Below are 72,089 nucleotides of genomic sequence, written 5' to 3'. Positions count from 1 at the left end.
CCCCCTTAAAGTGAGAGTACCCATTGAAAGAATCCAAGTTTTAATTTATATTTCGTTGAAGTTTATAAGTGCATTTCAACTTTTTCCTCGGAAAGATAGATTAAGAAAATTAAAATTTTTATATCTAACTTTTCAAAATGGATATCTTAAAATGAATAGAGTGAGTGGCTTCTCATGGATCTATACAATTTCTTCTGTTATTTAAAGTGCTTGAGGCGTCAATTCTTTAAAGTATTAACTATGTTACTTTATTTCCTAAAATTTCTTTTTATTTTGCCCCTCTCAGAAGCATGAAAGCAGTCTCCTACAATGAGCTAAGATCACAACATCCTTAATTTTTATTTGTGTTTATTATAAACTTTTTACTCACTTGAGCAGGTTGCTGCATTGGCCCCTAACATTCCAGCAATGTATGAGCTACACTTTGGTGTTCCAATGGTAGGCGGTGTTCTTTGTACACTAAATATCCGTCATGATTCGGCAATGTTGTCAGTATTATTGAGACATTCAGAGGCCAAAATCATTTTCGTAGACTATGAATTTCTTCATATTGCTCAAGGAGCAATTGATATTCTTTCCAATACGAGGACCAAGCTACCCCTTCTAATCTTAATTCCAGAGTCTGATCAATCATCCTCTACCATCAGCAACACCATTTCCACGTCGAACTATCTGGAATATGAGAGTCTTTTACTAACCGGCAGACTTGATTTTGAGATCAGGTGGCCAAATGATGAATGTGATCCAATCTCGCTAAATTACACTTCAGGTACCACATCAAGCCCAAAAGGTGTTGTTTATAGCCATAGAGGTGCCTATCTCAATGCACTTTCAGTGGCACTTTTCAATGGGATGAGCTCAATGTCTGTATATTTATGGTGTGTTCCCATGTTTCACTGCAATGGGTGGTGTTTCCCATGGGCTGTGGCTACTCAAGGTGGCACAAATGTCTGCCAAAGGAATGTGACTGCAAGAGGAATTTTTGAGAATATTTCTCAACACAAGGTAACCAACTTGGGTGGTGCACCCACAGTTCTGAACATGATAATAAATGCAACAGCCAGTGAGCGGAGGAAACTTCCAGGCAAGGTGGCAGTCGTGACTGGTGGTGCACCTCCACCACTACATGTACTACTCAAGATGGAGGAGCTAGGATTCGATGTTACCCACTCATATGGTCTGACAGAAACTTATGGTCCTGCAACAGTTTGCACTTGGAAACCTGAATGGGATTCTCTTCCTCGAGAAACTCAGGCAAAGCTCAAGGCTCGTCAAGGGTTGCACCATCCTGGCCTTGAGGAAGTCGACATTAAAGACCCTGTTACCATGAAGAGTGTACCCCCTGATGCAAAAACCATGGGAGAAGTCATGCTTAGAGGCAACAGTGTCATGAATGGATACTACAAAAATTTGAAAGCAACACAGGAAGCATTCAATGGTGGATGGTATCGAAGTGGGGACTTGGGAGTGAAACACTCTGATGGCTACATTGAACTAAAGGATCGTTCAAAGGACATTATCATTTCTGGGGGAGAAAATATTAGCACAATTGAGGTGGAAGCTGCACTTTATAGTTATCCAGCAATTCTTGAGGCAGCTGTTGTGGGAAAACCTGATGATTTCTGGGGGGAGACACCTTGTGCATTTGTGAAGTTGAAGAATGGGTTTAATGCCAATGCAGAGGAGATTATGAAGTTTTGTCGAGATCGATTGCCCCATTACATGGCTCCTCGAACTGTTGTTTTTTTGGATGATCTGCCAAAGACTTCAACTGGGAAGATACAGAAATTTGTTTTAAGGGAAAAGGCTAAGACCATAGGAAGCCTTCCAAAGAAGAGCATCAGTAGAATATAAGTCCTTTTGGTTGGGGGAGTTAAAAAAAAAGTAAGAGGATAGAAAATGTAGAGGGGGTAAAAAAAAATTTAATTTTCTTTATTTGTATTTGGTTGGGTGGAAAAGTAGACGAATGAAAAGTTTTTTTGTTTTATTGAAAATAAAGTTGGTATAAATTAACCATCGCGTTTCTATTAAATAAAATAAAAGATAACACATTATACTTTTTTTTTTTTTTAATAATGTATAGATAGACACTAATTAAAGTATATAAAAAAGCATAACAAAATGTTTTTTTTTTAAATCAACCAAAATTAATGAGAAAATAAACATACGAGCACAAAAAAAAAAGAAAAAAAAAAAGAAGAAAGAAAGCTCCACATCTAGAAAAAGTCAAAGAAAATAAAAAGAAGAAAAAAAAAGAAGCTACGTTCAGACAAAAGAAAAGAACAAAAAAATAATAAAAATTGAAAACCATCACGTAGTAACAAAGAAAAAAAATCAAGGAAAAAAAAGAAGTTAGCACGTAGTAACAAAGGAAGAAAAAATGAAAGGGAAAAATAAAAACCCAAAACATTGGGGACTTGAAGGTAAATTTTAAGGGTATTAAATGAGTTTCTTCTTCTCAGTTTTCTCTTCATTTTGAAGAGAAATTTTTTTGGTAAGTCAAGAGAAAAAACAACTAAACTCTACCATTTATTTTCCTTTCTCCCACCCAATCAAACACACTCTAAAAATGTTTTACTTCCTATTTTCTCTCCAAAGTTTTTCATCCTCTCTATTCACCTCCAAACAAACACACTTTAAGACTTCGTTTGGGAGTTTATAAAGGAATAGAATGAAATGAAATGGAATGATCATAAGGGGATGGAAAAGAAATGAATGGAATGCATTTAAGTAAGTGAAAGGAAAAGGAATAGAATGAAATAAAATAAAATTAAGTAACATTGATTGGATGTTTTAAAATAAAGGAATGGAAAAGAATGAAAATGAATGAAATGTAAGTAATCTTGTTTGGAAGTAATATAGAGGGAATGAAATGGAATGGAATCATTACTATTAGACAATATTACTATTAGACCTCTATTTTAAAATAAATTGTTGAATATATAGGGGTATTTTGAGAGTTTTAGTAAAAAATTTATTAAATCTAATTTCATTCCTCCCATTTCTCCCAATTTCGGAGGAATGAAAATTTGAAGTTTTAAGGGAATAAAGAGGAATAAGTGTTCACTTCTACCCATTCCATTCCCTTCTACTTAAACTCCCAAATAAGGGAATAAACTTTCTATTCCCTCTATTAGAACTCCCAAACAAGGGAATAGAAGAATATCCTAAATTTATTTTTTTCATTCCATTCCATTCCCTCCTCTCAAACAAAGTCTAAAGCAACTTTAAGACTCCGTTTGGGAGTTCATAAGGGAAGGAAATGGAAGGGAATGGAATGAAATGATCATAAAGGAATAGAAAGGAATGGAATGAAATGGAATTGAATGTATATAAGTAAGAGAATGGAATGGAAAATAATGGAATGGAATGAAATTAAGTAACCTTGATTAGATGTTTTAAAATAAAGGAATGGAAAAGAATCAAAATGAATGGAATATAAGTAATCTTGTTTGGGAGTAACATGGAGGGAATGTAATGAAATCATTTTATGATAATATTACTATTAGATCCCTATTTTAAAATAAATGGTTGAATATATAGGGGTATTTTGGGAGTTTTAGTAAAAAAAAATCATTAAATCTAATTTCATTCCCTCCCATTCCTCCTAATTTTAGGAGGAATGAAAATTTAAGGTTTTAAGAGAATAGAGAAGAATGAGTGTTCCCTCCTATCCATTTCATTCCCTCCCACTTAAACTCTCAAACAAGAGAATGAGTTTTCCATTCCCTCCATTAAAACTCCCAAACAAGGAATGAAAAGAATATTCTAAAATTATTCTTTTCCATTCCATTCCATTCCCTCCTCCCAAACGAGGTTTAAGGAATTTGAAGGTCATTGTTTACTTAGGGCATGTTTGGTTGATTGTAATAGTATGGTTTAACTATTCTTTAATTTGGTTATGTTTTTATTATAAGAAATAATCACTCCTATATGAATAGTTATTCTTCAAAATGTGGAATAACTATTCATTTTTAAAAGAGTTGTACTAGGCTACTAGCTATTTCTTAGTAAGTCTAATAATTTCAAAATTTAATATATTTTCAAATAAAAAAGCTTTCCATATACATCTAACAATTATAAAAATTAAAAAAAAACATAAAAAATAATATATATATATATATCTCTTAAATTTTTTTTAAAAAAATTAAGAAGATATAATTGTATGAGTAAGATATTTCCTAAAATAAATCTTAAATTTTATTTTAATGTTATAACTCACAACCAACTTTATGAATAGGTTTAGTTATCACATTACAACACATTTTATTCCTAATAATAAAGATTACAATTTATGTCGTAATTTCTATTCAATGCACCAATCATACCCTTAGTACCCTGTTCCTCTATGTTTTAAATTGTAATAATCATAATTTGCCATAAACTTTGTGTGCAATTATGTTATCTGAGCAAATTACCAGTTTCCCCCAATCATATAACATTAGCATCTTCTCTCTTCTTCTTTTTGTTGTTGTTGTTGCTGTTAAGTAAGATAATATCATAAGAAAGGGCAGGCCCAAGCCCCAAAGAGGGCAAAGACAACGGAGAGAACCAACCCATCAACATCCTTACAAGAGACCTACTAAGAGATGGGATGAGTGTCCCAAGTTAAGGAAAAGGAAGCCCAACGGGCCAACAGATGAGTAGCCTTATTAGACAATATATAACAAAAATTGAATTTCACAATCGAGAAAAAGGGAAGGAGGCTGCAGTAGTCAAATAATATGGGAGAGATCCTTGACGTTACATTAGCTCTAGTAACTTAGTGTGAATTCTCAATTATTTTAAGGGCGGAGTTTGGAAGATGTTTTGGCTGCTTCCACAAAGATTATGGCAACTAGCTGGTTTGATTCAATTATGATGGGTTCCAAGCCATAAAATTATTAAAATTTATTGATAACGGAATCAAACTTGAAATTGAACCTCTCTTATATTAGGAAAAATGGGTTAGAAAAAGGGAGAAGACTACCTGTGTATTACCTTAAGTCAAATGAATCTTAAATAGAGCATTTTAAATAAATATGGGGTTTTTAACGTGTGCATTGTGCCCACCGACCTAGTAAAGTTGATCCAACCCAATACAACATGACATGGTGATACTTTAGGTTAATTTTTTTGAGGTTGATGATGATGATGATGATGATGATGATGATGATATATATATATATATATATATATATATATATATATATATTAGGAAACCCATCATTTCAATTTATCCTTCGCCTCACCACTCACTAAGGGCATGTTTGGTTTAGGCTTGTTTTGAGTGATATCACTGAAAACTCAAGATATGAAAAATCGTGGGACCCACACCAGTTTGGTTGTTTGGCTTTATTTTCACCTTGGGTTTCCATCACTCAAAACTCACAAATTTTGAGTGAGAGTGATGAAAACTGAAAACACCAAATTGGTGTTTTCAGTTTTTGAGTTATGTAACTCAATGGTAGTTGTATAAATTTTTGATCTCTGTGGGGCCCATTTTGTTACCTCTCTCTTACTACTTATCCTCTCACTGTTTTCTTTTTCTCTCTCCACCCGTTCTTTGTCACTTCTCCTTCTTCATTTTTTTTTCTTTTACCTAGAGCTTTTTCTTCTCACTGACCCTTAATTGCTCCTCCACAAGCCGCCGCCGCCACCACACCAGTCATCACCGTCATGAGCAACCACCAAATCGATTCAAGCTCAGCCCAGATCAAAAAACTGAAGATCGGCTCAAGCAAAACTAAAAACATAACGCTGACCCATAACGCCAACCCATCTCCAAACGCCAACCCATAACTCGATCTCCACTATAACACCACCGAAACACTGATTCAAGCCACGCCGTGACCCATAGCCCAATCTCCATTGTAGCCCAGCCCCAAAAACCCAATCTCAAACCCGATCTCCACCGTAACCCAGCCCCAAAAACCCGATCAACCCACCATCACCAATCCGAACCCATCACTAAAACAACCCATCACTTTAAACCCAATTACCACCGGTACAAACCAACCAAAAACCACTGAGAAAGAAACAGAGAAGAGAAAAAAAAAAACAAAGAAGAGTGGGAAAAAAAAATCAAATAGAGTGAAGAGGGGAGAGACAGAGAAAGAGAAATAGACAAAAAAAATTTGATAGGAAAGAGGGAGAGTTAGAGAAATGAAAGGTGAGAGGATGGGAGAAGTTACGGAGGAAGATATTTTTTTTTGTTAAAGACGCGGGTAGTAACAATAGTAACACTGGGTTATGTCAATGTGTGGGTCCCACGGTTTTGAAGTTGAAAACTGATATGAGTTAAGGTGCCAAACAGTGGGTTTGAAAAATTGAGGTATTTTAAGTGATGAGTGATGAGTGATAAGAATTGAGAATTGAGAATTGAGTGATGGTAAATTTTAAACCAAACGGGCCCTAACTCCCTCTCTCCCTCTCTTCTCATTGACTCATATGTTGTTGGTAATTAGGTATAAGTTGGTTTCTCTCTATCTTGTCAATTTGTTCTCTCTCTCACTAGCTCTCTACTCACCGATAAAACAATGTGTTTTTAGATATGAAAGGATAGGTATTTGGTAAGTGTGAAGACGATTTGTCTAGTATCACGTTTAACTTTCTAGCCCATTAAATTGGGCTATGTTTGTGTTGGCAAAAATTTCCAACCCAGTTAACCTAATCAAATTCATTATATTCATGATTTGAAAACAAAAATGTATTTTTTGGATTTTAAGACTTAAAAAGAATTATGTTCAATATTTTTTTTGAGGTATTTTCATTTCCATATGGACCATATCTTTCATTTCAATTTTTTTCCTTTTTCAGTCATTTAATTTATATTTGTTTTAATTTCACCCATGTTGTGTCGTTAGATCTATAAAATATGCTCTTTTGTCATTAGATTTATAGAAACAATATAGTCATTGGAACTAAAAAATAGAAGATAGATACATCTAAAAAAACTATGGATTAACAAATAAGTTAAAAAGCTAAGCCAAATGAAATAAGAAGAAACATGCTATGTTCGAGGTTTTTCAGTGTGGATGGTGGATGTTTCTCCACACCTTCTACCTGTACTTGCAGCTAATTTCGGCTAATTTTTTTAATGAAAATTCAAGTTATTCCTTCTCAAAAAAAAAAAAAAAAAAAGAAGAAGAAGAAGAAGAAACATGCTATAATGGATATATATAGATCCGTTAAAAAGTGTAATCCCTAATCTACTTATGGTTGGTTGTTACTGTACTCCTTTACTGATGTATTTTCTGTTTTGGGTAAAATTTATGTACAATTTCCTAAATATTATATATTAAGGTTTTTAATTAAATTTAAACATGTGATCAAGTCTATTATTCAAAGGATAATTAAAATTTACTATGTGGTTCATCGCTCAATACCAACACATGGTTGAATTTAATTATGAAATCTAATCTTGCATTGGGTAATTTTGCATTTCTTTTAATTCCCTATGTGGTGATTTATAAAATTACTACCCACTCTAGCTAGTAGTAGCAGATTAGCTGAATTTGGTAATTTTATTTAATTAAGTGTCTTATCATTTAGCTAATTTAGAATGGTAAGAACTAGGAAGTAGCATTCTTTTCTTTTCTTTTCTTTTTATAATCCTCCGTTTTCCTTGCTTTATTCCATGTTAGAGCGGTTAAATTTATTATTTAGACTAAAACATAAATTACATTTTCTAATTTGGTGTGATTTTAATTTTGGTGGGTTGATGTCTAAAATATTGATTTTAACCCCTATCATTTGACATGGTACTATTTAATTATTGAGGTGACATGACATGTGATTAATGTTAATAAGTGAGTGCATGTGAAAATAATATTGTTTAATCACTACTTACGCAACTTATCAAGTAATATTAATTAAGGATATTACAAATTATATTATAGAAGTGTTTTTAAGTAACGTGCTATATTTAAAAAGAGAAGATGATAATTACACCATTGATGTGATATCACATTGTAATCATTGTGGCAGGTGGTCTACTGCCGAAGCTTTGGGTCAACAAAACTTAGGTGGGTTTGAGTTTGTTCGATCTCCACTAATGAGTATGTTGGTGCTTATCTCATTCCGTATTGCCCAAAGCATGTTGGTGCTTATCATTTAGCTAATTTAGAATGGTAGGAACTAGGAAGTAGCTTTTTTTGTTAATCCTCTGTTTTCTTTGCTTTATTCCATGTTAGAGTGGTTAAATTTATTATTTACACTAAAACATAAAATACATTTTCTAATTTGGTGTAATTTTGATTTTGGTGGGTTGATGTCTAAAAATATTGATTTTACCCCTATTGTTTGACATGGTACTATTTAATTATTGAGATGATATGACATGTGATTAATGTTAATAAGTGGGTGCATGTGAAAATAATATCGTTTAATCACTACTTACACAACTTATAAAGTAATATTAATTAAGGATATTACAAATTATATTATAGAAGTGTTTTAAAGTAATGTCCTATATTTTAAAAGAGAATAAGGTAATTACATCATTGATGTGATATCGTATTGTCATCATTGTGGCAGGTGGTCTAGTGGCCAAGCTTTGGGTCAACAAGACTTAGGTGGGTTTGAGTCTCTTCAATCTCCACTAATGAGCAGGTTGGTGATTTTCTCATTCCGTATTGCGTGTAGAGATTGTCACCCTCTTCTCTACACATTTTTCTATTACCAACAAAAAAGTTGTTATGGTAATATTGATTATACCTATAAAAATTGTGGTATTGATGTAATATTAATTACATCGATTGTTTTTCTCCAAAAAGAAAAAAAAATTACATTGATTATCATTTTATTATTATATTATGTAAACCTTTTTATGGTAAAATATATAATAACCGTAAAAAAAATTATTTTAATAATAAAATTGATAATAGTTACAAAAATTGTGATATTGATGTAATATCAATTACATTAATTATCTATTAAAAAATTACATTCATTATTATTTTTGTAAGGACACAATTCAAGCCCGGACCCACAATTAGAAGGTGATGGGCCTAAGAGGCCTTTTTACAATGAAATTTGTAGAGAGAGTGGGCTTTAAATCTAAGTTCTAATGATGTTTAGGTAACAAAGGAGGATGAGTTTTTTTCTACAATGGCACACATGAAGAACTGTTATATATGAATGCGAAAGAAATCTTCTCCTCAGATATAAGTCGATGATGACTTATATTACTTCTTCCCAATATAGATTACAAGTATGGATAGTGAGGTCTCCAATGTGCTTTTTTCTCCCCTTTTCCTTAAGGTCCCCTCTTTCTTTTATACTTCCTCATTCCTTTCCTCTTCATCCTCCACGTCACAGTTAAATTGCTCGTTTTAGATACTTGTCCCATTCACCTCTCCTGAAATATGTGAAGATGGGAGCCAAGTTCCACCATGGTGCTCAGGTCTCACTTCCCCATTAATGCGGCCAGAATATCAGTTGTAGAACATTCAATGCGGGGGCGGTAGTAATAGCTTTATCTTAGATATTTCACCTCCCTTTTTCTTATCCTCCCCGTGTACCGTGTTTACCCTAACCTATAGGAATTTCTAGAATATAGCTTGTGGATATTAACCAACCCTTCTCCTACCTCGGCTTTGCATAACCGAGGACACAATCTTCCTCGAACATACTTTATTCAAACATTATCTCTTCTTTATCTAGTATTTTCTTATGAGTTAACATTCATACACCCTTGGATCATTCTGTGTCCTCGGACTGGGCTTCTAGCCCAAAGAATACTCTTGGGCAACCTCACACATATTCCTGTGCCTAATGACCCTACAATTTCATTATAAAAACTTATTATAGTAATAAATATACAATAAACGTAAAAATTTGCTTTTAAAATTAAAATTGATAGTAACTATCAAAAGTGTGAAAATTCTTGTGTAGTAATTACTAATTAGCATCTGTTATTAAACTGATTTAGCATTATCATATTTTAGCCGAAAAAATTAGCATGATCAAATTTGGTGGGCCGGTCTTCTATGAAAGAAAAAAAAAATTGGTGGGCTTGAGTTGGGTGGAGCTGTTTAAAGTCGGCCCTTTTTCAACTTTATAATTTGCACTCTTTCAGCAAAACGATGCATGCGATGCGACATGCGGCTCTCTTCTCAGCCTCAATCTGCTTGCTAGATTAAAGAAAAAACAAAAAAAGTAAACGAATGTTTGTCTGCTGAGAAAATCTAGGCCGTGTTTGGTTGCTCAATATTATGTATTTATTTAGGTGAAAATACCATTTTGGTCATTATATTTTAGAGTCACAGTCAATTTAGCCCTTACATTTTGATAATAGTCAATTTAGTCCCCGTTATTTTCAATTTGGGATCAATTTGGTCCTTGTTGTTAACTCATTAACGAAAAATGCTTATGTGGAAACAGTTTGCACACGTAATGCACACATGGCTAATAATGTTTAATTACTTTAAAAAAAATCCATGTCAACAATTTTAAAAAATTACAAAATCCACATAAAAAATAATAATAAAATGAAAAGGTGAATTAAAAAAATTTCTCCTGTTTTCCTTGCATTTTCTTAGCATTCAAACACAACCCACAAACACAAAATCAAATCACCCATCACACACTGTCACTCCGTCTCAAAATCAAAGTTCCTGAGCCACTCATTTTCCAACTCCTTCAGCATAGCACACTCCACATAAATTTGCTCCTCTATGCTCATTTAATGCCAGTCATTCATCATAGCCTCCATAATTGCTTCAACCTCAATTATCCTAAACCAAACCTATAGATCCACAAACTTTCTTGCCCAAAACTCCACTCCGTAAACCCAAGCAAAATTTAGCGATTTCCCCCTACTAAAACAAAACCCAACCATTGAATCAAACAAAAAGAGGCATGTTAGATCAAAAAGGAAATTTGAAATACAAAATGGGTTTCGGTCGTAGATGAGAAAAACAAGAGGGAAAAATTAAAAAAGAAATTAAACAAGAGGGTTTCAGCCATTTTGGGTAGTTTAGATGACTTCTAGTTGTGTTTGGTATTATATTTGGGTTGATTTTATGGGTTTTGTTTGGTTGCTAAGAAAGTCTAAGAAAAGCTGGAGAACTAATTTGAATTCACCCTTTCATTTTTTTTAAAAATCTCATGTGGATTTTGTTATTTTTTTAAAAATCATTGACATGGATTTTTTTTAAAGTAATTAAACATTTTTTTTTATTGTTTTATTAGCCACATGTGCAAACAGTTTGTCATGTAGACATTTTTCGTTAGTGAGTTAACAGTAAGGACCAAATCGACCACAAGTTGAAAATAATAAGGACCAAATTGACTGCACCAAAATATAAGAACTAAATTAATTGTGACCCAAAAATGTAGGGACCAAAATGATATGTTTGCCTTTTATTTACTGTTTTTGTAAGACTAAGCCTCCGTTTGGATACCAATGAAAAATGAAAATTATTTTACTATTCAACTTATTTTTTGTACTATTCATGAGCCCATTGCACTTTTTGGTTCTATTTATGGGCCTCACTGTCCTATTTCAGCTAATTTTTACCTTTATCTACAGTACTTTTAGTAATAAGTTTTCAGTTTCAGCCAAATAAGCGGTATCCAAATAGACCCTAACTAGAGAAAAATTTGTTTGGGTTTATTTTTTGTTCTAACTTTTTTTATACCCAACAAAATGTGAGAATGAAAATAATTTTTTGACATTTTTATTAAAAAAAAAAGAGAGAAGAGTTTATTGGCATTTTGGTAAAAAAAGAACTAAAAATTGTGGACTTTAAAAAAAAAAAATTTTATGATCGGAAAAGGAGGGTCTCATGTGTGTGATAATTGACCCGGCCTACTTGCACCCATAGTACTCATGGCATGGGGCACCCTTAGGTACATTAGGACTATCCACGTCGTGGCAAAGTATTTTTGCAAATTGCACGACTCGAACCATACATGCAGGTGTGATCTAGTTTGGGACTCCTACCATGCCCCATGGGCAAAAATTGTGGAAAAATATTGTGAGCATATAAATGAGAAAAGTATATATTTTTTTTCCATAGGTAAGAGTCAAGTGCCAAATAGAATATCCACTATTTTTTGTTCTCAAGTTCAGAAAATTGATAAAAATAAATAAATAAAAAAATAAAAAAAAATTAAAAAATGGATAAAAAGATAAACACAAAAATGAAAATGAAAACAAAATATGAGTGATTGGAGCACTATGAGTAATAAATAAAGGAAAAAGATAATGGATGCCCTAAAGACTTTTTTTAGTAAACCTTTTTAAGAAAAAAATCAATTAATGTTTTAATTTTTTTTTTCTTCATAAAAGTGATATTAAAATTTTTCAAAAATAATTTATTAATAATTATCGTAAGAACATCCATTAATATGTCTCATTAAAAAAAAAAAACTATATAAAAGTGACAAGTGGCCACGGAAAAAAAAAATGATCTAGGATGAGTATGGGATAGAACAAGACTTAAATACAGTATTTAAGTAATGTTCCTTAGGTTCATCTTTTAAGATACATGAATTACTCTACCTAAATTTTGCCTTTTAAGAGCATCCACATCAGTCCAGTTAAAATCATCTAAAACACAAAAAACTACCAATTTTGCACATTTTGAGCCAAAAAATGCACACATCAGTGGGTGTAAAAACATGCAAAATTATGCAAACCCATCCCCAAGCTACAGTAACCGTGTATATTAACACGGTTACTATAGCTCGTTTATCCATTTTTTTATTAATTTCCATTGGCTCATTTTTTTTTTCTCTCCTATCCGTGCTCAACAATCCAGTTAACTGTTCATCTTCGTTTTCCTCAGATGCACACAAACACACCCACACACACAGAAATCATCACAGCGATACACTTCTAAAAAAAAAAAGAAAAGAGATACACACAGATAGTAGATCGAAGCTCGTGGCTGTGGATCGGACCTTGTGGATCGGAGCTCCGAGCTGGTGGATCGTGGATCGGAACTCGAAGCTCGGATCGGAGCCGGTGGATCAGCGCGGATCGGAGTTGGTGGATCGGCGCGGATCGGAGCTCGTGGATCGGAGCGGATCAGAGCTCGTGGATCGGACGGATCGGAGCGGATCCGAGCTCGGAGCTAGTGAATCATGGATCGGAGTTCGGATCCGAGCAGATCGGAGCTCAGATCCGAGTGGATCGAAGTGTTAATCGAGAGAGAGAGAGAGAGAGATTCTGAAACAGGTAGAGAGAGAGAGATGATCTTAAACAAGTAGAGAGAGAGAAAAAAAAGTCTGAAATGAGAAAAGAGAGAAAGAGAGAGCGAGAGAGAAAAGAATGAGAAATGAGGAAGAAGAGAGAGAGAAAAAAAATCAGAAATGAGAAAGAATCAGAAATGAGAAAGAAAAGAGAGAAAAAAAATCAGAAATGAGAGAAGAGAGAGAGCGCGCGTTTTGTTAGTTAGGAAAAATAATAAAAAATTGTGAGAGTATTGATTATTTAATTAAAAGATGGGTAAAATAGAGGAACTGATGTGAAGATTTTGTAAAAGTGATAATGTAAAATAGAAAAGGTAGATTTTTTGTGTAAAATAGAGGAAATTTTTAAAAGAGCTGATGTGGTTGCTCTAAGATAGGTCCAGTGTCTTGTGTATTTAACTTGATCTGATAGGATGCTGCCATGTGTATATATTGCCACGTGGCTGCATCCAACGGGACCTAACCTCCCCAGTTCTTGTTTGCCACATTAATTGGAAGTTGGCAGCACATGTACATAAGACATCAAAATCAAAGTTCCCAAGCCACTCATTTTCCAACTTCTTCAGCACAGCACGCTCCACATAAATCTGCTCCTCTATGCTCATTTAATTCCAATCATTCATCACAGCCTCCATAATTGCTTCAACCTCAATTCTCCTAAACCAAACCTATAGATCCACAAACTTTCATGCCCAAAACTCCACTTTGTAAACCCAACCAAAAATTAGCGATTTCCCCCTACTAAAACAAAACCCAATCATTGAATCAAACAAAAAGAGGCATGTTAGATCAAAAAAGAAATTTGAATTACAAATTGGGTTTCGGTTGTAGATGAGAAAAACAAGAGGGAAAAATTAAAAAAGAAATTAAACAAGAGGGTTTCAGCCATTATGGGTATTTTAGATGATTTCTAGTTGTGTTTGGTATTATATTTGGGTTGATTTCTTGGGTGTGTTTTGGTATTATATTTGGGTTGATTTTATGGGTTGTTTTTGGTTGCCAAGAAAGTCTAAGAAAAGCTGGAGAAATAGTTTGAATTCACCCTTTCAGTTTTTTGTAAAACCATATGTGGGTTTTGTGATTTTTTAAAAATCATTGACATGGATTTTTTTAAAAGTAATTAAACATTTTTTTATATTTTTTTATTAGCCACGTGTGCAAACTATTTGTCATGTAGGCATTTTTCGTTAGTGAATTAATGGTAGGGACCAGATTGACTGCAAGTTGAAAATAATAAAGACCAAATTGACTGTAACCCAAAAATGTAGAGACCAAAATGATATTTTCGCCTTTTATTTACTGTTTTTGTAAGACTAGCTAGGGAAAAATTTGTTTGGGTTTATTTTTTGTTCTAATTTTTTTTTTATCCAAAAAAAAAAAAGTGAGAATGAAAACAATTTTTTGACATTTTTTTTTTATAAATGAGTTTATTGGCATTTTCGGAAAAAAAGTACTGAAAATTGTGGAATTTTTTTTATGAACAAAAAAGGAGGGTCTCGTAGATATGATAATTGACCTAGCCTATTTGAACCCATAGTACTCATGGCATGTGGCACCCCTACATGTGTTAGGCCTATTCACATCATGACAAAACATTTTTGCAAATTGCAAGACTCGAGCTAGGCAACTTCTATACACGCAGGTGTGATCTAGTCCGGGACTCCTACCATGCCCTAGAGGCAAAAATTGTGGAAAAAATATTGTGAGCATATAAATGAGAAAATTATTTTTTTTTCCATCGGTCAGAGTCAAGTGCCAAATAGAATATCCACTATTTTTTGTTTTCCATTCTGAAAATTGATAATAAAAAAAACAGAATAAAAAATGGATAAAAAGATAAACACAAAAAATGAAAATGAAAACAAAATATGAGTGATTGGAGTACTATGAGTAATAAAGAAAAAATAATTTTTTTAGTAAACCATTATAAAAATTTTCTATGAAAAAAGAAAAAAAAATTAATATTTTTTTTCATAAAAGTAATATTAAATAAAAATAATTTGTTAATAATTACCAAAAAAATAACCTTTAGCATGCCTTATTAAAAAAATAAAAAATTTATATGAAAGTGACAAGTAACCATGAAAAAAAAAAGTTTTGATTTATGATGAGTTTGGGATTGGTCCAGTGTCTTGTGTGTCAAACCCGATCCGATAGGATGCTGCCACGTGTGTCACTTGACTGCATCCAACGGAACCTAACCTCCCTAGCTTTTGTCTACCAAATTGATTGGAAGTTGGCAACACATGTACGTAAGACAAATAAATTAGTCCAAAGAGTTGCTCTCCTTTGCTTTCTCTTCCATCACCACTTCCATCAGCAGCAGCAACAATTTTTTTTTTTTTGTTTTTGTTTTTGGGTCTCTGAACTCCGAAGTCAAATTCTAATGGAGGGTCAAATCCGGAGCTCCGCAAATTACGTCCCTCTCTCTCCCATCACTTTCTTGAAGCGATCGGCTTTGGTCTACAGGGACAGAACCTCTGTTGTGTACGGTGATGTTCGGTACACCTGGAAAGACACCCTTGAACGCTGCACTAAACTCGCTTCTGCTCTTGCCCAGCTCGGAATTTCTCGTGGAGATGTGGTGAGTACTAAGCACGTACTGGCTTTCTCAGTTTTATTCTTGATTTTTGCAACACTTGATTCTATGTTGCTGTCACCTTTTACTTTGTTTATTTCTGGGCTTGGTGTCTTTTGTTTAATTTATCATTGCAAGAAAGAAATTTGAAGAGAAGTTCTATTAGTATGTTTTGGACTTCAATTTTATTTTGTTACAATTTAGAGGTCAACTTTTATAGTTTGTAGAAAACTTAATTATCAGGTACTGGTATGCCGAAAAAATCACTGCTAAACTATACGCACTTTTGAATTGAGACAATACCTGCAAAATAAAAAGAGAGAAGACCTAACAGAGAGCATCGACGTAGTGCTGGCCAAAAACCCTCCAAAGGTCAAGTTAGAACTTTTCTCACAACTCTAGACTACCAGAGTTAAGTCAATAATACGTACTTTGATTTATGAGGGTTTTGGGTATTTATATTAGTGTAAGATTAACATCCATGTCTTGGCCAGGAAGCTCTTTCCTTTTAGGATAGCCAGTTTTCGATTTTGCATACCTTATAGAATTCTTTTTCTTATAGGAGTCTTTTGGTTATGATTAAACGTGTGACGCAAGAATTCTCCTTATTCATGTTTGCGTAGAGATCAAACAAAGCCATATCAGATTTATCGTGAGATGCAAGTTGATTCCAGTTAGGAATCCTTAAAGCCTAATCAACACAAATGGAGGCTAGATGTTACAACCGTCCACCATGTGTCCTTATAACATCGACCCGTCAACCATCCACACGTCAATACCGTACTGTCATGTTTCAAGAAGCGATCCGTCTCCTATTTTATCATTTTCAGGTACAAACCCATAAAAAATTATCAGGAAAAAAGATTTTAAAATAAATCCTAACTAATATATTATTATTGAAGTACTTTAATTTGGTTGCATAGACCTAAAGAAACACTAAAATGCCTAGGGGCCGTTTGCTATGTGATTTTGAGCAACAGTTTTTAGTTTATAAACAACATTACGCATATTCACCTACTTTTTCGCTTACACGTATTTTTAAAAAATACAAATAACCTTACTAGAGCAACAACGTTACCAAACACCCCCTAATATCTATAATGCATGAATTATATGCTACAACAAGAAGGAGGCCTTAGTCCAAAATTTTTTGGGGTGGGCTATGAATCCTTGACAAGATTAGTTGTGATCAGCCAAATGTATTATTTTCCTCCCTTCTATTTGCATTTCATAGTGTCTATTGCTTCTTCAATTGATATGTCCTTTTTAACTGCAACTGTATTCCTCTATTCTAGTCTAGAGTGGCGTGATTTAGCAGTGACATTGTCTGCTTCTCTCCATCAAGAAGAACTCCATCCCCATTTTCTGCTTTGCAAGGGGCCTCCAAGTGGTTCTTTCAATGGAGTTTGACTCTTTCCTCCCCCCAATTATTGTTTTGTTAGAATAGTATCGTTTGTTTTCTTATTAAGTTTTTATAGCTACTGAGTCAAGTACAGCTAACAAGAATCTTCAATTAAGTGAAAATTAGGGTCCACTCTAAGCTCTTTTTTTTTGAACTAATTCAACAATCTTTCATTTATTGAGGATTTTTGGGGATATAATTAAAAATGTTGCATCTTTTCATTCAATGCCATTACAAAAGAGGTAGTTTTAGTGAGGGGGGCATTGACTTTTGCACTCCCTCCCTCAATTATGTATAAATTGAAAAAATAAAGGGTTTATTATCTAAGCCTGGCCCTCCTTGGAAAAAAATTCCGACTTCACCACTGGTATTAATTTATGATGAAATGATTGGATGATTATTATCAGATTTCATTACGTTTTGAACAACATCTTGATGGAAGCTTAAAAACGTATTTAGGCTTTGAGACCTTGCGTTTCACTTTAAAAGGTGTCAAATATGAGTCATATCATTTCTTTCTTGGTTTGTTTTTGTTTTTACTCTTGTTCTATCCTTGGCACCCATTTTGGCAATGAGCAATTGTAAGTTTGTTTGTGTTTTCTTTGCTTGTAACAAGTGGGGGAGGAGGATTCAAAACTTGATTCTTCCCATAGGGAGATCGGACAATGCCACTGAACCACAATGCTCTTGTCGGGAAATGTAGGCTTTGTTGTGGATAAAGATTTCCATGCACTCCATCCCTCTAAAAGTGACAGTACCCATTTGAAAGAATCTGACCTTTAATTCATATTTCCTCAAAAGTTTATAAGAGTATTTCAACTTTTTCATCTGAAAGATAGATTATGAAAATTAAAGTTTTTATATCTAACTTTTCAAAATGGATATCATAAAAGAGTAAGAGACTCTTAATTTGAAAATGAATAGAGTGAGTAGCTCATAGCTAGTCATGAATCTATACAGTTTGCAACTCGATACCTGATGTTTAAGTGACCAAAAGGCACATAGAATATGTTTTCTTTCAACCAGCATTGCTTGCTTCAAGACGTATTGGCTTTTAAAGCTTGCTTCTGTCTCTCTGTCTCTCTCTAAGTCCTACTCGGTTTTCTTTTTCAACTTTTCTATACCTTTTCCATCACAATTTATTCAGTTATCTAAGTGCTTGAGGCATCAATTCTTTTTAAGTATTAACTATATTACTTCATTTCCTAAAATTTCTTTCCTTCTTTTTTTCCCTCTCAGATGCATGAAAGCACTCTACTACAATTAGCTAAGATCACAACATCCTTAATCTTTGTTTGTGTTTTCGATAAACATTTTACTCACTTGAACAGGTTGCTGCATTGGCACCGAATATTCCAGCAATGTATGAGCTACACTTTGGTGTTCCAATGGTAGGTGCAGTTCTTTGTACACTAAATACACGTCATGATTCGGCAATGGTATCAGTATTATTGAGTCATTCAGAAGCCAAAATCATTTTTGTAGACTACCAATTTCTTCATATTGCTCAAGGAGCAATAGATATTCTATCCAAGACGAGGACCAAGCTGCCCCTGCTAATTTTAATTCCAGAGTCTGATCAATCATCCTCCAACCTCAGCAACACCATTTCCACATCGAAGAATCTGGAATATGAGAGTCTTTTACTAACCGGAAGACTTGATTTTGAGGTCAGGTGGCCAAATGATGAATGGGATCCAATCTCGCTAAATTACACTTCAGGTACCACATCAAGCCCAAAAGGTGTTATTTATAGCCATAGAGGTGCCTATCTCAATTCACTTGCAGTGGCACTTTTCAATGAGATGAGCTCAACGCCTGTATATTTATGGTGTGTTCCTATGTTTCACTGTAATGGGTGGTGTATCACATGGGCTGTGGCTGCTCAGGGTGGCACAAATGTCTGCCAAAGGAATGTGACTGCAAGAGGAATTTTTGAGAATATTTCTCAGAACAAAGTGACCCACTTGGGTGGTGCACCCACAGTTCTGAACATGATAATAAATGCGGCAGCTAGTGAGCGGAGGACACTTCCAGGGAAGGTGGCAGTCATGACAGGTGCTGCACCTCCACCTCCACATGTACTATTCAAGATGGAGGAACTAGGATTTATTGTTATCCACTCATATGGTCTGACAGAAACTTATGGTCCTGCAACAGTTTGCTCTTGGAAACCTGAATGGAATTCTCTTCCTCGAGATACTCAGGCAAAGCTTAAGGCTCGTCAAGGGGTTCACCATCTCGGCCTTGAAGAAATTGACATTAAAGATCCTGTTACCATGAAGAGTGTACCCCCTGATGCAAAAACCATGGGTGAAGTTATGTTTAGAGGCAACATTGTGATGAATGGATACTTGAAAAATTTGAAAGCAACACAGGATGCATTTAATGGTGGATGGTTTCGGAGTGGGGACTTGGGAGTGAAACACTCTGATGGCTACATAGAACTAAAGGATCGTTCAAAGGACATTATCATTTCTGGGGGAGAAAATATTAGCACAATTGAGGTGGAAGCTGCACTTTTTAGTCATCCAGCAGTTCTTGAGGCAGCTGTTGTGGGAAGACCTGATGATTACTGGGGGGAGACTCCTTGTGCATTTGTGAAGTTGAAGAATGGGTGTAATGCCAGTGCAGAGGAGATCATTAAGTTCTGTCGAGATAGATTGCCCCATTACATGGCTCCTCGTACTGTTGTTTTTGAGGATGATCTGCCAAAGACTTCAACTGGGAAGACACAGAAATTTGTTTTAAGGGAAAAGGCTAAGGCCATGGGAAGCCTTCCAAAGAAGAGCATCAGTAGACTGTAATGCACCTTCAAGGAATTTGAAGGTGACTGTTTACTTAGTACCCTGTTCCTTTATTTTGTAATTATCATAATTTTCCCAAAACCTTATGTGCAGCTCTGTTATTTGAACAAATTACCAATTTTCCCCCCAAACAAGTTCTCAATTATTTTGAGGGAGACGTTGGGAAGATGTTTTGGTTGCTTCCACAAAAACTATGGCAACTAGCAGGTTTTATTCAATTATGATGGGTGCCAAGTCATTGATTTATTATTAAATTCTATTGTTAACAGAAATAAACTTGAGATTGAACCTCACTTATTTTACAAAAAATGGGTTAGAAGAAGGGAGAAGACTACCTTATATTGTATAACCTTAGTCAAAGACTTTTAAATAGACCATTTATAAGAAGTATGAGCTTTTAAGCTGTGCATTGTTCCCACTGACCTAGTAAATTCGATCCAACCCATGCAATGTGACATGGTAGGTTGATGGGTTTGGCTTTTGTTTACTGCATCGGAATAATGGATGTGACCCAAGTATCACGTGTCCATAAATGACTGTGTAAGTTTTGTACTGTGTCCAATGTTTTAGTCCATTAAATTGGAAAACGTTTGTGTTTGTGTTGGCAAAACTTCCAACCCAAATCCATACTATTTATGATTTGAAGATACAAGCATGTTTTTTGGATTTTAAGACATAATAAAAGAAATGATTTCGATTAAGTTGGAAAGTCTGATCACATTTTGTTAATTGTAATCACTAATCATTATTAAGTAGTTTAAATAGTTGAATAAAAGTTTTTTTTAATAGTTATTTTCATTTCCATCCTGTATAGTTTCATCAATTAAATCATTTAACTTATATATGTTATAATTTCCTCTATGCTGTGTCATTAGATCTATAAAATATGTTGTTGTATTGTTAGATTTATAAAACGATGTAGCTTTGCCATTTGAAGCCGATGGAGTTTAACATAATATGAACGAAAATGGATAGAAAGACTGTATTGAAAATAAACAGATACTTGAAAAATAAATAGAAAATATAAATTGTTAGTGGGTTTCAATTAAGATTCAATTAGCTTAATTGGTAAAATCTCTGACGCTTGAATAAGAGATCTAGGGTTCAATCCTACCTACATCAAAAAATAATTCATATTTTGTCTGATAATTAAAGAAAAATACAAAAAGAAAATAGACATTGTTATGAGAACGAAAATAAAGATAAGACAAAACTCTATCCAGTATAATATTCCTATTTTGAAACTATATAAGGATATGTCTTTATTTTGAAACTTGATTTTCTTAAAATTTAGTTTCAGTGTAGAACTCGAAATATATCCCTATATAGTTTCAAAACAAGAACATTATCCTAGATATTTAAAAAAATAAAGCAAAAACTCATTTTTTCCAATAATTTTGGAAAACCAAAACGACGACGGCTTCTCCATATACCCTATCCGGCAAAAATTCCCACCTCTGACCTCACTCTCAAACTCACGCTTACACTAACACTAACACTAACACGCAGACACAGTCACTCACTTTCACTACCATGATCAATACCAATATTACACTCCCCTGTACCTAATAAATGGCCGCACCTTTGCTTTTCAGAGCCATTCCACTTCGCAGCCTCCGGCTCCACCTCCACCACCACCACCACCGCCGCCTAGCCGCTCCTATTTTCGCGCCGACGCGGCGGCCATGTTGCAGCGCCGCCGAGCCGAGTCGGAGCGAAGAGAATTTATCCTCTGCGGACAACACCACCGCCGCCGCGTGGAAAGCTAGGGATTCACAAAGTTCCAATTACCATCATCGGTGGGACGACGATGAGTATCGCAAGTGGAAAGATAAAGAGGACGAGATTCTCAGTGATATCGAGCCCATTTCTTCTCTTACCAAACAGATTCTTCACTCTAACAGGTTAGTCTTTGTCACTCTCAGTCTATGCCCTAATTTTTGTTTGTTGTTGTTGTTATTACTGCGTTTGGCTGCCGAGAAAATGTAGGAAAAGAAAGTGAGAAAGTGACTAGCTCTTAAGTGAAAATGATACCGCCATTTGATATAATTGAGAAAAAAAAAATATCATTGTTAAAATAAATTAAATGAATAAATTTATAATTTTCTAATGGCTTAAGCTTTTGGGACGAGCCGTAGTTTAGCATGGCGTATTGGAAGTTTCATGTGTTTAGCCTCATTCATGAAGAGAATTGTTAGAATAATGGTTAAATGGTGAATTTGCTGTTTCTTGATAGCAACTTAAGCTTTTGGAACAAGTTATAGTTTATCAATAGGAGTAGAACTTGGACTTGTGAATTTGTGATTGCCTTGGTAGTGGGAAAGAGTGAGTGTTTATCTAACTTAGTTGCAGCAACATAAGGCATGAGTTTGTAACTTTCAAGTAAAGAAAGAGGGACTATTCCTAGTGCCTTCATAGATACAGATACAGATACATTCATTTGTGTTTCCTTTTGCAGTCCTATCATCAAGAATTGAAAAATTAGTAGAATAGTCCCAAGTTAGCGAGAGAAACACCTTTTGTTTTCAATATGTATGTTTACTTGTTAATGGGGTGGCATTTGCTTTCTCGCTCTCCTACTAATGAAGGAAAGTTCAGCGGGGTTTTTGTGGTATCATTGGGTACTGAGGACTAGCTGGAGACCTTGATAGAGAGTTTTTATTTTATAGAGGCTGTCTACTAGAATTATAGAGACAAAATTATTGGGGCTTGAAATATTACTAATAAAAAGTGATAAATGTGCCATGAGAAATGAGCAAATTTGTTTGAGGCTAGAAATACAATTCTCTAAGAATAAGGTCACCAAATAATTCTAGTGAGCAAGTCTGTCTTCCAATGAATGGCTTAGATGATTATTCAGATATATCAGTCACTAAGTGATGATGAAGGTGGTAACAGGGGGTGCATTCGGGAGGTGCTTGTTATTAATCCTGAAATTGATCATATGATGATAGAATCTGACCATTATAATGAAGATAGGTGCAAATATTCACAAACTGGGTGGATGTCTGATGGATCTGGCATTATATCTAGTGGATATGTAAATGAATCAGATTATTATACTATAACTGGTAAGTGTCAACATGTTTTTCTGAATGCTTTAATTTCAGACAAAGTTCAGCTCGTATTTGAGAATTTCCAAGGCAGCAAAGCTGACCTTTTTTACTTAAGTACCATAAACACAAGAATGCACTTGCAGGCGTTCCAGAGGTTAGGCAGATGGAAGGGATTGTTTAGTATGTGATTTGTGTTAGGAGATGTACCATGTGTCCTGCAGTGAGCTTGCTGTGATAGAGATTCCCCCCAGAAGCTGGTGTCATGCCAGTTGCACTGCTTGGGGTTTTAGATCACCCAAGAAAAATTGTGTGGTGTGTGAGAGGTTGAATGCCCCCAAGATCCTAAGTAATGGAAATGATGATGGAATTTCACCTACAAATGAAGAAACACCTATTGAATTGGAAGAGAATTCAAATTGTAGTATTGACGATGGACTTCAATTATCAAAAAGTGGCAAAAACTATGCCTGTAAAATTTGTGGAAGCAAGATAGTTGATGGTGAAAAGTTGAAGATTTGTAGCCATTCTGTATGCCCAAATAAGTTGAAGATTTGTAGCCACTCCTTTACTTCTTGATTTTCTTGTATTTGGTTCATTGTTCAACGTGTTCACCATCGTGAACATGATGTTCAATTCTTTTCAATAAAAGTCTTATTACTTATCAAAAAAATAAAAATACTACCATGCAAGGTGCCTGACAAATAAGCAATTAAAATCATATGGTCCCTTATGGTAGTGCCCTTGTTGTCTGTGCAGAGTTTGCCTCATGGATCAGGATGATGAAAAGATTGTTTGCCTCTTGGATTTATTGCCAAATAACTAATAAGCTATTGCAAAGGGGTGGAACCACATAGTGGTTCCTCAAGGTAAGGGGTACCTAAGATTGTGTGGAGATAACACCAAGCATGGGAAAAGATAAAAAGCTAGGAATCATGGACACTTCGTTTAGAGTGTTGTACCCGTGTTGTATTATTGTCGTACCTATGTCATAACAGTGTCGTACCAGCTGTTTCATGTTATAATTTTTCAAAAATTGTTCATGTCAACCTGTATCCGTGTTTATGTCCATGTCCGTGCTTCCTAGATAGAAAGCCTAGGATTCAACACTTATGATTGCTGGAGTAAACACCAAACCATTGGATTAATTCAAGTAATTAGTTTTATTATTCAAGCAAAGCATAACACTAATGTAAGGGCCTTTAAATAGGGAAGAATGGTAACTTTCAAGGAAATAAATTTGTAAACCAACTAGGAAAGGAAATAACTTTTAACCTACTACATAAAATCATATAAAAATTAATATCATAGAAATTAAGTTCCAATAAATCAATTGGGGCCAAACTGGCAGCAGGTCTACATCATCCAGCCATGGCCCATGAGATCGGAGGACCCAGACTGCCGAACAGCTCTTTAGATCAGAAACTAGACTGCCGAACAACAGTCAAAGCTTTTATCTCGGCATTTGATTCCTTTGTCAAGTGCCAATCGGCACTCCTTTGTCGGATTCAGCTGAAATTTGCATGGTAGCTTCCTTTTAAACCTATGCACATGAATCAACATTGATCGGTCAACCTTTGTCAGTTGGAGAGTTTGGCGTTTTGTTGGAGTAATTGGTTGGGGAAATTTTCTTTGGACATATGGAATATGGTTCCTGGCTGCTTGATGTGGGTTGTTTGGATGGAAAGAAATTGACACTCTTTTGAGGCTAAAGAGAAATCGCTTGTTCAGCTACAAGCTCTCAGCCAGAATACTCTTTTTGAATGGGCTAGGTGCTGGGGTTACTCAAACTGTTCTTCTACTCTGGAGTTTCTTACTTCCCTTAGTATTGCCCCTTAAGTTGCTTTTCTTGTTTTTGCTGTTTTTGGTTGCTGTTTCTTGTGTTCACCATCATGGACACTTTGTTTTTGCTGCTTTCGATTTTTCTACATGATTAATATGATTCTTATTACTTAATACTTATCAAAAAAAAAAAAACCTTTGGCAGTTGGATGTGAATAAGATAGAGTTGGTTAGTTAGGCCTAGCATGTTAATCACATTAAACACATTTTGAATTTCTATGAAACACATGCTAAATTCCTATAAGCACATGGAAAATAGAGGACCAACCCTATGGGGTCATGTGGGCCAATGAGATGAGGTTATGGTTCTATAAACTGTCAAATTGTAATCACATTCCTATCACTGGATAAGATTGTGCTTGCAAGAAGAGACTCCCTTAAAGAAGTCTCATGTTGGAGTTTATTGTCTGCTGTTCAGTTGTTCCCCATTTGGCCTCCCCAAGTTTAAAATCTTAGCTACCCTTTCTTTAGAAAGTAGGAACATAAAATTGAGCCTTTGATCCTTTTTTGACACAGTTGTGGTGATCTGTATTTTTCTAATTTTATTGAATGCAGGGTGAGAATGTGATACTTCTGTCACAAACAGTTGACTAAGTAGTTAACAACGTTTATATATTTAGAGACTTTGCAAGTTGTCCTCAAAACCTTGGGTTGGGGAGACATGATATTATTTTTGAAAAGGGACCTTCTTCTAAGTAAGAACATGGAAGGGTTTATTCAAAACCCAGGGAGAATCAACGGTCACTAGTTCTGCCCCCTGGAATTCTAAGTCTGTTTATGCAATTTGCATGGATCATAAAACACTTCTCTATCTGATTGATTTGGTTTTCGCTAGGTATTTGGATGGGGAACGTCTGACAGCTGAAGACGAGAAAGCTGTGGTGGAGAAGCTTCTTGCTTATCATCCACATTCTGAAGATAAAATTGGATGTGGACTTGATTCTATTATGGTAAGCTTTTTTGTGCATAGTTTTTCATGGAATTTTTAGGTTTGTGTAGCTAACCAATTCTAATCATTTTGGTCTAACTTCTGTTATTCACTTAGTTGATTTGCTATCGAAACTTGCAACTTTACCTAGTCGCTCACATCGTTCTTTTTGACTTCTTCTTGACCAACTTACAAACTGAATTGCGGAAAGAAACTTATCTTTTAAAAAAAAGTAACAAAATCCATCAAGAGAGCACTAAAATGTGTATCTCTCTTAGTTTTCTCATTGGACTATATTCTTTTTTCTTTTTTATTTATTTATTTATTTATATACATCATATGCCAAGTGCTACATGGCTATTCACTGAATTTCATCCCACATTTTGGACTCACTTTTCCTTAATCCTTATAGCAACTTTCACTTGGGCTACTGCTAATTTTGGTTTTTGTCATTTTTAATCTATCCATCTTAGTTGTGAAGTGGTCCAAGTGATTAAACATTTATGTAACAATATATTGATCTATTATTGTGCTGATAACGTTGTTTGATCCAGTGGTAGTATCACTCTCAGATAGACTATATTGATTCTCCCAAGCTCCGCAACTTGCTTTAATTTCACATGTTGTAAATCTAATTAAACTGGTTGGATAGAATGGAACAAAAAAAAATACATGTGGCCAACCCTAATTGGTTGATGAGGATCTAAGAGCCTTCCCCAATTAATTGGGATTAAGGCTTGCTTGAGTGGAGGCTGTGCCCAAATTGCATAGGATTGTAGGCATTTGTGTTGTAACCATCCTATGATGTACACATTGTTTTGATGAAATAGGCTTTCAACTTTTTAGCATCATTAATATTTTGAAATCCACCCCATATTGATACAGAGTTTCAGAATGTTTTGATGAATAACTTGCAACAGAGGAACAATATATGCATTATTGTGTCTCTTTGCACATGCATATTTTGTAATATAATAGCCTCTAATAACACCATCCTCCATGGGTGTTTTTTTAGGATATTGATGGGAAATTTATTTACTATACAGTTTTTTGTTGCAAATGTATAGCATTAACATGAAAATTCCTTTTCCATTGAATGTATTGTACACGTTAATTAATTATTATTCATTACCAATATAATTAGTTAATATTTTTAATAACAGGAACTAATGACAACATAAGATCCCTTAAACCTAATACAATTATGAAAGCAAAACTTTCCTTAATGGATTTGACATTTGGAATTCCATCCATATATTTACTTCACAGCTTTATTATTTTAATGCATTTAAATTTCTGAAAAGAGAGGAAGCAGAAATGGTCAGATTTCTACGATTAAACCAAAATACTCTAGAGGGTAATATGGGAATTGGGAAGCACACAGTTTTTAGGGGAAATCACTTAGAATGGAACAAAGTTTATATCCTATTTCAATTAGGTCCTAGGGTTTTAATTTTTTAAACTAAAGTCCCCAACTTATGGAGTTTCAATTTAAAGCCTCTTTCCATCTCAGTTATTCATTTACATTCTTCTGGACTGTAATGAATCAGAGAAAAACATGAAATCGTTGATAAAACTTTATGTTTTGCGGCTTTTGCCCAGATGGTTAGCTTTGATTTTCTTGCATAAAGGATTCATTTTCACTTTCTCACTCTAAGTGAAGCTTTCTTTCTCTATTGCTGAAATGGTTTATGAACAGGCCCTTGGTGAAATGTAGAGTTTTATTAATGGTTTCCCACTTTTTTTTGCTCTTTTATTACTTAGAAGTTAGAACTACGGAGACAAATATGGAATGGATGGAAGCTTCAAATTGAAACAATTTCTTAAATTTGGATTTTTGATTGACAAAATTAAAAGAGGTGCAAAGTCCACAATATTTTCACAACAAATCATAGGTAGAAAGTTGTTATTGGTTCTAATTTGAATTCATAACTTAAATTACTTTTTTACCCATTAGTAACAACTAATAATAACCTGCCACTTAGGATTTATTCTGAAAATGTTGTGAACATAGCATTTTTCAAATTAAAAACCTGGGACCTAGTATGAAACATGGTGTAAACTTTGAAGTTTTTATGTGATTTCTCTAATTTTTAACTTTTTAAGAAAAAAGAATTTTTAAAGCAAATGACTAATGTTTTTCACTTTTTCCCCTTACAATATGTGAGGAGGGGAATTTGAACTCAGATTCTCCTCATTGGGAGAATCGGGCAATGCCTAAGCTATAAACCCGTTTAGTACATGTGTTTAAAAACTGAAAATTGTTGTTTAAAAACATTTGTGGAAATACATGTGGGTAAAAAAGTGTGTGAAAATACGTGTAATGTTGTTTAAAAACTGAAAATTGTTGTTTGAAAACACAAACCAAACACCCCCAAAAGCTCTTGGGCTAATTATTGGTAAGATACACATGCACTTGATGGATCCTTTGAAACCAATGCTTCACTCTCTACCTTGTCCTTTCAAGGAAAGGAGGTGCTATTTGGGCTAAAACTCATTAGCAGACTAAGTTCACATAAAATTATAACAAATTTTTTTGGTTGTTATTGGAAAGACAGGCCTTTTTGGTACTTTTCCCAACAAGGAACTTTTTTTAAAATTTTTTATAGAATTTGATTTTTACAAGTGCCAGGTGCCATTTGAGCTAAAACTCATTGGCAGACCAAGTTTTTACATAAAACTATAATATATTCAATTGGTTCTTATAGGAAAGATACGCCATTTTTGTACTTTTCCCAACAAGGAAATATATAATAAATAATAATAATAATAATTCAACTTTTACAACTGGGGGATGGGGTTTCAGCCTTATTTCTCCTTATAAAAAATACTAAATAATATCACTGAGCTACAAGGCTCCAGGAAAATTGGGGTGATTCACCTATGTTTTTGGATTTTTTTAGTACTTATTTTGTTAGTAAATTTCCTGTCTTTTATCCCCTTGAGGTGTGGAGTGATTCATCAAGGCTTGAGTAACAAGTTATGTTCCTTGTCAACAAGTTCATATAACATTTTTAGGTTATGCATGCCAGAAGTTGCAACAAAAAGTGATTAGAGGCTGGAAGCTAAGAACTAGGTGCTTAAGAATTATGATTGCATTTGTTTAATAGCTCATGCCTCAAAGGCTGCCCAAACATTCTTGTTGAAACATAAAAAAATTTGTGGTTTTTCCTAGTCTAGTCAAATGGTGAAGTATAATTTTTGCAATGATATTTCAAGCAGTCTATGATTTGATTCTTGTCTGTCATTTCTTCATTTGGGGTCCCAAAACGTTGAAAAAACAATTCATGGTGTATTAATTTATAATTACCTGTGTATCTAGCGTTATCAACACATCAATGAGACTGGAAATGGTTGTAGAAAGTTGATTGGACTGTATAATTTTCTCAAGTTCACATTTCTTAAGCAATTGAGGAACAGGTAGGTTGTTTTGTTTTTATCTCAGCAAGGTTCTTCATCCTTGACTTTTGGGGGTTTACTTTGAATCCTTGCAACAAAACCTTTATTCTTTGTCCCTTTCATTGGAAATGAACAACCAAGAAAGAAATTGATGTTACATCCTGTCTAATGGGCTCTTGTTGGGTTTTATCTTCATATTTACGTTTTGCTTTGGGGATAGGATGTTTGGCCTGCACATAGTTGGCGTGTAGATAAATGTATGTCAGCTTTGACCGGCGCCACTTTTTTACCTCCTTTTCTTTGTCACATGGAAACCTTATATCATTTTTCTTTATTTTCCATCCAAACTTTTTCTAACATTTGATTTTTGATTTGATATTAACAGAATTTATTACCATTTAATATGTGCATGAGCTGATTCTGTAGCTTATAATTATCATATAATTATCTTTAATGTAGCTTTTATGTTATACTATGAGATCAAACTAACTGGGTATTGGCTAATGTTGTTGAAGGTTGACCGGCATCCCCAATTTAAACGGTCAAGATGCCTCTTTGTTGTAAGAACTGACGGTGGATGGATAGACTTCTCATATCAAAAGTGTCTTCGAGCATACATTCGAGATAAGTACCCATCTCATGCAGAGAGGTTCATTAAGGAACATTTTAAGCGTGGTAGTGGTTAATTTGTATTAGTCTTTAGGCTTTTTTTTTACAATTTTGGTATCACTAGAGATGATCTTGATATGTTTATTTAATTTTTTTTTCCTTCTTCTTATGGGGCATAAGAACTTTCACATTGGTTTCAGTTTACCTATATATATGTAGCCTAGAGTTGCTAATTGTCAATGCGGTAGATAATCCTTGATTGGCACTTAAAGTTTGTATTCAAATGAAGACAGAAAAAATGATTGAAGTGAAGTTCACTTTTTTGACTTGCATCTCTTTTTTGGCTTTTGCAGTTTGATTTATTGTAGGAATAAGCTTTCTCTAAGAGTCCTAGGACCCCGCGTGTTAAGTTGTAGCAAGTATTGTGTAATTTTTTTACTGTCAGAACCAAATTATGTCCTTAAAGCTTGATTTTTAATATTTTGTTGCTTTTCTCTCTTTTGGCTAAGACCTTGGAGCGTGTTTCACACCATTATGGCTCTCTCACAGGTAAATAATTTTTCATTGTTTGAAGCTCAATCAGAGGATACTGATGTGATTTAGTGATAATGGGTACCATTTATTAGTTATTTTTGCAGTTAACTAGGATTATAGGCCCTCACACTAAAGAAATTTCCGGGTAAATCAGGTAGGTTTGTTTAGATTTTCATGTGACAGTCTAACCTAAGTCTTGGCTTCTCATTTCCCTGTGCTCATGTGATCTTGTGTCTTAAGACCCTTAACTGACTTATTAATATGGGCCACATCAAATTGTGACAATCGGTGTTAGTTGAAATTTTTCTCTTTAAAGATGGGACGCATGGAAAGTGGAAACAATAGCAAACCACTTTAGCTTCTTTAATATCTTAAGAATTTTGCTTGGACCACTAGAGAAATGGTCTTGGCCAATGAGTCTTCAAATTGAATTGAAAAGGAATTGAAATTCATGATTTGGACAGGGTTAGCTATACTGATTAGTTAATTTTTTCGAGCTACAGAGTGGTCCTGGAGAAGCAAAAATTCTGGAGTGGTTGTGTGTGTGGGCTACTGTGGTCAAAAGAGTCAAGCGCAGCTGGTTGTGCTGTCCAGTAGGGATTCCTATAGGAGGCTCTGATAAGTCAAATGCGGTGGAAAAGTCTGAAAGAGTGAAAAAAGTTATCTTTAGTTGAATCTGAAATGTCCGAATATATGTGCTTAGTTTTCAAGACATTAAAACAGCTTTCCTTTCTGAATGTTGGTTTGTAGTGGTCAATGTATTTTCTGTGGGTAGAAAATACTGTCCAAAAGTAACTAATCCGGAAAAAGGAAAACAAAATTTCAAAAGTATCTAATGTTAGGGTTAAGCTTCCATCTAGTGTTAAGTTTCGGTCCATTGTTCCAATGCATTAGATATGAAACACAAAATGTCCGTGTCAAATCCGTTTAAGGGCGAGCTTGCATTTTCAACCAAAGAAGCCAGTGCACTAGATATAAAACACAAAATGTCCGTGCCAAATCTGTTTAAGGGCGGGCTTACATTTTCAACCCAAGAAGCCGTGACACGACTCACTATTGTTTAATTTTGAGTTTGTTGGGTGTTTGACTTGTAAATCAAATAATACCAATTCATTGATCTTTTGATATGCATTATAGCTGTAATTTAAGGCGCTCACCCTGTCAATCTGACTTGGTATAATACATTAATTACTCTAGATGGGCTTTGCTAGAGAAGAGCCTAAATACCTCACTCCTCCAGTCGTAGTTTCATTCTCTCTCTCTCATTGATGAGTTGCAATATGCCCATCTATGGCTAGAAATTCTAGCCATAGATGGGCATATTGCAAACGTAGGTGACTTCTATGTAGCTAGTAATTCTACTCAACTAATTTTATGTTCTGTTGTCCATCTAGTGTCGTAACTTATACGACAGTTTTGACTACAATCAATGGTGGCTTTTATGTAAAGGGCCGCTAGTATTTTGACTAAAATCAATGTTATTCAAATTGGGAATTCTCATAGTTTGAATTTTCTATCTAGGTGCATTGCTGTCTATGAATTAGTTGGCAACAGATGCATACAGAAGAAAAGTTAGTGCCCGACCATGGACTATTTAACCTGTCTATAAAAACCAACAAAAAAAATAACTTGTTAATAATATTACTATAATCATTGTCATTTTGTGGAATCATACCCTTTAAAATGAATATAATAACCATTCAAGATTATCAAACAGTGAAAAAGGAGAAGCATTATACTATATTAGGAAGATCTGAAACGGTGACATCCCAACCACATTAGGCTTTTTAACATTATGCTATTTTAGTCAACTGCCAGAACATTCTCAAATCTCAACTACAAAGTTCATCGACCCTAACCCTTACTTGACATTGGAACAAAGTAAGATATTTAAAAAAAAAATGAAAAGGAAAAATACAAATAGGTCAGCATAGAAGGAAATAAAAATTGTAATCTTCTTATAGGAGCCACTTTTTAGAGTGTAGCAAGTTGCAACCATCATATCATCTCATCTCTTCAAATACTTCTTGGGAGCCACCATTAAAGAAAGAAAAAATAATTGACCTTGGTATTCATATCCTATGGTTTATGTACTTCATTTTTGTGAATTTTCTTTTAAGTTGTGGACAAAGTAGCATCGAAACTGGAGTTTTAAGCCTATAGGAGTCTTGTTGGTCAAGCTTGGTTTTTGTTTGTGTCGTTGTGTCTTTAGTTCTTTAACCTTACTATGTGAAAGCACCGAAAAACAGGTTGGATTCAATAGTTTTTAATTCTTATGGGAAAACCTTACCGATTTACATGGGAAATGAAAGTATGAAACACTCAAATGCTCAATACCTATGTTCATGTACACAGTGACCCCATGCATGAATCATGATGGGTTTAAGGTGTCAATGATTCAGAATATGGAACTTTAATTGGGAGTACATATTGTACTTCTTGAAGCTTATACAAACAACAATTAATAGGGCAGTTTTTTTTTTCCTGAGGCTAATTGATATGGTCATTGAGAATCTTTTTTTTCCTAAAGAATATTTGAGATAAAATCTACAGCTCAAATTTTTTTTTCCTGTCTTTTTTCTTTTTGGCTAAGTCTTTAATTCCAACCCTATTTCAAGTGTGATATTTTGACAGAAGGGAAGCAAATGTTCAAAACATATAAAGACCCTTTTATTTTTAAAGAAATAAACACACCCATAAAAAAGAGAAAATGAAACATAAAAACTTTTTAATATCTCGTTTCGTTTTAATAAGCGTGCTCCGGTAAATTTAAAATGCAAAACGATGCTCCCTCTAACATATTATTCAATCTGCCAGTGCAATTTTACATTTTAGGCAGGGTTTTTTTTGGAAAGTTTAATATTTTTTTGAATAATAATATATAAAATATTCACAAAATACAGAAAAAATGGGATTTTCTTTTTCTTTCTAAAAATGTATTTCTCAAACTTATTTAACATTAAACTTATTTTTTAAGCACATATAATGTTTTTGTTTCAGAAGTTCTAAATAATTATAATAAACAATTCTGTTGAAAGGTCATGTACCTCGTGAAGCACTCTAAATAAAGAGCCTACATAAAAATCCATCCATGAAAGTTATCATGATAAATGTCAATATTTTGTTCCATTACCTAAAATGTTTAGTTTTTTATTTTATTTTTATAATTTGTTAATATAAAAATGTCAATATACACAACCGTGAGAACTCTTTAAATTTATTATTTATTTCATTTTAAACATCAAATCCATATTTTATATAGGGTAGTGTTAATGGGCACCATCCGTTAACCACAATTTTTTTAACTTTTTTTTTACAATTTTTTTTTTGTAGTTTATGTCATTTTTTCAATTTTGTAGATACTATTTTTTACTTTTTTTTGGACAAATTTTTGTCTTTTTTGCCCTTAACAAGCATCAAGCGGTGTTTGTTAACATTCCCTTTTTATATGGTTGTAAAAGTTAAATAAATAAAAGTAATAAAAAAATTATACTTTTTCAAGATAATATGTTAACTGATTTAAATTCAATATCTTCAAAAAAAATCTTAAAATTTATGATTAATGATAATTCTATATAAAAGTTATGAATGATGATACTCATGGTACACTAATTCACAAATCAAATCATAATCAACCATGTACATCTCTTAATTTTATTGATTTTGTAAAATGAATAACTTTCAAAACCTAATATTATTCTTTAGAATCAAAAAGTAAAATAAGAGGGGAAAAAAAGCTGCAAGTCATGAATAATGAGGAAAGGTCAACTCCTTCCTCATTATCATGTTTTATTTTGCAGCCTCCCAAGACTCTTGTAGTTACAACATACAATCAATAGTGAGAATTTCTTTTCTTTTTCTTTTTCTTTTTTTCTTTTCTTTTTTCTCCTACTACGTTATGCTATAATTACGGGACAACGATGATCATTAAGCTCAGACTATTTGAAAGTGGGACCCACCACACAACGGAGAGGGCCCACTAGCCCAGCTGGGAAGAAAATCCATGTGGGCCCTCACTCCACGACCCACATTTTTCATGATGAGTCATGCTCAAACAACATGCATGGCAAAACAATTTGTTTGGGTGAATAGAAGAAACTGTTCAAAGATTTTTTTTTTGTTTTAAGTTTTAACACAATGAAATGAAGGGCTGTGATTATTGTGTTTTGGTCCCATCAGCTACACCGTACGGTCCATTGGGATGGTTGATGAGTCCCAATAAAGAGAGTTTTTGCTTTCTGCTGGTCTGATTTTTGAAATGCAAGCAAGAAAATGATCCACTTTCTGATTCTTCAGAGAGTGGGCTTGTCTGACTTTGACCAGAATGATGAAACAGCTGTTATTTTGGAACTAGGGATAAAAATATTTATAAAATGTTCATGTAAAAGACAAAGGAAAACAACATAAATAAAAATAAAAATTAATTAAATAGTTTATTTATCATTTTTTTGGTAAATATAAGTGCATTTGTTGGGTATATTTAAACAATAGTTTTCACTTTTTTTTAAATATATATGAGTGAAAATATATATAATGTTGTTTAAAAATTAAAAACATGTATTTAAGTTGATGTATCAAATATGCTCATAATTTATTGATCATAATATATTATGGACAAAACCTTTTCTCCAAATTAGTTAGAGGATTAATTTGTCCGTACAATTGCAATATGTGTGAAAATTTAAGGCACCATAACTAACTAATCAAAACAATTCTGAATTTATCTTACAATAAATTTACAGACTACAATATATGTGAAAATTTAAGGCACCATAACTAACCAATAAAGAAAATTCTGAATGTGTCTTACAATTAATTTAAAAACTACAATATATGAGAAAATTTAAGGCACCATAACTAACTAATTAGGAAAAGTCTTAATTTTTTTTTTTGAGAAACTAAAAAGTCTTAATTTATCTTACAATAAATTTACAAACTACAATATACAAGAAAATTTAAGGCACCATAACTAATAATCAGGAAAATTCCGAAAATCTTACAGTAAATTTACAAACTACAATACAATATACGAGAAAAATTTAAGGCACAATAACTAACTCATTAGGAAAATTATAAATTTATCTTACAATAAATTTACAAACTACAATATATGAGAAAATTAAAGCACCATAACAAACTAATTATGAATTTATCTTACAATAAATTTACAAACTAACATAATAATGGATGTGGTTAAATATTAAATTCACATTTTCTTGATATTTTAATCTTTTTTAACAGCTTATGAATTTATTTTACAATAATAAATTTACAAACTAACATAATAATATTGGTTAAATATTAAATTCACATTTTCTTGATAATTTAAGTTTTTTGTACAACTTATAATTTATCATATAAGTGATTCTATGTTTCACACCTATTTTTGGAACCACCCATAATTCACCAAAATAAATATCTCAATTTACTTTTATGGTTTGTGATATTAATTCATATAAAGTAATCAAATTTGTAATATTCTTAAATATCGTTCAAACTAATTAAGTAAGGGTTTCGTTAATGAGGTGCCCTCATAGCAATTGTTAATGAAAAAATTTTAAATACCCCTAAAACACGGAGAAATTATGCTTAAGAAGTACTCATTGTTAATAATCCAATTTAGGGAGGAAAAAAAAAAGTTAACTAATGGCTTAAGGATAAAACAATAAACGTTGTTGACAACTTTTTATATTTCTAATGAAAGTGACGTTAAAAATATTTTGTTATAATTTATTAACAATTACGCTAAGAAGTAAGAACATTAATTAGCATGATTCTTCAAAAAAAATTGATACAAATTTAATAAAAAAATATTTTAAAAAAACTGTTAAAATAATTAATTACTTTTTTTTCATAAAATATATTTTAAAATAATTACTAAACCAACGTTCATTAATATTTCCCATAAAGTAATAATGACTGAGTTTTACCCAATGGTTAACTATATAAAGACTGTGGCAACAATGCTGGGTTCTGGTTGGGTTCAGAGGTGAAATGTACTTTGTGTGTGTTGTGGTTGTGGGTGAGTTGGAATGCACGATTACCACAACCACCACGATATCTACCACTACAATTCTTTCACCTCCCTCCATTGATTCTGTCTCACCTGCTTGCACTAGCCCTTGTTTGTCCACTCACACACTACTTTCTCTCTAGCTCATTTCTTGAAGCTCGAGCCCATAAGAGCATGAAGAAAAAATATATATATATAAAATAAAAATAAAAATAAAAATAAAAAGAGAGAAAGCAACCTATCAGAGCAGAATCCATTTACACGCGACATTGTTGGTAGACTAATACGTACAGCAATCAATACTCTATAATTCTACTGCATATCAGAGCACTTGCAGCAGTGGAGCTAAATAGCTATATAGCTATTTTAACTCCACCAAAATATCAAAAAGAAGCATGCAACAGTGGAGCTAAATCTATATTTTTTTAGCTCATCTATATATCTATAGATGTGCACTGTTCATGAGAGCTAAAAAAAATTAATTTTTTATTTTGTGTTCACATTATCTTTTTTATTGTGGTGTTTTTATTGTAGTGAGATGTATTATTTTATTGTGGTAGATATATTATTTTATTGTGATATTTATATTATTTTATTATGTTGAAAGCTAAAATAGATCCACTGCTGTAACATATGTATAGATAAAATAAATTTTTAACTCCACTGTTATAGATGCTCTAAATTCTTGCATATAGCTTTATACCTCCTTAAATTCTTGCATGGCAAAGGAAAAAACTTTAATTGAAGAAATAGTTGTCGCATTATTTTTTATTGGTGAGTTCAGAGAGAGACAGAGACAGAGACAGCTTTTCGTACTAAAATTAATTTCGATCTTGCAGTACTTTACTTCCTAATTTGCTCATAAGGAATGTACCCGAAAGGTAAAAAAAAGTATATGGTATATACGTTGCAGTCTCGCTCAGATCTTCTTTGGACTTTGTTAGTAAAATACCAATTCAAAAAATTACACTTCCAATTATAGGTACTTATCGGGTATAGGGAGATAAAAATTGGGTTTAAGTATTTAAAAGAGAGTTTTACATACATATTTACTTAAATTAACTTAGTAAAATTTATATATTGTATAAAAAAAAACTAAAAAATGATCTTAGGGTATTAGTTAATAATTCATTTAAATAAAGTTTTTGTAATAACACAATTTATACCTAAGCTCAAAATAAGAAAGGCAATAGGCCCAACGAGCCTAGTATAATGAATTTGTAGATAGTGAGTTTGAAATCTAGGTCTTAATGAGCTTGTAAGTCAATTATAATGGGCCAATATCACAATAGAAGCAAGTTTGTATAAAGCAAATTGTCCTCGAACTCAATTCGAGGAGACTAGTTCTTCTTTGTATGTCTCTCTCATTTAATGACAAATTACAAATATTGTTTTTCAATCTACAGTGTTTTTCTCTCTTTCTTTCCCAATCTATTTTTCTCAGGGATCTTCTTCTATTTTATACTTCTTCTCGTTATCATTTCCTCTCTCCACGTGTAGGTCTGGATTGCTAGTGCTGATACTTGTCCCATCAGCACTTCCTAAAGTCTTTGGGTAGTAGTTGTAAGACTGAAAATCACTGTTCAGATTTCACTTCCTCATTAATGCGACCAGAGATTTGGATACAGAGCATTTAATGCGGTGGTAGCAGTTTTCTCTTAGATATTTTATAACTGTTCCTTTGATTTGTGATCTCATGAAACATATCCTCGTCAATAGAACCTCCTGGAAGATCATTATGGACAACAGGACGTACCATCTGACCTTTGCTTCACTTAGCCAAGGAGACACCCCTTCTCGGACTACCTCCCCTAACTTCTTCGGTCGCAACTTGCTTGAGGACCTCTAGGTTTGACATCTTCATTATTGTCTATCTGTCCTTGGACAAATAAATACCCTCAGACAAAGCCCATGGCCTAATATGCATTTTTGGACCTTTTATCCCTACAGTTTTTATGAGAAAATGAAAAAAAAATTTAATATTTTGACAGTTCTTTTCATTTCTCATAAAAGTATTGTAAAAAATTTCCTAAAATAGATGGTTAACCAATACCCTAATTAGCATGACTCTAAAAAAAACTGCTTTTTTATTCGTTTAAACAACTACTTTTTTTTAAGAATAAAAACAACTACTCTTGTACTCTACTAGTGCTAGTTTAATAATTATATTATATTTTATAGACAATACCCACACAAATTAAGTTATAATCCTCTCAAAATATATGGCAAGTGATGACATATTTATTTATGTATTTATATTTATATATATGATAGAAAAATATAAATATAGTAATAGGTTTTTTTTTTATTTTAGAAAAAAATAAAGGGCTCATATGATGTGGTATCATTGCCCTGATCCAAATTCTATGACATGGGACTGCCAAAACTGTTGGGGGCTATCCATGTAAGGAAAATTATTGTGCCACATAAAGTGGCACAACATTGGCCATAACTCACCCATGTGGCGAGCTGTGGTTGGTGGATGGGTGTCCTCACGTGGACTTACTACACCCTTCCACCAACCACAACTCGCCACATAAGCAAGTTGTGGCACAAGAATTACTCATCCATGTAATAGATTGTAGGTTTAGTATGGAGTGCTTTCTTGTAAACTATGATGATGCCTCTTTGAATTTTTGTGTCTCTATGATTTAGAGATTGTTTAAATACAACATTCGGGCAATATGTTGTCAACAAATTGTTGAAGACATGGCTATAAATGAATGAGCACATTATATGTAATTGGCAGAAAATATATTTACTAATATAATTTTCTTTCATGTAGAAATACATATCCAAATAAGAATATATAGGAAGAACATATGTATAAATATAATATCTTATGTCTATACAGAATTGTACATTTATAAAACCTGGTCAACTATGTGTCTGTTTGAATAGAACTTATTACTGAAAACTGAAAACACTATAGCAAAATAAATTTTAAATGTGTAAAAACACTGTTCATGCAAAAAACCACTGTTCATTGCCCTAAAATCACTGTTCATGACCAATGAACAGTGACAGACGCGCGTGAGAAAAAAAAAAAAACACTCAGACGCGGACGCGCAAACCAAACGTCATCTATGTCTTCCAAATTTTTTTTTATTGTTTGGGTACATATAAAAGCGATATTATTTTAATCACAGCTTGAACAATTAATTAAAAAAACTACTTTAATAGTTATTTATAAACCTATCTTATTTATAAAAAGAAACCCAATCAAATAAATTGCTGAGGGGAATGGTATGAATGAAAAATTCATTTAAAAGTAATCCTATTCTAATGACAATATTTTATGTGCGGAAACATTTTATCCCTCTAAATTTATTATAATATTCAAAAGACAAGGAGATGAAAACAATAAAAGAAAATGTTAATGAATGCCCTTAGAACATTAGTTAATAATACATTTAATGCTAAAATGCAAAATTAACTCTTTAACTTTAGATTTGATTTTAGTCATTTAACTTTGCTTTTGCTCATTTTAGTCCTCTAAGTTTCAGATTTATTCAATTAAGGCATTTTCGTTAACTTTTGTTAAAAATTTTTGAAAAAAAAAGGGAAATATTTTTCAATCATTAATAGATTTTTTTTTAATTTAAAAAATTTTGAATTTTTTTTTATAAAATTTAAAAATTAACCACAACATATAACAAAAGTTAAAGAAAAAGTTTTAATTGAATAAACTTGAAAGTTAGAGGACTGAATTAATAAAAGCAAAGTTAGAGGAATGAAATAAAATTTGAAGAAAGTTAGAGGTTCAGTTTTGTATTTTACCCAATATTTAAAGAAAGTTTTTACGTGAAAAGAAAAAAAAATGTTTTGAGAGCTTTTATTTTTTATTTTTTTATACATGATAAAATTTTCACTTTAGCTTAATCTAAGTATTTATGTGAGTGAAATTACCCATTGGAGATATGAATCCTGACCCTTGCCTCACACCTTCACAATCACTTATATTTATGGAGTGACTATCACACTAAAAATACGTAATAATTGAGAACTTTTTTTACTTTTTATAAAAATAATATTAAAACTTTTTTAAAAATAAATTATTAAATACTCTAAGAGTATTCGATAACACGGAGCAATAATGAAATCCATGTGCATACACAAAGAGAGAGATATTATAGTAGATTTTTTTTTTTTTTTGATAAGATATTATAGTAGATTTAAGTAAGAAGCTTTTTCTTTTTGTGAGTGGACTAGTCCACGCGTGTGAAAGGGAGAGTGGAGTGTGAGGTATTATTATCATCATTCCTAGAAAAAGAAGTACTACGTTTCTGCATATTTCTCAGCTACTACGAGAGCTACGGCGCACCTTTATACATGCTGTGTTGCCTGTGAGCTCTGTGACATTGAAATGATCCGTATATCCATAAATAAAAAAGCTTTGCTTTTCCTTTTGCGTTTCAAAGCCTTCTTCCTTGGGCAGTTAAAATTAAATATTTTTTTTAAAAGAGGTGATACGTGTATAACATTTTTATAATAATTTTACAATAAATTATAGGTGGTTAGTTGTTATAGGTTCAAATTTGAATCTAACACTAAGATTACTTTTTTGCCCTAACAATAATAACCAATAACAACCTATCATGTAGGATTTGTTGTAAAAATATTGTGAACATATTATTTCTCTTTTTTTAAATCTCATTCAATTCTTTTTATGGATAACGTTTTACTTTGATTTTATTGATAAAAAGTTAAAAAGTGTTCGTTTAAATTTTAAATCTCCTATGATAATAAACTTATTATATTTTTTAGAGTTAAATAAAATAAATTATCCCTACCCTAATCTAATGCACACTATGATGTTCCATTACTGCATTTTTGGTCGGTAAGTTCGGATTTGAAGTACCCAAATTTTGCGGATCAACAATTATTTTTAAAAATAAAGATTTATGGTAGATTTTGTGGGCCTGAGATCTTGCGCAGTGCACAACCAGTTTAATGTAACCGTAGTTGCTCCTGCAGATCAATCCCATCATATCCTTTATCATTCAAACCTTAATAATTAGTTTTTAACAGTATAATTCTGTTCATTTTCAGTTTTCACACTTATTAAATGTTTAATTCGAAAAATATGCGTAACTGAAATATTTTTTTATTGAAATTGTATGTTAATGGTCAAGTGAAAATTATCCAATTCCTCTCTCTCTCAAAAATAAAAGAATTAAAGTATAACGAATATAATTTTTGTAACTTCAATAATACAGTAAATAAATGTTCAAATAACTTTTTGTAATTAGGTTGAGTTTGTTTTTGTAATTAGGTTGAGTTTGTTTCGAGTGTAAATGAAATTGAGAAAATATTTTACACTTAGATACGTGTTTTGATGCACATGTAAAATAAAGTTAAATTGAAAATCTTAAACTTTGATCGTAAAATAAGCCATTTGACTTGGAAAATCATTTGCGTATCTCTTTACCTTCAAATGATTTTCTAGATTGACACCCGAAGAGAGAGAGAGAGAGAGAGAGAGAGAGAGAGAGAGAGAGAGAGAGAGAGAGAGAGAGAGAGAGAGAGAGAGAGAGAGAGAGAGAGAGAAGCACACACTTTCGGCAACAGACCACTGCCCTAACCCCAGATCGCCTTCTAGATCGAACTCTCTTTGTCTCAATCTCGTCGCCGCCTGAAACCTGCTGCTGCTTGATCGTTCTCGTCACCCATGGCCCACCCATAACTGATCTCTCTCTTTCTCGATCGACCTCTCTCTTTCCCTTAATTTTCGATTACTCTCTCTTAGTTTGACCAAATTTTTTAGTTTAATGAATGGTTTTGTTTTGATTTTTGTTTTTTTAAGTTTATATATGAAATTCTATTATAAAATTTGTTTGGAAGCTGAGAAAATGTGAGAAATTAGTAGAAAAATAGTATTTTCAGAATTTAACTAAACACTTGAAAACATTTTTCAAAACGCAGCCAAACACTTGAAAATATTTTTATTTTCCAAAATTATTTTACACTTGAAAAATATTTTACATGTTGCCAAACACAACCTTAGTAACAAACAATGTGTAATGTTTATGTATTACAATTTGTAATCTCACTTACATAATTTTTTTTAATAAGTAGTGCAACACTTAATTATGTTTTCTCTTTATCCAATTTTGTTTATACATATTATAGAATTTCAACGTATGACATTTATTCTATAATGATTACTTTTTATCATTTATTTAAGATACCAATTAATTTATGGTATATATGCAAAGTTCAAACCTTAAATTTATTATTTGAAAATAAATGTGTTTACTAGTTGAGTTAATTGAAATCTATAGTTATAACAAAATTTGGTGTTAAAAATCAACTCCCATTAATATTATGATCACATAATATACCATCTAATGAGACTTGAGAAATACTACTATCTAGTTTCTGTTGCACTGTACAAGCTTCACAATTGACATGTGGACATGTATCGTGTTTGTATCTTTAGCATTGGATATAAACCAAGAGTAATGTTATATCTATAAACTATTTTATAATATTTTTACACACTGTTGATGTGGTTAACTTCTTATTGATTTTTATTGAGGACCACTATTAATATCACTTTATTATTTACTAATAACCACTCACCACATTAACAGTTTATAAAAAAATTTATAAAAAAATCTGTATCTTTAACATTACTCATGAACTTGATAAATAGAACTTTCAATATAAAGTTAATGAAATAGAGAAGAGTGAGTCACTTTTCTTATAACATCGTCTTTCATTAACATTATATAATTTATATTTTATTTAAGTTATATGTATAATGCAATTATGATCACTTATATTTTATTTTGGTAATTAAATTATTCAAAAAACAATTTTACTTTATAAATATGAATATATATTTTTTTCTATTTCGATTTTTCAAGTTGACCCATGCTTCTAAGTTCTAATTCCTAAAGACCTAAACCATTAGGCGCGACCCTAACAGGCTACTGTGGACCAGGGTACCAGGAAGCCCAAACAGAGCCTTGACAGCTCATTGGTATTTATAGTTTTTTTTAATAAAAAAAATACTAAAATTTTTGGAAAAGATGAATTCTTTTGCTTTCTGTCTTTCACCTCTGTCATCACAGGTTATTTTCATGTATTGGGCTCTGTGTATCTGCTCCCGCCCTTCCCATTTCACCTTCCCTCTCCCTTTTATGAACCATAAATGTCAAAGTTCAGAAAAAAAGTTAAAATTAAAAACCAAAAAGAAAGAAATAAAAAAGAGAATTAAAGGGCAAATTAAAAAAAAAAAAAACCAAACACAACAATTTGGTGCAATGGCAATGCAAATTAAAATCAATAGTATCAAATTAAAATCTTTTACCAGAAAAAAACACAAATTTATATCTGGAATTAAAGGGCAAATAATAAAAAAACCAAACCCAACAATTTGATGCAATGCAAATTCAAATCAATAGCATCAAATTCAAATCTTTTACCAAAACAAAAAATCAAATTCATATCTGGAATTAAAGGCAAATAAAAAAAAACCAAACCCAACATTCAATTTAATGCAATGCAAATTAAAATCAATAGCATCCAATTCAAATCTTTTACCAAAAAAAAAAAAAAAAATCATATCTGGAATTAAAGGGCAAAAAAAAAAAAAAAAAAAACCAAACCCAACATTCAATTTGATGCAATGCAAATTAAAATCAATGGTATCAAATTCAACTCTTTCACCAATTTTTTTTTTTTTTAAAAAAACAAACTCAAATCTGACCCACTCGTACCATGCCAACACAACAATGGCTCTAAACATTCTCTCATAAGACCTCGTAAATGATGGTATAACTTTTTACAAACTCTGAAATTGGTCTTCAATTTTAACAGTTGATGTTACCCACAATTCCACAAAATGTAATTATGTAATCCCAATCCTTATGGGCCCACTAGTGTGGTGGGCCTTGGTACAAATAGGTACAAAAATGTCACGTGTCGAGTAATTGTGTAGTGTGGCCCATAATTCAGGTCTGGTTGTATTAGCCACGAGACTCTCCCAATAAATAAACTCAAAAAACCACCAGACTGAGAAAAACCCCCCACAAATAAAAGTTTGTATTTTATGACCTTTGTGTTTTCTCAGTAGTGTTTTCAAGCTAAGACTTTCACACACACTGAGAGAGACAAAGAGAGAGAGAGAGATAGAAATGCCTGAGACTGTGTCTTCAGGCTCTTCTATTTTCTTTGGCCTATAATGAACACAGACCCAAACCTCTTCTTCTCAGAAGAAGATGGCTCATTTTCATCTACATCAGCAACAGCAATATGAAGAATCAAATGCACAGATAGAGCAAAACCCAACTCTTTTATTGGACACTCTTTATTGCTCAGAAGAGCATTGGGAGGAAGAAGAACAAGAAGAAGTTGAAGATAACTATCATTGCAATAGCTATAATAAGCCAAACCCTTTTCCTGTTTTGCTAGAACAAGACCTTTATTGGGATGATGAGGAGCTAATCTCTTTGTTCTCTAAAGAACAAAAAAATGAAGTCTTTGAGAGTCTCAACACTGATCCATATCTAGCTGGGGCAAGAAGAGAGGCTGTGGATTGGATTCTAAGGGTCATTGAGCATTACTCTTTCTCTGCTCTCACAGCTGTTCTTGCTGTCAATTACTTTGATAGGTTCCTATTCGGCTTCCAATTTCAGCAAGGGAAGCCATGGATGACTCAGCTCGCTGCTGTGGCTTGTCTATCTCTTGCTGCCAAAGTGGAAGAGACCCAAGTGCCTCTTTTGCTTGACCTTCAGGTTTGTACACTTTTGAATGAATCTTGGTTGTGTTAAATCTTGTGTTTGCTTCTTCTCTGTTTTATTCAATCTGGGTGTCTTTGTTTTTTTTAGGTGGATTTGAGTAGGTATGTATTTGAGGCCAAAACGATTAAGAGAATGGAGATTTTAGTGCTCTCAACGCTTCAATGGAAAATGAATCCTGTAACCCCACTTTCATTTCTTGATTATATCACAAGGAGGCTTGGTTTAAAGAACCATCTTTGTTGGGAATTTCTAAGGAGGTGTGAGTGCATTCTTCTCTGTGTCCTTTCAGGTAAGCCATCCAATACAATCCAAATCTTTCCCTCTACTTATTGCTATTATAGATTTACTTTCCACAATAACATGCGACACCATGAAAGCCTCAAATTGTTGAACTCTGTTTTTACTTTGAATCCTTAATTGCAGATTCTAGGTTCATGTCTTATCTCCCATCTGTTGTGGCTACTGCTACAATGCTGCACGTTGTTAATACTGTAGAGCCTTGTCTTATTGTTCAATACCAAAACCAGCTATTGGGTATTCTCGGAATCGATAAGGTTGGTATCCTTGAACACTTCAAATCACATAAAAATCCATTCTTTGTAATGTTTGAAAATGCAAATCTGATTTTGTCCTTGCTCTAATCTTATTTATAGCAAGACAAAGTAGATGAGTGCTGCAAGCTCATCTTGGAATTGGCATCAAGAGGCAATGGCGATCCGTCCAACAAGCGCAAGTTTGGCTCTTTGCCAAGCAGTCCAAAGGGTGTAATTGACGTATCATTTAGCTCTGATAGCTCAAATGATTCGTGGGCTGTGGCAGCTTCATCAGTCTCTTCCTCACCCGAGCCTTTGTCCAAGAAGAGCAGGGCTCAAGACCAGCTTTTACAGCCACTCAACCATCCAAGTTCAGATATTCTCAGCATTCCTCGTTAGCTAGTTCCTTAAATTCACTCTTATGGACTATATAGTCTTGTATGTTTAATAATCTTTATTTTTCTTTTATATATGTCCAAGTTAAATTGCCTACCATCTCTGCATTGTTCAGCCAAGTCCAATTTCGTGGCTAATTTATACCACATATGACTTAGAGCACCAATCTTGTAAAGGATTGGTTGGGAGATTTGGGAGCAGAGATGGTTTGCATTTTATCCGGAAAGAAGTAAAGGACTTGAACATAGTAATGAAGAGTATCTACTCGCACTAATATATTTATCTCTCTCCTCTTTATGGCCCATTCTCATGAGCATACAAAAATCTTTATGTTGGTAACTTACTTCAAAGCAAAGATTTTCAAACATGTGCTGGACCAAATAAACAAAAAGAGGGATCTGTTGCATTCATATTGTCATGTATATATATAGTTGTTTGCAATTAAATATTGGACACTTACAATTCAACATAGAGAAGAAAAAGTGGGAATGTACATACCTAAATTCATGCACACTTAAGCACATGTAAATGCGGTAGAATTGAAATTAGTTAGTTGAGAATTTACAGTCGAACTTAATTGGGGGATAAAAGGTTGTTGTATAAATATAAATATAATGTGATTATGTCAAATCAAAATGGTGAATGGAGGGATTGCTTTCCTATAGGATTGTGGAGACGACAGGGAAATTTGGGAATGCATAGAAAGGGTTTTGATTTTGCATGTGAAGGTTGGAACATGTTGTCGGCCACTGGTTTTCTTTGGCTTTGTTTTTGTGAATATCATCTTGGGGGGTTTGACCTCGTTGGAAGAGCTAAAATTTTGAATGACTGGCACTGCCGTAGCTTAACCAGCTGTAACAACAGCCCAATTTCATATTTTATGTATAGTATTTTTTTCACTCCCTCCTATGTGCCTCTTCTGTTTTGCTTCTCATACACGCAAAGATCTTTAAAAAAGTGGGGGAAAAAAAAACAGTGATATAATTTTTTACATGATTACGATTAGATTAATATTACTTTCATTTAGATTCTATGTTAATATCATTTTCGCCCTTTCTATTTTGTATTTGTTGTTCTCGGAGCAGAGAGAATATTGCTCCATTATACTCTGGGTTACCTAAGAATTTTCAGTAAAAAGTGTGTACTTCTGGTGTTTTTGGATTATTTCAGCATTCTCAAAGTGCATTTCTGATCCGGAGAGTTAAAAATTTTCATCAATGATTCTACTAATATAACAGTGTCTACGTTGCTCCCTGCTCAACTGGTCAATGAAAGCTACTAGAGAAAGACATTCATAATGCATCATATGACATTTTGTTATGGACCGCGAAATAAATAGGATGAACCGCCGAACAATATGTGAGTAGTTTAGATGGTGAACGTCAAGTATTCATTGCATCCCTTTTTTTCAACAGTACTCACTATTCATTGCATTCCAGCTGAATTGGCAAAGAGACCATATTTACTAAACCTTAATAAGATGTGGGCCAATTTTAGTTAGATTGTCGAGGCAGAATATATATATATATATATATATATATATTCTTTTTCCTTGCTTGTTGAAACTTGAAAATAAGAGTACTTATGTTTTTTTTTTAATAAAAAAAAAACTCACATAGTTTTATATTCCATTATTATACTGGTTAGGAATATGGGTCATTTTTTCTTTGCCAAGTGGATGAGAAGGGGATGGAAAATTAATAAAAATCTCAGTAATTGTAAATAACAAATGCTTAATGCCCCACTTGAGTAAAAAATTAGGCCAGTCGATCTTGCTTCAGAATTGTTTATAAAAGACACACAAGAAGGCTTGCATGTGCTTTCTACAACTTTAATCTAAAGCGAATCATGACTTAGCTTTATTCCCTAACCTAAATAGAACAAGTAGCTAGATTTCTTATGAAAAGCTTTCTCTAATAATCTCATTTGTATAATTGTATTGTTGAGTCTAGTAAAATATATTAATTTACCGTGAAACTCGGAGTTCTATAAGATATAAACTCTCATTTTCGTTTATATTTGATCATCACTTATGACCACTTGTGTGTATGTTTAAATTGACTTATTTAAGTTTAAAAATATAATTATACTAAAATTTTGTTAAAAGTCATATATAAGCAAATAAATTTAAAAATTAAACCTAATCCAGACTTGTGTGGCCGTAGCAAGTCAATAGATTGAAATTAAGAGACTACGTAACTTTGTTGCTCATAACATTGTTAGACATTTTAGACATATTAATAGGTTTTCGGTGTGGATGAAAGATGTTTCTCCACACCTTAATGCTATAATTTTAGCCAATATGACTGTTTCTCATGAATAAATTGCAGTATTCTCAACAAAAAAAGAAAAATATATTGAAATTTGAAGTAAATTATGTTTCATTTTGTAGTTCTTCTTGCCTATATTTCTCTTTATTTTTGTTACTCTACCATTTGTAAAATTGAAAGGGTAATATATCGAAAAAACAGGATTAAATAGAAACATTATGTAAAGTTGGCAAATCAAAAGTGTACTTTGCTTCAAGAATTTTATTCTTATAGAATGTACATTTATTTTTTATTCTTCATAGGAAGGGGGTGAGAGATTAAGAAAAAAAGGGTACCTAAAAAGAAAGTACAGGGCTAAGCCGCATTAGCCACATAAAGGTTCCGTAAGAGAAGATTAAAAGGAGAAAATGGATGCAATTAGATCCACCAAAAACAAAATCCACAAAAAGGAGAAAAGTTGAAAGGTGGGGAATGTTGAAATTGGGGGACAATATCTTTTGATTTTGTTGGAGATGTCTTTGTTGTTCCTTTGTTCTTTGCTTTTGGTAGTTAGGAGTGTAATGTAGTGTATTTCAACTCAAAAAGAAAAAGTTAAAAAAAAAAAAAGACAATGATAAGATATTGGATTATTTGATCTAGAGAGAAAGGGAGAGGAGAGAGTAAATTGGTTCCAGTGAACATCTTCTCTTCTTTTATGGACACCACCATCTTTAAAGTTTAAAACTCCACACATAGCTCTCCCTTTTGACCTAGTGAGTAGTGAGCACTAAAGTTTAACATTAGATTAGACAACATATGATTATAAATTCATGTGTGGGAAAGACCAGGCTTCCATTTTGGAGCAAACCTTATAAATTGTATTAGATAAATTTTACAAAGTAATGTTTAAAATTATAAACAAAAAAATAAAAAATAATTTAGTATTTTATTGATGTGATTGATTATTATCTTACTTAGTATGTTTTTTATAATAATATAGATAGTATCTTTAATATCTTTACTTTTTAATTCATCTTTAAAGCTTAAGCTTGTGGATGAAATAATAAGGGTTGTCCACGGAACCCGGATACCTGACCAACCCGTCGGAACTGCTCGAAATTGAACTGCCACCACTCGAACCAATTAATCTGACGGTTGGCGGCAGATTGCCACCCACAGAACTTGATACCTTCGGGTTGGTTGGCGGGTTTCCTCCCCAAAAACCCGAGTCACCCGACCCGACCATAAAATCAACAAAATCCGGCGACATTCAAAGGTTTTCCGACAAAAAGTTAAAAAAATTGGCGATATTTTTGCTTTTTCGACGAAGAGTTACTTGAAATCCACCAAATCCGGTGAGATCTCGTTGAGATCTAGTTTAGATTTGACGGATCCGGCCAAATATTGGCCAGATCTCGATCGATCCGGCAAAATTTCGGCACCGGCAGTGAAACCCAAAACCGACCGGCACAAACCCGAAACCCGACGAACCCGACCCGAACGATCCGACCATTATTACGGGTCGGTTTCGGTTTTGTTTTTAACCCACTTGACAAATTCGGGTTGGGCACACACCCGACCCGTGGACACTCCTAGAAATAGTTGTCTGATTTTCCTAATTGAACCTTGTATTTCTTTTCCTTGAATATAGGAGTAAATTAAAAAGTTACATTATTTTTTATAGAGCTAATGTGAGACAACTATGGACGTCTACAGCTCTACATTGATTTACTACATTAAAATATGCTAAGAATTACTAAAGTCCACAGAGTACAACGCCTGAGGAGCCAAATCTAATTATTAGTCACTAATTATATTATTAATATGCACAGAGATGCACATGTAGAGCCACTTTAGTCATCATTGGAGCTAGGACATGGTGAGGTTGTTGAAATTTCCATCAAGTCCATGAAATCGAACACGAAAATAATATGTTATCATTTTTAAAAGCGTTATATACTGTATTTCAAATCCTAAATGCTTTGGAAAAGCCTAATTCGACTTGTCTCTACGGTTTATTCACTTAAATTTTCTTTTTCAAATCAATTTCCCAATGAAATATTTCGTACTTGTAGTCTGGTATGAACACAACAATTTCTTAAAGTTTGCGGCCCCATTACGCATTGGCCGAAATTCATTGTGTGCCAAGAGGCTTTTTCATCACTTGCTATGACCTATATTCATATAATTGAGCCTTGATTTTAAAATTTGTATATGACCATGTAGCATTGCTCAACGTAGCCACTTAATTCTTTATACCTTATATGGGAACATCTATTTAAGTTACTAAGCTATGATTGGATTTGGGGACCTTGCTAAGGCAAAATTATTGAATTATAGAAATTAATCAAGCCAGACTGTTTGAGAGCTAAGTTTAATTCGTGAGGAAGAAAGGACACAATTGGTTCAACAGTTGGCGACCCTAGTTGGCTTCTAGTCTCTGGGACCTCTTGAATAACATTGTCATATTGGTCATACCAAATGAAAGCACTCAACAATCAGCTATTACTATTTACTAGAGAACACAATTGAAGACTTTTCTTTACTCAATTTTAATGAAAATAAAGAAAGAATCAATACAGAGATTTATGTGATTCAATAGTTTGTCTACACCTTCAATAACAAGCGGCTGATAATTCCATTAGGTGTAGATAAGGGTTTACATCGTATTTATAGTGTCAGTCTATAAGACTTCGAAATTTTGTTACTTTTCAATTCTGAATAGGCTTCCAAATCTGTAAATATTTTGGAATAATTCTGATTATTCAGTTTGGTAAAAAATACAAACTTTTTATTTTATTATTTTTTTCTGGTGGATTTTAGAACCTATCACATTGTGGATTTAAAAAACCACTCACAGACTTAAGGTTTATTTCTATTTTGTTTCTTATTTTCTTAAAATAATCGTGTTGTGTTTCTTGATATTTTCTGCCTTTCTAAAAAACTCGTACGCACACAAAATTTATTATAGAACAAGTCATGGGCTCGATCCTTCTAAGTTTTATGAAGTGGGGCCACTCTAGGAAGATTCATAGTGTGATTGCAAGCATATAAAGTCGAGGGATAGGACAATTCACAATTTGATTGATCATCATTTTATTAGGAGATCCACGTTCCATGCGTGAATGGCATAAATTGAGAAGACAAGTTTAATTTGTTACTGTATATTTTCAGGTTATGGTGCAGACAAGTTTTTTTCAATTTCTTGGGGGTTTCCTTTGTTGCAGAGAATTGCGGATAACATACAATATGCACCACATGATGAGCATCAATGGGCCTAGCCTGTGGGCTGGGCTCCAAGTTTCTGACATTAGGGGTCACAATCTCAGGAAATGCCAAACATGGTATACACTGCATTATACAGCCATGCACAGAGACAAGTCGTGCATTTAGTTGACCAGTGTAACTGCGATCTGTAATACTAATGGACAATGGAAGGGAACATTTTTTTATCTGATGAAATCAGCTCTACATTATAAAGCCAAACCACGCACCGTAAACGTACAAGTGGTCCAATGGTCAATCTCAATCAGCCATGGTTAAAACAAGTGGTCCAATATTAATAGCTACAAGTCCATTGGCGATTTCCATTGAGAATTTAAGGACATTCACGACTCGAATATATTATTGGCTTTGTATTAAGAGTTTGCAGCAGATCAATCATAAAAACCCTATAAAGAAATCCGTTAGTTTTAAACCTATAAGGAGGAAAATGTTATTGGTTGCATTAAACTTTGAGTGTAAAATTTGTAGATTAATTAGTGTATGTGCTATTTAAAAATAATTTTCTATTTTTATAAGTTTTATGTAATGAAACATATAATGTGTTTTTTTATTCAACATATATGAAAAATGTAATTTTATAAAAAGATTTAAATAAAATAATTATAATTTTTTTTAAAATATAAATGGAGAACATGCTATTAAATAGAATTTAAAAAAAAATTACAATAATCAGTTGACTAATTTGAAGATATAGAATATTAAAAAAAATGTACACCTCTATTTCATATAATACATGTAACATTAAGTTAAAATTATTATATAAGTTTAGAGTTATAGCATTTTTTTTTTCTTTTTTCCAAATATAAGTGAAATGCATATATTATTGAAACTTGAATTTTAATGTAATATTTTGAATATTTATTATATTTTCATATCTCTAATTTCTAATGCCTATTTTATTTCTATTTTTTAGGACAAAACTAAAGAGTTTGACCTTGTAGATGCTCATTTTTTGGAAGTCTAGCATGAGAAAGAAGCCCAACAATGTGGGTAGATGAAAGTTGGATAGAAAAGCTATTAAGTCCAAGCGGCAGGAATAATGAATTATGGGTCCATAAAGCAAACAAATGGACCTTGAAGAAGCAAATGAGCCTAAAAAGGCCCGGAAAGAGAGAAGTAGTAAACCCATGGATGGGATGGATGTAGAAAAGTGGGAATGGGCCACAGTTACCACATCAGACCCAAAGCAATGTAAGTAAAGAACGTAAAGGGCAATGGAGAGTCCATCAGCCCTAAAGATGAAGTATAAAATAATTGGGTCAAGGAAGCCTAATGAGTTAGTAAAAGCCCATGGGAAACACATAATTAGAAAGAGCCAAGGATGCCCCAAGAAAGAAAATAGGGCCAAGGATGCCCAAAAGGAAGTAAACGGGACACGGGAGCCTACAAGTAATGTAATAAAAGGCCAAATGAGTTTATTGGGTCATCAGAAAGAGATGAATAGAGAGCCTAAAGAGGTCCAGCAGTTCTGGGTCAAGTAACATTACGGCAGGCATGACAAAATGATGTGGCAGGAAGTAATAGTAAGGCTAAGAATAAAATACAGAGAATGACACGAAGGAGGGGAAGCCCACAATCGGGCAAAGCCCAGCAAGCCATAAAGAATGAGAAATCAAGAAAGCAGCCCACACAGTAAGAAGTTAATAACAAACGGTAGAACATGCAGACGGACAATCAGACCGTGGCAAACGCATGAGCAGTAGGCAGATTTTGGATGAATATGGAAGTAAGGCACGTGTAAGGCCTAGACACCACCGGCCTATACCCAGCCAATACAGGAAGTGGTGGGTCATGGGTCAGAGGTAAGAGGGCATGGTCTGGCAGTGGGGAGGGGGGAAAACCTATTTTCGTGTTTCTTGCTCAGGCTTTTTTGGAGGCAGTGTCCTGCTGGGATGACATACCGCCCAAAAGAAGCAAAGCTGAGTTGGAACCACTAGGTACATGTCATGAGGAATTGAGAGAAAGAGAGTACTCACATCGTGGCAGGTAAGAATGTCACGGCAAACAAACAAACAAAATAGTCTTCTTTGTTTGGTGGGGTGGAGTGGTGCAGTCAGCATAGGTAAGTGGCATTGGCTGGGCGACTGACCAATCAGTAATGGTCGGTAAGGACGCTCACACTAGACAAAGACAGTTAAGGGCTAAAATAATAAAAGCTAGTCTCGGCAGACATTATATAATGAACCCTTATTGTGCACAGAAGGGGGGGACAACAACAGTAATCTAAAAAGAGAGAACCACAATGACTAAGTAAAACACGAAGAGATAAAAAACGAAAGGGAAAAGAAAGAAAGAATCGGAGAGATAAAGGAAAAACAAAAAAGAGAGAAGAGCACAGTAGGCATGCATCGAATAGGATGATTTCCCCCTCTCCCTCTCAAACCATGCCCTCTGCTAAAAGCAAGATGCTCCTCTGGGCACAAGTTTTTTTAAGCTTGTTCCTTCAAAGCAGTTAATTTTTTCTCTGGAGAGATTATTCACATTGAGGAAATGGTTTTCTTCTTGACTTAGACCTTGTGACATAAATCTACACGGCAAACTGATATTTCTTTGTGATTCAATAAGCTTATTAACACCTGTTCCGTATTTATTTGTATTACTATCTTGTAAAACATGTGTTTCTTGTAATGACCCACTATATATTTTGTCTAAGTGGTGAATATATCTTTGTTATTATCTTTATTATATTTGCCTGCCGTAATTGTCATAACAGTTCTGCTTTCCAGAGGCATATGATCAAGGTCTGGGCTAAACCGGACATAGTTTGCGCACAAGCTAGACCAAGGTGGGTTGTAATTGGACCGGTCCCAACTTTCTGACTCAAAACACCTTGGACCTAGCACAATAGGAAGCTGTCCAGCCCAATATTGCACAAAGGCCCACTACAGATCCAAATTAAGGAAAAAAGAAAAAGAAATTTTGAACTAAAAATTGAAAAGATAACCCCAAAAAAAGAATCAAGTTGAGGCTTAATTAGTCCAAAATGGACCGAATGGATTGAAGTGGACCAAATAGACCAACATGGACTGAAATGAACAAAAATAAATTGAAGCGGACCAAATTGGATTAAAATGCTACGCTTTCATCTTTTGAATATTAAACATATATAGTGTTTGATACTGGCAAATAAACCAACAATGTTAATTTAATTTTTTGATGAAACCAGTTCTTGGCTGATGGAACCTCTTTTTATTGTTTTGTTAGAAGCTGATGGCACCGATTTTTATCTTCTGTCTCCACCTGTCTCACTTAAAGTATGAATGGGGAAAATATATACATGTATCTCTTAATGAGGCCAACAATGTCTGTTCTTAATAATCAAACATTGCCTTATAAATTTTTGGACCGACTCGAGTTTGAGTAATGATACTAAGGAAACATCAAAAGAAAAGCAGATAATTAATATCTATATAAGTGGAAATTGTAATTGAGTGTTAAGGGGCATAGTATGTTTCATACTTTTGATTTCATTCTACTGTGTGAAGTGATTTCTTCCATTGTGGGTCTTGTCTGAAATCACAGTTACATTATAAAGCTCTGCAAATGACTTTTGGGCCTCAACCTAGTGAGTCCCTATATGTGGGGTAAAAAGAAATGGTCATTGTTATATTTTTAGGGTGTGTCCAAGCTAAAAATCTTGCCACCCAAATCATTAAAAATTGGCAGCAAGTGCTAAGTGGCATTCAGCCATTTGGGTAAGGCATGCTTAAATGTCTGGTTCCTTTTTTGGCATAGATCATCTAACCCTATTTTCATTATATATTTATATTGTTCGAGGCTCTAGGAGAGGTTTTGAGTAGAATTGAACTTTGGTTGCTTTCAACCAGGAAAAGAGTTATTAAGTGCTTATAGAGATTTAAAATTTTGATAAACAATGGAGCAGGTAGCTGCTGAATTCTGACCCAACCAGCAAACCCACCAACAATTTCTGAGGCCTAAGTCTTTGACTGTGACACTTCTAGTTAGCAAGTTGAAATAGAAAAATATGGAGCCAGGTTTCGACCAAGAGGCAAGTTAGATTTAGGGTGGCAATTAATGTTGTCGGGTTGTGTTTGTATCGTGTTCAAGTAGAGGTATTTAACTACACAAGTTAACCTAAATATGACCCATTTAATAATTATGGGAAAACTCCTCAACCTTAACATGACATTTTTATTAAGCTGGTTGATAAGACATAACCCACGTCACATTCTTTATAAACAAGTTTTATTGAATTGTCAAAAGCATGACTAGTCTCAATCGTTTAAAGATTTTCACCTACAATGATTAACATATGTTTATATTTTGCAAGAAAATATATTATCATTATAAACAAATAAATCCTATTCCAATTAAAATTTTGAAATGTAAAATGCTAATATGAAAATGATTCAAACATATTAAGTCAAAATAGAAAATTTAAATCATAAAAAAGACCATAATTAAAACAGCATGAAACTTTAAGGGCCAAAAGTGTACTTTAATATAATTTTATAGAATCTAAATGCTCTTAGTTCAACTCAAAAAGTTTCATTCAGATTTAAAAATATATAATTTAAGAAAAATAGAATGAAAAAGTTCCCCCCCCCCTTTTGTTTTGGATTAGGGGCGAGATACTTTAGTGTTGCAACAAATAAATTCACAAGTTTAACAGTTAAGATTATGTTAATTATTCAATTCTATATTAAAAAATTCAAATTTATGTTGGATAATAATATTTTGGCTAAATAGGTTCGTGTAAAAACTCTAAACCGGTTTAATCCTTCTTGATATGAATAATGAATTGGATGATTTCAGTGGTTTTGAATGACTCACGGTTCTGACATTATGGTTAAAAAAAAAATTCAATTACAGATTAATTTAAAATTTCATTCACATACATTTAAAGAGAGAACTTTTTCTATACCACAGGCCCATAGGGAGAAAAGGTTAGCCCATATATGTTAATAGTTGTCCAGAACACCTAGCATAGGCCCATATATGTTAGACCTTTGGATCAAAAAGCTAAGCAAAGGCCCAAATGCGAGCTTCAATTTCGTTTCGGCTTTTATTATTGTGTGTTGATGGGCTTCAACGCGAGAGACAAAATAAGCAATATGCATATGTGATCTTGATCACAATCCACTTAGCTTTGTACAATTAAAGTTGTTGCATGAAGACTTTTTAATGTTCAAAGCTCTAGCTACAAAAATATCTTTTGCACTAAATTTTGCATGTTTGCTTTAATAATTGAAAAATGTTAACAAATGCCTTTAGAGTATTGATTAATAATTTATTTAAAGAAAATTTTTATTGAAGAAGGAAAAAAAAAAATATTTTTACAACTTTTTTCATTTCTCATAAAATCGGTGTAAAAACTTTCTTAAAATGAATTGTTAACCAATGCTCTAAAGATATTCGTTAGCATAACCCTTAATAATTAGTACCTTTTCACCGATGACAACTCATAAGTCATAAACAATACTAAAAGCTGTCATTTTTGGAGTGCTTCCTTTTAAAAATGGCTCAAATGAATGCTAGTAAAGCTTGATGTGTATGTTGTGGAGGTCCATTGGGTCTATAAGCTAAATAATAGTAGGTGTATGATGTATTAGGTTTATGTGTGTAGGCTTAAGAGACCCAATTATATTGTAAGCCAGTGTATATCTAACCCTATCTCCTAATCCCTATATAAACATTGCTTAAGGCTTCCTCCATGGATATAAACTGTTAGGCCAAACCATATCAACTTAATATTTATAAAAGTAAGAAATAACACTACCTCTTTCTCTAATTCCTTATGCATTGATTTAAGTGGATTTTTCCCCTTGCATATATGAAGGGGAAAAACATTTGTTAAACCGAAACTAAAAGTGTTTGGAGCAACGTGATCATAGACTCATAGTACATGCCCAAAGAATCTAAATTTAACTAAATGAAACATTATAAAAGGGTTCTAATAGAAAGAAAAAAGAGAGTAAAAAACCATAATTCTTGTGGCTGATTTGTTTCTCGTTTGGCCCAAGGCATTCGCGCACTTATTTAGTAATTTACCTCTCCTAAGCAGTAATTAATCGTGATCCTTATAATTCAAATCTCAATTTTTTCCCGATGATAAAAGGTTTTACTAATGGTTTAGTATCTATGCTTACAACAAATATATATGATATTCAAAATACACCTATATTATTAACAAAATTAATGGGCCCCCGGCCCCTGCGACGACGTTGCTGGACCAAGATTAAAGGGACCTTCGCGCTTTACATATTGGGACAAGACCCTCTGATTAGGCAAGCACAATTAAGCTCCTGGGATGGGACTTACGTCTACTTTTAGAGCTTTTTGAATTCAAAGGTTAAAACCATCAAGGTGAATGATAAATCATAAAGTGTTGCCTTTTTCTTTGTCCATGGTGCCGATATAACTTATCAAGTTTGTCCACAAGGCTAGCACTCACTTCTGCGATCAAACCATTGAGAGGGGACTGAACTGATCTGTCACCTGTGTGATAAAGTGTAATGCTAGGTAGACGTCATTTTTCAATTTTTTATTATTATTTAAAATAATTGTTGAAATAGTTTGTCATCATTTGAACATCTTTTTTATTTGAATTTACTACGAATACCATTTTTATTATGTATGAATCACACCAAATCATATTAATAACTGTGAAAAATATTGTGTTCTTACAATTTTTTTTTAATTAAAAAAGGTGGGGGGGTTTTGTGGACTCATCGACTTCATGTCACCTAACGGTAATGAGTAATATCACGTATACTACTTAAGTCTTGATAAGACTATTACTGTAGGCACAACACATTCATGAAAGTGTTATTGCTCAAATTGCTAAATTCTTATCAAATATCAGAGATATGGAGATTTCTATCATCAAGCCACACATACCCCACAGTGGTATTGCCGCCGCCCTTACATTTGTTCCCATGATAAAGTTGCCTCCTTGAGGTGGGTCCGTGCTCCATGGTGCCAAAGTAACTTATCCGATAGGTTTATCCATCGAGACAAGCACTGTCCTAGAATAACAGGGCTCATCACGCACTAGCTTTAAAAAGCATATGGAAAAATAAACTTTACAAACACAATTTCAGAAACCTCAAACTTTGTAATTATTGAGATAGGCAATTTGCACATCGATCTCATGTTTGTGTCGTCTAATCTGATGGGGAAACGCCCACCTCTTTGTGTTAAAAGTTACAGACACTAGCCCGTAACTTTGGTGCTAAACTGCTAATTTTAGAGATACTGTAATCTGTGGGATGGACACCCCATTTGTTGGTTTCTTCTAGATTTGGATGGCCAAACCAAGCGACCATGTTCTTCACATATATGATTGAACATTTTCTCTTTAGGGGTAAACGTACATAATGAGACTTTGTTTATTTTTGGTGGTTAAGTATATAATTAGGGTAAATGTACATAATAAGAGATTTTCATTTTTTGAGGTAAAGTACACAAAGTCTCAAATGAGATATTTTCCTTTCTACAAAATGGAAAAACAGCAGCAATGAGAATGAAAATTCCTTGTCCTTTAGGTCCTTTGGAATGCGAAGCTAAGGCAATGGAGAGGTTGGTTAACTTTGCATGGGATGTAGTAGTACAGGAAGTGATTTTTTAGGGTGACTCCTTGATTCTGTCCGAAGCTTTGAATGGGTTAAATGAACCCCGAGTGGCTATCTGCAATTTAGTTGAAGGAATTTGACATCAAATGATAGATTTCCGCGGCATTCAAGTAACACATGTTCGAAGACAGGGAGTTTATCCAGTACATCTCTTGGCTTAGTATGCCAAGGGCGTTCATGGTTATGTAACCTCAATAGAGTAAAATCCTACTTTTATTAAATCAGTTATGATTCATAATGTAACGCATTTATCTTCTCTTTAATAAAATTTTGATCTTCTTATTTAAAAAAAAAAAAAGGAAAAACAGTGGAAAGAAGAAAAGAGGTTTAAATTGTTGTTTTTTATTTTATTATTCTTATACAAGATAGAATTCTACTCTAACCTAATTTAAGTGTATTTCTGTGTGAAGCTCCCTCCTAGAGACTTGAACCCCGGTCTTTGCCCTCTACACCCCACAAATACTTATACTTTTGGAGTGACCATCGCACCAAGGGTATACAGTTGTAATTTAAATTGTTATTATAAGTCAAATGTTGTTAGGCAAACTATACTTTTTTATAACATTATAGAACAACTTATATTGAGGATGGTACATCAGCCACTGAATAACATAGGGCAATCTATTATTCAGTGGCTGAACTAACTTTCATGGGGGATGGTACATCAGCCACTTATTGAGTTTGAGCTCATTAGATAGTCCTATGTTGGAAAACTGCTAGCGCCACTAACCATCACATCTTGCCACCATGATTTGTCCTCCACCCACCCTTCTTCACAGTCTCTATCGCTATTTTTGTACAACTAGTTGGGTCGGTTTTTCAGCCAACTGCAACCCGACCCGAAATTTCAGGGATAAAACCGACCCAACTTGAAGATTTTGACCCATGGTAGGGTCAGGTTTTGGGTTGGTCTCAAGTCAAGTTTTTTTTTGGGTTCCTGTTATTTGAAAAAAAATCAACAAAGATTAATCTTAGGATACTTTTTATAAATGCTTTAGAAATAGTCAAAATAAATTAGACCTTTATGGTAATAGTTAAATTTTCATTAAATAAAATGAATTAAATAAAATAGGCTACTTTTTATTTTTATTTTTTATATTGGATACTTTCAATAATTGATTTTTAGAAATAGTCAAAATAAATTAGATGTTTATGGTACTGGTTAAATTTTCATTAAATAAAATGAATTAAATAGAATAGGCTATTTTTATATTGAATGCTTTCTATAATTGATTTTTAGGCATAGTCAAAATAAATTAGATGTTTATGGTAATAGTTAAATTTACATTAAATAAAAAAGAATTAAATAGAATAGTTTTTTTTATTAACCTATATATATATATATATATGTGGGGGGGGGGGGGTGTCCGAGGAGCATAGAGGATTAGACCAAGGAAAAAGCTTGTATAAGTTAGCCCGAGGAGATGTGTAGGATCCAAAGAAATCACCCGCTCGAGGATGGAAACAAAAACAAAATATTTAGTATCTTACGAAGACTAGGGAAGAGAAGGAGGGACTGTGGGGGGAGCAAGGGACGTGGCAGAAAGTTTCTTGAGGGATATATCTCCCACCCCTGCATTGAATGCTTCACACCAACCATATCAGCTTCATTAATATGGAAATGACACCAGAACAGTGATTTCACAACTAGCAATCCCTTCAACCACCATTTGCGGAGCTATGATGGGACAAGTATCTTGAGAATGATTTAAGGCGCATAGGTGGAAGGCTATGATGGACAGAGGAAAGATATGAAAGGGGAAGAAACCTCCTAGAAGAAAGGGGAGACAAGAAAATTAAAGAGAGAAAAATAGGAAAGTAAACAATGTATAATCTGATGTAGAGTTGAGCTAAACATTTATAAAGAACTTATCCTCAGATTAGCCCTTGGAGAACTACACTCATAATTTCCTTCTAGTTACGTTTGTCAAACAGTCAGGGGATCTCGGCCATAAACTAACTTTTGACTCAGAATTGTGTTTGAAGTTTGTTTTCTCACTTTTTGAAGAAATTTTATTGTTTGGGCTTGATCTAAAGGACAAGGCACTATTGTTCTTAGTGGGCTTGGACCTTCAATTTTTTGAGAACTTACAACATATATTATGAAAAGTTTTAAAAAAAAATTTGGTGAAGCAAAAAAATTTGAATTAGCATGTACAATTATTACATTCCTATTGATAAGTATAAATTAATGAATTTATGTTTGACTTGTATGTTGAAAAATTTCTAATTTGTCATGGATGACCAAATTTAAAATAGGATTCAAATTTAGAATTAAGGTTTAATGAAGGAAAACATAACTCAAAAGGAAACTTTAATTTTCAAAAGGTTTGCATTAGGAAAATTGCAATAGATGGTTATGGATGACAAAAAATTTTAACTAAGTATTGTAATTTTTTTTTTTTTTTGAGAAAAGTATTGTAAGTTAAGAAAGAAATCTATCTTAGGAATAATTCTTTTTTTAATATTATATTAGGAATATAAGAATATAATATCATAATTTTAGGCATTATCATATATAATAAGTGAAAGTCATTAAAAGTATGAAGCTAGAAATATGGAATAATTCCGAAACCTTCCTTTATCTTTTCCCAAGCTATCAAAACCCACCTCTTTTGTTTAAAAAAAAAAAAAAAAAAGATGCCAAAAATAGTGAGAAATCCCGGTTTTCTAAAGAACTGCCCTAAATTCTGCTAGATTACTATTTCTTTCTTTTTATGTTATTGTTTATGTGTATGTGTGTTGGGTTAGGGTTTTGGTTTCTCAATTAAATCTTTGTGGGTCAATTAAAATCTAGGAGTCTAGATGTTTTGTTAAGAGAGACGTATAAGTTAATAGATTAATAAACAAACAGATTTAAGAGATAACAAAGCAAAATCTGGAAATTAAGGGGTTTGGAGAACGAAAGACGAATGCATGCTTAAGCATGCGTATTCACAATTAGCCCAACATGCACAAAACGTTTTATTCCCTTATTTTTCATGTGAATGAATGTCTAAACAAACAGTAAGCTCCCATGTATATGTTGATATCATTAATTAGGGTTTCTTTCTATAGTTGATGTGCTTAATCATATTTGGCTTTCAATATTTTTAATAGGATCATTGACTTTTTAGATATGATCTATTTTTACAATATTCGAATACATTTTCTTTTGTTGGTATGACGTGACTCTTGAGGGAATTGAGTAAATATGAGATGAAATTTGTTTTTTTTTTTTTGATACAAAATAGAATTCTACTCTAGCCTAATCTAAGTGTATATGTGTGTGAAGTTCCTTCCTGGAGACTTGAACCCCGACCCTTGTCCCTCACACCCCACAAGCACTTGTACTTGTGGAGTGACCATCGAACCAAGGGTGTGCGGTAGTGAGATGAAATTTGTTAGATTCCATTCATTAGGTGATTATTCATAACTGTAGAACTTTAATTTAAATGAAAATTTTCTTTTTGATCGTCAAAACCTAATTTAATATAATTATGTGTTTCAATTAACTTAATTGATAAATTTTTTGTCGTTAAGTAAAAGATTTGAAAATTAGATTAGAATAGAATTTCTATCTTGTATATAAAAATAAAAAGTCATTTGTCTACTTTATTTATTTAGAGAGCATTAGGTGCCTAACAACCTCTCAATCTTGTATCTAAACCAAGGAAGTTAATTTTGTACCGTACCGGCCAGTACCGCTGGAATTTGCTGTACCGATCCTTAGGCTGGTACAGAAATGCTCTTGTTTCGTTTTGGTTTAAATACCGGCTTTATAGGAGCCGTTTCGGACATACCGGGATAAATACCGGGTTTCGGCCGAAAAATAGATACTGGGCGAAACAAAAAAAAAAACTCAGAAAACCCCGAAAGATCAAGATCCACCTCCTCACTCTGACCTTGGCTTTTCCTCCTCTTCTTCGTATTTGTTTCTGCTACGCATTTCTTCTTCTTTTCCTTTGTTTCGTCGGCCTCTGTTTCTACAGCCCCTTCATCTTCTTCCTTTATTTCTCAACGAGTATTTGTCTCTCTTTTTAGTTTTGGCACACTCACTTGAAGTTGAAAGTGGAAGAGTAGTCTGTCAAGAAGCAAGTGACAAGACTTCAAAGCAAAACGTGTGGAGGAGAAAAAAAGAATGAAAAGAAATAAATAAATAAACTTATAATGATAAACTAATGGGCTACAACTGTAACAAGATGTGTGGAGGTGAAAAAAGAATGAAAAAGAAAAAAGAAAAAAGAAAAATCCTAATGAGTTAAGATTTCAGTAGTTGACTGGATGGGTGTACGTAAATCATTTCAATTTATTTAAAGGTTCAAATTTTCTTTTTTCTTTTTTTTTTTCCGAAAAGTATTTGAATCTATCAATTAGTCTTTAAATATTTATGAGCTTTTAATATATCAATTATTAAAGGAGAGAGAGTAGTGAGTTAAGGAAGATAAAAGAGGGTTAAAAAAAGATATTGACAAGGTAGAAGAGATATGAGTAAAAAAATTATATTAATATTTGTTTTCGTAACTTATTATAATTTTTAAAATAATTTTTAAAAAAATTTTAACTATGACTCCATTATTGTAACATGTATTTTTTGTATTTTGGTGAAGGCATAGTATCTGCTTGACATTCTGTCAAAGTGTTTCTCCAAGCAGGATTTTGGCAAATTGGAATCCATCCAGAAGAAAGATACAAGACAGCTTTTTGCATTCCAGAAGTCAGGTTTATGACAAACACACCAGAAAAAGAAGAAGTGACAGTCTTTCCAACAGCTATGATCCAGCCAGTTTCATATGAAGGTTTTGATGGTCTTCAGATCAAAGCATTTCAAGAAGATGGAAAACCTGTTTTTTACTTCCATTTGGATTGGTTCTAACAGGGTTTTTTATCTTCCAAACATGTTTAACATTGGCTTGTGGGTGGTCAAAGCTTTCTAAGGGAGGAAAATTTTGTGAGTATGAGGGTGATGCATGGTCAAACATGTAACAAGGTAAAGGCTTTTGAGTGTGGGTTTGACTGGGAGGCTTGGGTTGACATTTTTGTATTTGGGGAAAGACTTTCTGGTAATATGGGATTAAAGATGGGTTTTGGTTTTGTTGGTTTTGGCAACTTGGAATCCGTCCAGAAGAAAGATACAAGACAGCTTTTTGCATTCTAGACCACCATTATCAATGGACGGTAATGCCTTTTGGCCTAAAAAATGCTCCATCCCAGTTCCAAAAAACAATGGTAACTCTTTTCCAACCACTGTTGTCACATGCACTGATCTATGTAGATGATATCCTCCTATTCTCAAAAGATGCAGAATCTCATGAAAAATTGCTCACTGAATTTTACAATTTAGTGAAAGCTCAAGGGATAATACTTTCAGAAAAGAAAATGGTCATAGGAGTATCCTCTATTGATTTCCTAGGAGTAAACATTTCAGATGGAAAGTACACTCTGCAGCCTCACATAGCAGTCTCTCTTAATGAATTTCCTGATACACTCACCAGCACCAAACAGATCCAGCAGTTTCTTAGAATTGTTAACTACATGTCAGACTTCATTCCAAAAATTTCTAGACACAGAGATTGTTTGTCCAAGTTATTGAAAAAATCTCCTCCAGCATGGAATTCAGTTCATACAGAAGCAGTTCAACAGTTGAAAAAATTAGCAGAAAAGCTTCCCCCTTTGCAGATCCCAGGAACAGAAAAAAGGATTCTACAGACAGATGCAAGTGATGAGTATTGGGCAGCAGCTCTCTTTGAAGAAATTAATGGAAAAAGAAGCATTTGTGGATACAAAAGCGGTGCATTCAAGCCTTCAGGACTCCATTATCATTCCACTTTCAAAGAAATTCTGGCAGTTAAACATGGTATTGAAAAGTTCCAGTTTCACCTCCTTGGTCATAATTTTCTTGTAGAGATGGATATGTCTTCCTTCCAAAAAATGCTCCAGTTCAAAAGAAAAATGCTCCCCCATCCCCAGTTACTCAGATGGTCAAATTGGTTTTCACAATGGTCATTCCAAGTTAAACACATCAAAGGTACAGATAACCTTATCACTAACTACCTTTCTAGAAAGCCTCCAGTCCTCCATACCACAATAATTCCTCCACCCTTATGTGTATACCCCATAACAGATCCATCCTCATCCTCAGGCCCTTCTTCATCCTCTGACCTTTCTACTTCATCCTCCAATGATATCATGGACATAATAGAAACCCTTCCTCCAGACATAAAAGATCAAATAAAAACCTTAACCCTCCAAGCCAGATCCAAAAGAATCATCCAAGTCCTCCATAATTACCTCAAACAAAACCAGAGCCATTTCCTTGCCATTTTCCCAGATATTGAGCAACCATGGAAAACCCCATTTGCATTTTGGATAACACGATGGAATGTTGTTCATTACCTTTACATGTGGTACTTACTCAATGAGTACTACTTGTGTATTCACTTTGAACCACGATTCTACTCATACACTTTTCTTCATGACAATAAATATTTTAACAAATTCTGGCATGAAATTTTGAAAAATGATGCTCATGATGGTCAATGGTCCAAGTATCACAAAGTAGATCACCCCCGATTTGGTCAAAAAATTACTTCAGCATGTATAGTTGCAAAGTTAAATTCCAAAAATAATGTTCAAGCAGAAGGAATTGTCCACCCTCCAGATGTTCATTGGGTAACAAATGCCGACGGAACTATTCACAGACACACGGATGTATCTTGGATATCCTGTCACTATTCACTCACTATGGCAGAATCCCTCAATCAAGGAGTCTTCCCAGAGATTGTACCAGCAGATCCAGATATTTGCCGACAGCAATGGCCCTATCAACACCATTGGGAAATGCCTAGTCCTTTCGACTTTGATGATCCCTATTACCATAATCATGATCCAGATGCGGACATTGATGAAGAATGGTTCCAAGGAAGAGATGATTAGAGAAAATTATGTACAAAAGATATATGAAAAAAAAAAAAAAACAAACAAAAAACAAAAAACGTGGGACTCACTTTGGACCCACTCTTGTCTTGGCCTCCCTTCCTACTTTGCCGTCACACTTCTTTCAAGCTTCCATGCATGATAAATCGTCCTTTCCTTCAGTTCCATGGTTCCTATTGTCAGAAGATAATTTTGCAGAAGCCAGCTAGCACTGATTCCTCCACCAGCCTTCGACAACTGTAAAGCAAGAAATCAGAATTCACACTTTGTTCCTGTAAATCATTTCGTCCTCTTGTAAAATGTTTGCCTATAAATAGGCCGTTTGTATCATTAGTTCTGTAGAGAGAGAGAGAGAGAGAGAGAGAGAGAGAGAATAAATGAGAGTAAGAAAGCAGAAAAAAAGAATAAGAGTTTAGAGAGTCAGCCAGTCTGTGTAATATTTCGAAGTTTATGTCTTCTAGTCCTGTAAAAAACTTGTTCAATATAATAATATCTATCAGTTTGTTGTACCTTGTTCTGTGTTCTATCCCATATTTTGCAGTTATTTTCTACAGTATTTTAGCAATATATGCCATTAATAAACTTCCATGATCTTCTTACACCCTCCTATGTTCGCCTTGTAGTTGTAAGTCGTCTTTATTCACATTCCACCAATTCTACATTCCTCCCGTAGCTTCCTACTTCATGAATTAAGTTAGTTTTTGTAGTTTTGTCCTTCTTTGTATTTTAGCTATCCTTCTTCATTAAGAGAGACTGCTATGTGAGGCTGCAGAGTGTACTTTCCATTTGAAATGTTTACTTCTAGGAAATCAATAGAGGATACTCCTATGACCATTTTCTTTTCTGAAAGCATTATCCCTTGAGCTTTCACTAAATTGTAAAATTCAGTGAGCAATTTTTCATGAGATTCTGCATCTTTTGAGAATAGGAGGATATCATCTACATAGATTAGTGCATGTGACAACAGTGGTTGGAAAAGAGTTACCATTGCTTTTTGGAACTGGGATTGAGCATTTTTGAGGCCAAAAGGCATTACTGTCCATTGATAATGGTGGTCTGGAATGCAAAAAGCTGTCTTGTATCTTTCTTCTGGATGGATTTCAAGTTGCCAAAATCCTGCTTTGAGATCAAACTTTGAAAATACTTTGGCATTGGAAAGATGCTGGAAAAGAGCACTTTTGTTTGGCAGTGGAAACTTGTTATCAGCAAGGAAATGATTAAGATCTTGGTAGTTGATTACCAATCTGAGTTTTCCTCGAACTTGTTCTGCATGCTTGTTAACATAGAAGGCTTCACATGCCCATGGAGAAGTTATGGGTTCAATGAGGTTTTCTGAGAGAAGGGTAGCTAACTCCTGCTTAGCTATAGGGACAAGTGTTCTGGGTTCATACCTCGATGACTAGCTTTTGTAGGGTTAACATCTTCATTCTTCTTGAAGGGAAGGGTTATGAAAAAGGCTGGGTTTTTCCATAGTGGTTTTGGGTTTTTGAGGAGGAATTCTGAGTGGGTGACTGTACAACATTCATTGATAATCTGGGCTTTCAAGGAATCAAAGGGGTTTATTGAAAACAAATGTGGTACCTGGGTCCATGTGAGAAGGTGTTGTTTATGCAAGAGGCCTTTTGAGGACCATCTGAGGTTGGGTATCTGGTGAAGGTGGTCAAATCCTATGAGGAGATCTTTGCCTGTGAGAGGGGATCCAAGGACTTGGTGTTTAATGGTAAGGGTTGGGAATATTCTAATGTGAATGGGTTTACTTTTCTGGGTAATCAGAAATGTTTCTCCATTGGCTGCTCTAAACATCTGATGATGGGGTATCTAAAAATCTTCTGGTAAAATCTTAGGATGAAGGATTGTTGCTGCTGCTCCTGTGTCAAATAAGGTTATCACTGGAATGGATCTGGAGTAGGTATCAAGGAGGATGTGAACTTGAGCTATTAGTGTGGGGCCAATTATTGGGGCTATAAGAGGCTGAGATCTGTATATGGTTTGGATTTCTGGGTCTGAATCATCAGTAATGCTTGAATCTGATTCATCTTCTGAGGTTGAATAAGCCATGGCTGGCAAGGCTTGGGGAGAATAATCACCATCAAGTGAAAAGAGTGATTCAACATCTGAAAATGGGGTATCATCTGCATGAATCTGGGCTTGCTCCAAAAGCTTTGCTGCTTTTGCTTTCTTTGGACAATTTTTTGCAAAATGACCGGGCTTTCTACATACAAAACAAACTTTTGAAGTCTTGCGTTTGAATTGCTTTCTTCTGAGAAACTTCCATTTCTTTTTTCTGAAAAACTTCTTCTTTGGATGAGAATGCTTCTTCTTCTAAAAATACTTTCTGTAATGATCTCTTTTCTTGGTTAGACAAGAACAAGTTTTATCATAGCACTTAATCTGCAAATCTTTCCTTTTGCAATTGTCTTTGAGCTTGCTATGGATCTTATCAATCTCTGAAAGAAACTTTCTTTGATTGCATAGTTTTTCCAAAGCAATGAGAACATGCTGATAGATTTCTCTAAGAGAGGCTTGCTGCAAGGTGATTTTTTGAAGATTCATCATACGAAGAGTTTCATCACCAAGTGGTTCTGGGAAAGAATTCAAGAAAGTGTGCTTGGAATTGACATCATCCATGCCATTAAAGGCATAATATCTGCTTGACATCTTGTCAAAGTGTTTCTCCAAATATTTTCTTTCAAAAGAACAGCATTTCATCAGTAGGAACTCATCTCTGGCTACTTCAGTGTAATGGGCTAATGAACCAAGAAATTCATTATGGAGGATCGTGAAAAAATCCTCAAGTGTGTTACTTTAGGCTGCTTGTCTTTGCCTGTATTCTCCAAGGTTTATCCACCATTGTCTCAGTCTACCTGTGAGTCTTGCTACAAATTTAGCAATTATTTGGGCAACTGTATTGTTTGGGGCTTGAAGTTCAGCTGTACACCATGAATACATATTGAAGATCTCGTCATGCCATTTTGAAGGAGGATTGTTATCAAGGGTGAACATGTGTTTTGAATCTGTGGTTGATGAGTAGGTTAATCTTGTGTGGTGATCAGGGATGACAGGTGGTGTAGGAAATATTGGTGGTGGCGGTGGAGGTTGTTTAGGGCGAAGGACATCATCTTCTTCTTCTACTTTTGGATCAGTCATAAAGACTTCATCTAAGTCAAGATCAGAAAAGTCTAGATCTGCTTCATCAATAACTGGAAGAACAAAGGGTTCTGTCGGTTCTTGAAGAGTTAAAGTTCTGAGAAATGATGATATTGGGTTTGGAGGATCAGAATTTATGGCTAACAGGTTCATATTTGGGGGTCTGGAGGAAGCACCAATAGTTGGATCTGGTGGTTGGCATAATGATTCCTTGTCTTTTTTGATGGGAGGAGGTTCATTTTGTGGTTTGGTTGGAGGTTCAAGTCTGGGTTCTGGTTGGGGTAGTGGTGTTGGGTTTGGTATGTTGGGAAAAATTCCACATGGTTTAAAAGGGTTTTGAGCTGGATGTGTCATGTTTAGTGGTTGGAGGTTTTGGTATGGGGAAACTGGGGAGAATGGTGAGGGTACTGGTATGGACAAATCTTTATACAATGATTGGCGAGGTTGGTATGGCATGTAAACTTGCATTGGAAGAGCTTGAGTAATTGCTTTTTTGTGAGTTCTCCAAAGGCGGAGTTGCATCAACAAGCTGCTTTTTTCTTTTTCTTTTTGCCCAAGGGAAAGGATACGGACAAATCCTTTCTTTGTAGAAACAATTGTCTCCAATTCTTGTTCAATTGACTTTATCTTCTTCTTCAAATCTTCAATGAGAGAATTTGAGGATGAAAAGGTATTGGTTACCGCTTCAGTCAACTTTTGTTGGTTGTCAAGAATTTTTGAAAGGACTTGATTTTGTGCGATAACATTTTTACGCAATTAAGTGGTCGCTACACTTCGGTGATGAGACTGTTTTTTACTTCCATCTGGATTGGTTCCAACGGGGTTTTTATCTTCCAATCTTGTTTAACATTGGCTTGTGGGTGGTTAAAGCTTTCTAAGGGAGGAAAATTTTGTGAGTATGAGGGTGATGCATGGTCAAACATGTAACAAGGTAAAGGCTTTTGTGTGTGGGTTTGACTGGGAGGCTTGGGTTGACATTTTTGTATTTGGGGAAGGACTTTCTAGTAATATGGGATTAAAGGTGGTTTCTGGTTTTGTTGGTTTTGATCATGACTTTCTTTGCATGGGGAAAGTGATGGAATTTTTTGTTTTCTGGATCTGGGGTAGAGGACATAGTAATCAAACCTTCCTGAAGGTTCTCCAAGGAGGTCAACTTCTGGGTCTCCTGCTTCATATCTTTTTTTGAGAATCTGCTGGGAAGACTTTTTCTTTCTTCTTTTCTTATCTTCTTCAAATATTTCTTCTTCTCTGCATTCTTCACAATCACAAACATCCCACCATATATGGTCTGTGGGTGATTTTCCTTCATAAACAGGTTTTCCATCTTCTTGAAATGCTTTGATCTGAAGACCATCAAGACCTTCATATGAAACTGGCTGGATCATAGCTGTTGGAAAGACTGTCACTTCTTCTTTTTCTGGTGTGTTTGTCATAAACCTGACTTCAACATTACCATTTTGATTCCTGATGAAGAAAGGAGTGTTGGACTGGATTGGCTGAGATGCCTGATGGAGAGTCTCATACTTTGTAATCCATGACTCTGGAAAGAGCTTTTTCATCTGTTCTTTATTCAACTGTCTTGGAACAAATGTGCACATAGGCGTCATGCCTAGATCAACTTGGATCAAAAGAGCATCATTGGACTGGGCTATCTCTGGTATAGCTACATCAAAAGCATGGTTTTGGAGTCTGTAGGCAAGCTGATAGTGAAGTGTGGCTGCAAAAGTATCAGGTACTTGGGAGGCTCCTGTAATCTGAACTTGGACTTTAAGAGCATCACAAAGGTGAGGGTCTCTGAGAGACATGTTGAAATTGGGGAAAAGGGTGACAAAGACTGTTCCTGCATTAAGTGTGGTTTGGACAATACCTATAACTGCATTGTGATATTCCATAAATCTAGAATCAAGAAGAGCAATTCTAGAAGCTATAAGGAGTCCTTTTCTGCCATGAAAGGTAAATGCAAGTCTTACTGCACCAAAATGGAGGTGAGTATAAACCTTGTCTTTGCCATGGGATGACAAACTCTCTAGGTAGGGCAAGAGTGATGAAATTTTCTTTCTCACTGGCTGGAATATTAAACTGGTCAAATTTTGAAGCTTGGATATATTCTTTGACACTAGAGGGTTGAGAAGGACCTAAAAATTTTTTTATGGATTTTTTGAAAGTTTTTTGGGGTTTATCAAACACAGTATAGGGATTTACAATGGGAAAATCTGTAATAGGTATTTTACTATCTTCAGAGATATGGGATATTTCATATAAGTATTCTAATCTATTTGCAGTAGATTTTCTAAGGGAAAGATCACAAGAAGTGGTAATGGTATCAGTGACTGCTGAAGATGTGACTGCTGAGGATGATGAACTGGAACTGGCCATGACTGTTTCTAAAATGAAGAATAATTTTCCTAAGATCTGACAGGACAAAAACGCCACTCCTAGGCTCACGTCCACTTAGATAACTCAAGAAAAATAATTCTTTGACACTTTTAGTACAACTCCTTAGTTTTCTACTTGATTATCAAATCCCGTTTTTTGATGTGATTATCACAGAGGATCCACAATAAGTGGCAACTGTTAATCACAGAGCATACTAATCAGGACAATAATTCAAGTATACTAATCGAAGGAGAGTGAAACTGATTCTGAGGCTTTAGCAGTTTTTGTAAAAGATTGCATGTGTATGGATGATGAGTGCCAGGCTTCGATACCACATATAGCTATATAACTATTTAGCTAACTATTTAGCTTCACTGCTGTTAATGCTCTAACTCAACCAAAAAAATATAAAAAGTTGTCAAAGTGATATATTGAGTTATTAGAAATTTAACTTTGTATACTGTATAAAATAGTAAAAAATAGCGGTAAATCCGAA

The 72,089-nt window shown here is 33.8% G+C and overlaps 4 protein-coding genes across 4 annotated transcripts in view; all 4 read left to right on the top strand.

Annotated features, from left to right (window-relative positions):
* LOC142616222 (butanoate--CoA ligase AAE1-like) overlaps nt 1–2,024 on the top strand; it is a 4,240-nt gene extending 2,216 nt beyond the window's left edge. The window contains exon 2 of the mRNA XM_075789109.1: nt 379–2,024. Within this exon, the coding sequence (XP_075645224.1) occupies nt 379–1,854 (1,476 nt within the window). The 3' untranslated portion in view covers nt 1,855–2,024. The remainder of the gene's footprint in view (nt 1–378) is intronic.
* Nucleotides 2,025–15,471: 13,447 nt separating this feature from the next.
* Nucleotides 15,472–20,187, top strand: LOC142616215 (butanoate--CoA ligase AAE1-like). Its single transcript, XM_075789102.1, has 2 exons — nt 15,472–15,766; nt 18,494–20,187. The coding sequence occupies exons 1-2, from the start codon at nt 15,569–15,571 to the stop codon at nt 19,967–19,969; spliced, it is 1,674 nt and encodes a 557-aa protein (XP_075645217.1). The 5' UTR covers nt 15,472–15,568; the 3' UTR covers nt 19,970–20,187.
* A 1,221-nt stretch (nt 20,188–21,408) lies between these two features.
* LOC142638046 (protein DCL homolog, chloroplastic) lies at nt 21,409–30,126 on the top strand. Its single transcript, XM_075812039.1, has 3 exons — nt 21,409–21,873; nt 25,700–25,814; nt 29,707–30,126. The coding sequence occupies exons 1-3, from the start codon at nt 21,542–21,544 to the stop codon at nt 29,875–29,877; spliced, it is 618 nt and encodes a 205-aa protein (XP_075668154.1). The 5' UTR covers nt 21,409–21,541; the 3' UTR covers nt 29,878–30,126.
* Nucleotides 30,127–44,288: 14,162 nt separating this feature from the next.
* On the top strand, nt 44,289–46,317 carry LOC142622783 (cyclin-D3-3-like). Its single transcript, XM_075796314.1, has 4 exons — nt 44,289–45,091; nt 45,185–45,386; nt 45,521–45,651; nt 45,751–46,317. Exons 1-4 carry the CDS (start codon nt 44,576–44,578, stop codon nt 46,027–46,029), a joined length of 1,128 nt encoding a protein of 375 aa, XP_075652429.1. The 5' UTR covers nt 44,289–44,575; the 3' UTR covers nt 46,030–46,317.
* The last annotated feature ends 25,772 nt before the right edge of the window (nt 46,318–72,089 follow it).

This window comes from Castanea sativa, chromosome 1, assembly GCF_040712315.1.
Source record: "Castanea sativa cultivar Marrone di Chiusa Pesio chromosome 1, ASM4071231v1".
Taxonomy (NCBI): Eukaryota; Viridiplantae; Streptophyta; class Magnoliopsida; order Fagales; family Fagaceae; genus Castanea; species Castanea sativa.
This window is presented reverse-complemented; position numbering and strand designations above follow the sequence as displayed.

Excerpts from the sequence above, each read along its gene's own strand:
- LOC142616215 (XM_075789102.1), top strand. The coding sequence starts at position 15,569 with ATGGAGGGTCAAATCCGGAGCTCCGCAAATTACGTCCCTCTCTCTCCC. Across the intron at positions 15,767-18,493 it reads GAATTTCTCGTGGAGATGTG|GTTGCTGCATTGGCACCGAA; the intron begins GTGAGTACTAAG and ends TCACTTGAACAG.
- LOC142638046 (XM_075812039.1), top strand. The coding sequence starts at position 21,542 with ATGGCCGCACCTTTGCTTTTCAGAGCCATTCCACTTCGCAGCCTCCGG. Across the intron at positions 21,874-25,699 it reads CAGATTCTTCACTCTAACAG|GTATTTGGATGGGGAACGTC; the intron begins GTTAGTCTTTGT and ends GGTTTTCGCTAG. Across the intron at positions 25,815-29,706 it reads GTGGACTTGATTCTATTATG|GTTGACCGGCATCCCCAATT; the intron begins GTAAGCTTTTTT and ends ATGTTGTTGAAG.
- LOC142622783 (XM_075796314.1), top strand. The coding sequence starts at position 44,576 with ATGGCTCATTTTCATCTACATCAGCAACAGCAATATGAAGAATCAAAT. Across the intron at positions 45,092-45,184 it reads CTCTTTTGCTTGACCTTCAG|GTGGATTTGAGTAGGTATGT; the intron begins GTTTGTACACTT and ends TGTTTTTTTTAG. Across the intron at positions 45,652-45,750 it reads GTATTCTCGGAATCGATAAG|CAAGACAAAGTAGATGAGTG; the intron begins GTTGGTATCCTT and ends TCTTATTTATAG.